Source organism: Cupressus sempervirens, chromosome 11, assembly GCF_028749045.1.
Source record: "Cupressus sempervirens isolate cs-2001-9-10 chromosome 11, ASM2874904v1, whole genome shotgun sequence".
NCBI lineage: Eukaryota > Viridiplantae > Streptophyta > Pinopsida > Cupressales > Cupressaceae > Cupressus > Cupressus sempervirens.
The window spans coordinates 403,626,994-403,699,082 of NC_143128.1; the positions used below are offsets into that span (position 1 = coordinate 403,626,994).

Consider the following 72,089-nt stretch of genomic DNA (forward strand, 5'->3'; position numbering starts at 1 on the left):
AAAATTTTCTATTAAGACCTATTGAGGTGCAAGCACCTTTTCAACAATGGGGAATTGATTTTATAGGTGAAATCACAAATAAATCCAATGGTGGACATTCTTTGACCTTAGTGGCTACTGATTATTTCACCAAGTGGGTTGAGGCAGTCCCTACTAAGAATGCAACAAGTAAGGTGGTGATTAATCTCATTTTAAATAATATTATGACCAGATTTGGTTGTCCACAAAAGATAATAATTGATAATGCCATGTGTTTCAGATTAGAGGAATATAAAGATTTTTGTAAAAAGTATGGCATTACAGAATATACATCCTCGCCTTATCATCCTCAAGGGAATGGCCAGGCAGAATCAAGTAATAAGAGTATATTAAAAATTATCAAGAGGATCTTAGGAGAAAACAAGAAGGCTTGGGACTCAAAGTTACCATTAGCTCTATGGGCTGATAGGGTTACTATGAAAAGGGCCATTGGATGTGCTCCATTTGATTTGGTCTATGTATACAGACTAGATTTCTACAAAATAACCTCAAAGAGATGTATAAAAAAAATTTAATTGTATGAAGATGATATCATTGATGAGATGAAACTCAAAATGGATGATATATTGCAACTAGAAGAAACCAAGAGAGAATCTATTATTCAAAATGCCAAGTTGCAATCACAAATGAAGCATTTATATGACAAAAGAGCCAATAATAGGAAATTTGAAATAGGTGACATGGTACTAATGTGGAATGCTAGATTGGAAGATAAAGGAAATCATGGTAAATTTGACCCAATTTGGCTTGGCCCATATAACATTTGTGATAAAAATGGAGAAGATTCATATTTTTTGAAGGATTTAACTGGAGGTATTCTTGAATTGCCAGTTCATGGATAATTCTTGAAGAGGTACTTTTCTTAAAAGTATCTATTTTCCATCAACAATGGTTTTAGGGTTCTTGGTTTTCCTGTACATTCTGTATATTTTGTAAATCCTTGTAAATAGTCTCTCTGTATAGTTCAGTTTCTTGTTTCTTGTTTTTGTGTGTTGCTCTATGCTCTCTGAAAAAGTTGGCATTCCTGTACCAAGTATGTGGTCTGCTCTCCCAAAGATTATGAATTCTTGCATAGACTCAAGTAGTCTATCATCCCCAGACAGAGCCACTGTTGGTCTGATTTTTCACAATGCAAAAAATTTTAAAAATTTTAGTGAAAAATCATGTGAGTCTTTGTGTCTTAAAAATTAGGGTTTTTTTCCTTGTATTTTTCAAACCCTTAGATTTCCCTAGTTCATAGCCTGGTCTCTGTGTCATTAAAATCCTATTAAATTCTCAAGGTTTGTCTTCAGAGAATTTTTGAGAAACCCTAGTGCCCTGTCTTATTTTACCTTAGTTTTGAAAAACCCTCAAAATATTTTTAGAAAAATGTTTTAATGGTATATCATTTTACCTAAGGTTGGGCTTGTGCAAGCATAATTTCATTGAATATTGCTTAAACCTTTTTAGCTATGTTTTGTTTGCATCGGGCTAAATAAATTTACTGAGAAAAGGTCCTATGTAACACGGATTTTGTGTGACTGTTGATCTTGATCATATCAATGGGCATCACATTCTCGCAATAAAAAGATGTAGGGCTTTTAAACAATGTGGGCATGTGCTATGATGACACATAGCCCTTCTTGACGTTCTAGCTTCAGTGTGCCACAAAAGAACTTTTGATCATCGATCTTGCAAGAATCAAGGGCTATCACATTCTAGCAATAACAAAGTGCACAAATGTTATACATTGCAGGGAAGTGCCAATATGATGTCTGGAATAATGTGACATCATGGGCTCACCTTTCTTAGAAGGTAAGAGCAACTTGTCTTATGTGGTACTTGTCAGATGAGTTGGAGTATAGAGAAAGTGCCTCATTGGTCTGTCCAGCTGACTAAGTATACAGTCACAAAAAAAAATTTATCACCATAGCTTTGAATAAGATCAAGGGCTAGTGCAAGCCCGCAATAAAGAACTGCTCAATAAATAAGAATTGCGAGAATGTGCCTTTGTGCCGCGTGGCACAGTGGGACCAAGACTTAAAAGGAATTTTGAGTTATGCCATGCAGGAAAGGTTAGATGAAGTAAAGCACGCTCATTGGTGGTAGGTGACAAGTATGCCAAGTTGGAAGAGGTGATGTCATGGGTGCTAAAACTTTAAATGCTACAGTTAGATTAGTCAGAGCACGTTGATTAAAAGATAATATTCTATTGGTCAAGCTGGCTGAGTGGGCCGTCAAATAAAAGGTTTTAGACTCATCATTGATCTAAGTAAGATTGACAGAGAGTGCTTGCCCGCAACAAGATGCAAGGTTTTTAAATAATGTGGGCAAGCAACCTTTTGACGCGTGGCTAGGGGCTCTAAAAAAATTTAAGGCATTTTACTTTTTGAAATAAAGTCGTCTGATCTTCGAGAGATCAACGAATCAAATTCAAATTTGAAATATAATACGAAACTAATGGTTACAGGAATTAATATGACTCAAAGTTTCCTTTATGAGACCTCAATGCACTCGTATAATATGAAAATTGTCATTATTGAAGTACACAATCGCAGATTTTCTCAAAGTAAAGAAGTTTCAGAGCTAGGGCACAGAGATTTTATCTAGTGATCAGGAGAGTTGTAGTGGGAATTATACAGAGAAGAGGTGCAAATTTAATGTTGCAGATAAAATTGCAATCAGATTTACATTTTTTTATTTGATTTGACTTCTCCAGCAATTATAAGGATGAATTGAATGTTTTTGGAGGTGGTTGAAGTAATCCAGTGTTTTTGTCAACTGCACAAGTTGATCTTCATGGAAAAGTATAAGTGACATGTTTGGATTAAATTTTTGGAGCCTCAGTACAGTTTGATGATTTCTTGATATTTCTCCATGAGATATTTGCATATTTTAAGTGGGGATATATCAGATATTTTTGCATCATTTATGGTTTTCAAAGTGCAAGTAGATGAGGAAGTTCAATTTCAGCAACTCCAAATTGAAGACTCTTTCAATGGGACAAATGTCAATTCTAGATTACATTTCTAGAAAGATCTTCTCTCCTATATATCTTCCTTTTCTGCTCATTGTAAGGGTTCCAATTTTTTGAAGATTTTAGGAGGATTGTGAGACCAGTCTAGTTCTAATTTCCTAAGTTTTCTCACAATTGTGATACCAATTTTCTTAGTGTTATCCTTTTTTGAACATCATATTGTATTCCTTTTGAGGCATTTCATATTACACAATCATTCTTTATGTATTTTTTGAATTCTGATATGCAGATGATGTGTTGGTTTCAAGGAAATTAATGCAAGAGCTTCATTTCTTTAGTTCATTGGTCTTGCCCCTGAAGGTGTTTGGACAATGGGTCCATCTACCTTCTGCAACTCCTAACAGGGTTGTAATCTCCTAACAAGAATTCAAAGTGTCCTAACAGAGACTGATATGTACTAAATGTTTTAATAGACTCCTAATAGGTTGCATCCTCTAACAAGGAATATTTATATTAGTACATCATCTTGTGGTACCATCCCCATCGAGGTTTTCCCTCTAATGAAGGGTTTCCCTAGTTAATGTATCTGGTGTCATTATGTATGAGTATCTTGTTATGGTTGCAGATTATATTGCTCATATGATTAAGGTTTAATAAGGTTGATAATTATTTTAATTTTAGGATAACTAATTCACCTCACGCCCCCTGCCCCCCCACTCAATTATATTGTTGGACTATATATTCTAAGAAAATGTTGGAATGTGATTGTGGCTGGTGGTAGTACTAAGTGTTGGTGTAACTAAGTATTTACTTATTACACTTTGCTTAAGTTTACTTAGGTGAATGCATTATTTTATTATTTATTAGTTTGACACTTAGGAGTTTGTGTACTCATATGAGTTTTCATGTTGACAACACTGAAGTAAGAAAATCTAATTAAGCACATGGTGTCTACAACATTGGAGTTTGCATAATTAACTGAGTTATCATGTTGACAACATAGTTATTCGCACTCTTATTTTAGCACATGGTGTCTACAATATAATTTTAAGTGCTACACCTTTGTAGGCTTATCCTCTTATCATTTCACTAACTCTTGTGCTTAATGGAGGATAATCCACTCCTGGTGGACATGTGCCTTGTTGTAAGACTTATCAATGTGCTAACTCCTAGTTAGTCTAGAGGCCTTTATATTCAGGACTCCTAGTGTACTTGTACATCAATTGAGTATCATATTGTTACTATGATCATACTTTATTGGTCCATTTTTGTGCTTGTGCTTGAGTTCCTTGATCTTGGGTGATTTTTTCCTAAGGAAAATTCTTACATGGTATCAGAGCTGAGGGAATTTCTCTTCACATAGCCATTAGAGACCATTTTCTTGCTTCACCTCTTAGAGGACCTCGACTCAAATCCAAAATATTGCAATCATAAGGAGCATCTAGAGCCAAAGGAGACCTTGTCATTGCATCTAAAACGTCGATTTGGTAAAATTTGACTACAAATTCACCTACCCTAGGCCATAGTCGAATTTGAAGGAAAAAAAATTTTGCAAACCAACACTTGAAGGCCCGATTTGCAAATTTGATATGATCATTTTTAGTATGTATAATTTAATTTGCATATCTATAATTTCTTTGCATTATTTTCTCTACAATTTTTAGACTATATTTTTTGAAAAAAAATGTAGGCCTACTAGGCCTATAAAGAAAAATCTTTGGCAAAAATTGGGTGGTGAAATCCTAGGCCCTGTAAGTGAAATATTCCATTTCCAGCAAGCAGGTCAACACAAACTAGCAAGAACCAAATATTCCATAGCCGGCTTAATTCACTCACTACAAATATTCCCAAGGGCATCAGTCAACAAGCGGCACACAAGTCTTTCAATTCGGTGGCATCAACTTGTTTGTAAAACTAGTAGCTCTTTCATTTTAAACACATCATATACTGGTTGTACACAACATGTGGAATTAAAAATCCCAACACTGGCACAGTCCTCTGGCTCCAACTTTCCTTCATCGTTGGTACATTTTTCAATGACAATCCTTCTGCTAGTATTACTCCCACACTGTGGCATGAACTTTTGATGCTCTAACAGCAAACTATGCTTTGACAACAACTGACAGTTGACTCATTGTCATCGATCTTGTCTTTTTGGTGTCGTACTCTTTCACCCTCTAATCGCCAAAACTCAAACTCTGGCCTACATTATTTTGGCTGCGGCAAACAAACTTCTAGCTGTCCTCCCAGTGTTTCTAACCTACCACACGGTGCTTTTTGCAATTGCCATGCATCGGCCAAAGAACGCCATGTCCATAGCCCGCAGTGACAGCACAGTAGACCAGTCAAGGATGCCAACTCAGCCACATGTCTTCCACATCAGGCCTAGTCACCTGCTGAGTCAACTAACATGTGTACAGTCATATTGTCATCTACTAACATCAGATCGCTAACGTCACTGCCACATCACTAGGGGACCCATTTTTTTGCTGACGTTAGCCATCACAAGTTTAAAATTGATGATTATTTGATCGTCATTTGTAGCCCAAAATACATACTGCAATGGCTATTTGACCATCAAATTTAACCACATAGTTTACTACTCAAACCCCTCTCCAGATTTAGTTTTGAATTGACAATTTGACTTTGGGAGACCATAACTCAGTCATCTAGAATCTAAATCAGGTGTGATTTTTTTATTTTGGGTAGAATTTCCTGAACTTTTCAGTGGTGCTATTCTTTTTTGGTTTTGATTCACGAATTTTTCAAAAATTACATTTTTTGGCGACTATACCTATCCAATCCTACATTTTGCAACTTCAAATGCTTCGTAGGGGCTCATCTGGACACATTTCAGATTTTATTTTTTTTGTAAGTGCTTAATTTTTAGTCTACTTTCCAGATCTGCAATCAAATTATATGGTTGTATGGACAAAAATATCACTTTTAAAATTAGGTCATTTTCTGTATTGTATTGCTTTGATTACTCTTCAAAATTGTTGTACATCTGAGCTACAATGCTTAGTACAAGATTTGAACCTCAAAAGGTAGTTGTAAACAAGAAAATTAGAAGCCCACTTTTTTCCATTTTGACAAGTGGCCCATTGTACATGCACTACATATAAAGTTCCAAAAGCATCTTTTTTAGGGGGTTTTTTGATTGAGTGAATAGGGGGGGTGTGTCTTGTGTTCTTGTGTCTCTCTTTTGTGCTCTTTTAATTTTTTCCATCATGTATTCACCTAAAACTCCACTTGTAACTTCACACAAGTATACTACATGGGAAGATATTGTATGGAGTAAATTAATGGAAAAAGGTTTAAATCTATATGTTGATGGTACAATTACCAAACCCACTAACACTACAACACTATTTGATTGGAAAATTAAAGACAATCAGGCTTTAGGCATTATTCGGAGTTGTGTTCATAGAGATCTCTTATTCCACATTTCTAGCTTTAAAGAAGTCGAGGGTGCTTGGGACAAACTTGAAGGGTTATATGGTAAAGTGGATGAGGAAAAAGGATTCCAAATTGAGGATGACCTACTTCTATTGGATCCTAAGAATTTTGACACAATTCAAGACTATGTCAAAAAAGCCAATGAATTGAGAGCACTACTTAAAGATTGTGGTAATCCCATGAAGGATGATCAATTGATTCATCATATCTTGAAGAGGCTACCTTCAGAGTATGCATCTTTTGTTTCGAGTTATAACACTCATAGGTTGACCATGGGAAGTGCCTTCACTTAGCCTACATTTGATGCATTTGTAGAAATGTTGATGTTGGAACAATCCAAGTTGATAGATATGGGATTTCTCAAGTCATCAAAGACCAAAGCATTGGTGGCTAGTAATGAGAACCAATCCAAATCAACAAAGAAAAAGTTCTACCAACAGCAAGAAAAATAAGTGGAAGCAAAAATCAAAATCAGAGACACAACAATCTACCTCCTCACAACAAGGTTCTTCTTCTTCCAACAAGAAGGGAAACAATGACAAGAAGGATAAACTATTTTGTGCATATTGCAAGAAATTGAATCATGATGAGCATCATTTCAAGACTAAGAGAATCAATGAGTTGGAAATACTTAGGAAGAACAAAATTAATGTGCCAAATGCTTCCAAGGATTCAACTCCACCCACTTCAAAGGGAAAAGGGCAAGCACTTATGGCCGGTTCAAGTTCTTCAAGGGAATGGATTCTTGACTTGGGTGCCTCATATCACATGGGTTCTTCAAAAGGAGACTTTTCTTCATTGAAGGGTACCTCACATCTTTTTAGGGGATGATACAAAAATGGAAGTTGAAGGGAAAGGACAAGTTAAGATGGAAGATGGAGAGTTCAAAGAAGTTCTCTATGTTCCCAACCTTAGCTCTAATCTCCTTTCAATCTACCAATCACTCACTATGGGATGGCAATAAAGTTGAGTTCCTTCATGATTTAGTAATGGTGCACAATCTTAAAGATGATTCATTGGTTTCAATCGGTAAATTCAATCATGACAAAAGGCTTTATTCCTTCTCCCATTTTGTGCCTAAGTCTCCTTCACATGCCTTGTTGACACAATTTCAATCACAAAGAAAATTATGGCATAAGCGGTATGGACATCTTGCCTTCCGCTAACTTCATCAACTTAGCTTAAACAATATGGTCAAAGGTCTACCTACAATCAACTTTTCCAATGGTGAATGTTCAACTTGTTCAATGGATATGCATTTAGAAGAAAAGTATTACAAAGGGAAGTCTTGGCGAGCATTAGTCGCTCTTGAGTTGGTTCACACAGTTCTAGCAGGTCCTTTTGTAGTAACATCAGTTAGCAAGGGTCACTACATCCTCACTTTCATTGATGACTTTTCACGCTATACGTGGGTCTACTTTCTTAATCATAAGAATGAAGTGTTTGATAAGTTTCTAGCCTTCAAGAGTCATGTTGAAAAGCAATCAAGGAAAGCCATCAAGGTTCTTCGTATGGACAATGAAAGTATATATGTGAACTCAAGACTTAGAGACTTTTGTGAACTTGAGGGTATTGATCTTCAGAATCCTATAGCATTTAGTCCACAAAAGACAAGTGTAGCAAAAATGAGGATTAGAACTCTGAAGTCAATGGCAAGTTGTATGATTCAAGCTAAGTCTCTTGATCCATCACTTGAAGTTGAAGCTATAAGTAGTGCCAATCACATCCTTAATAGGTGTCCTCATAATGTCTTAGATGAAATGACTCCTTTTGAGGCATGGTGCAGAAGAAAACTAGTTGTGTAACACTTCAAATTATTTTGTTGTCCAGCATGGGCACACATATCTTCAAGGGAATGCAAGGCACCACCACCAAGGCCTTGTACTTTCATTGAGTATGAAGACAGTGTTAAGGCATATAGACTTATGGATCCTAAGACTCATGAGATCTTTATAGAGAGGAAAAATCACCTATTTTACCCTCTAATCCTCTCCACACTTCATACACAATGGAAATTGATAGTGATTCAACAGTCAGATATGTGGGATCCTATTAACAGATGCAGAACAAGGTCATTGTATCAGCACATTCCACATGCATACATTACTATAGTGATAGGTCCATGCAATTCAGTATAGTTGGGTACGCCTTGTCTTCCAATTCTAGCATCAGGAGATGATTTCGTGACAGATATTTCAAGTTTTTTTGTGGAGTCATATATAGAAGATTTGGGAGACATCATTGATTATATACATCTTCTCTTTGATAAAGAAGATCCTTCTTCAATTTTTGTGAGGGCTCACTCTGACCCTCCTATCCATTATCTAAATGATTAGTCTTTCTAGGTTGATATGATTGTGGATCCTTAAGTACAGAAATTGCAAGAGGTCTCTTTATCATTTGAGGAGACACGTGGTTCTTTGGGATATGTTCTATATCCATCCTTGTTAGATCTAATATTTTTCTTTTTAGTAGTGTTAGAAGGGGCGATAGTCAGTATCGACACAAGGATACTTGAGCAGGTTTTAGAGACACCATTCATCATCAAGATTCTTTCTACACATTGGGGAAGCATCTCATATGTACCTATGACATTATTTCCTCCAAAGGGGAGGAATAGTATTCAGCAGTCATGGATCAGCTTCTACATTGGAGCAGCTATCACTGATCGGCATTCTACATTCGGGGGAGGGGACTACCTTGTCTCTTTTCTTCTTCTTCTTCTCATACTTCTCTATTGTATATACATTATGTATGTCGTAATGGGGGGGTCTTCATTACTCAATCCATCCATGCATCTTGTTTTTTCATCTCTCTTTTTGGGGGAAGGTTTTTCCCATGAGGTTTTCCCTCTTTTGAGAGATTGCATTGCATTTGTACATGAGTACCTAACATGGCCTAGTAGTCGGGACCCATCATGCATTCTCATCCTATCTTTTGTCAGCTTAAGTGCATTCCCCTAAGTTGCACTTAAGGGGGGTGTTGATGTAACTAAGTATTTACATATTACACTTTACTTAAGTTTACTTAGGTCAATGCATTATTTTATTATTTATTAGTTTGACACTTAGGAGTTTGCATACTCATATGAGTTGTCATGTTGACAACACTGGAGTAAGCAACTCTAATTAAGCACATGGTGTCTACAACACTAGAGTTTGCATAATTAACTAAGTTGTCATTTTGACAACATAGTTATTCACACTCTTATTTTAGCACATGGTGTCTACAACATAATTTTACACACTACACCTTTGTAGGCTTATCCTCTCATCATTGCACTAACTCCTATGCTTAATAGAGGATAATCCACTCTTGGTGGACATGTGCCTTTTTGTAAGACTTATTAGTGTGTTGACTCCTAGTCAGTCTAGAGGCCTTTATATTCATGCACTCCTAGTGTACTTGTACATCAATTGACTATCATATTGTTATTCTGATCATACTTTATTGGTCCATTTTTGTGCTTGTGCTTGATTTCCTTGATCTTGGGTGATGTTGCCCTAAGGAAAATTCTTACACTAAGAAGATGGTTCAAAATCTTGGTTTGAAGAAAATGAGGCATCCTTGTCCTTATAGGATGAGTTGGTTGCAAGATGAGCATGTTTTGGAAGTAAGAGCAATGTCTTGTTAATTTTCAGATTAGACAATGTGTTGATCAAGTGTTATGTGATATTATGGACATGAGTAGCTATCACATATTACTTGGTAGACCTTGGAAATATGATTGCAGGGTTGTGCATGATTGTGTCAAGAATGTTTTTACTATTGAGAAGAGTGTCAAGAAGAATTTCATGATTCCTTTACGCAATGCAAAAATTGGTAAGAGGAACCTGAATTTCGATCACCGATTTGAGTTGAAAATTTTTGAAAGGGTTAGAGATCAGTGTGGAAAGAAGACTTGTTGTACATTGAAGACAGTTGTGTAGATGACTATTGTAGGAAAAGATTTCTAGAAGTGGAACAAAGGCAAGAGTGTTAAATTTGTTGTGGTGGAGGACATGTATGAGAAGAACTAGGTTGGGGTTTATGTGTTGAACCCTAGAAGATGTTCTTCCAACTATTAAGAACATATTTCTTTACACCTGAGGTTTCTCTGATGTAGGAGCATGCTAGAGAAGTCAGCAATCACGTATGCAAGGGCTTCGAGCTAGGATTTATTGAGTTATGGTTCACACAATTAGGGATGTGTTTGAAGCATATTAGGGAACCTTTTCCTAAGTCGGCATGATGATTGGAGTAATTGTCTTGGAATTAGAGCCATTTTGGTGACGGTTGTTCACGTGTTCCTAATCTACTAGCACATTGTGGTGATTGTTTTTGCGAACTTCAATCCAAGGGAGTTGGTGTGTGCTCTCTTGGATTTGGATCAGTGGATGGCACGTGGACCTATATCTAAGTGTGTGTATTTTTATGTGGTATTTTGAGCTAGTTTTGCATTTTAAACTTTGGGCATGCCCTAAGTATTTGATTATCTCATGTATTTAATGTTTTTTGCCAAGATGACTTGTGGCATAAGAGTGTATTTAATGTGAGTGTTTATTTAATGCATATAATTCTAGGTCAACCTATGGCTTGGTCTAGTATAAGTAGAGGGTTTTGTGGAGTCTAGAAGGATCATGATTCAGTTCAGCATGGAGTAGATGAGAGGAGCGAAGTTTGAGTAGAGCTAGCAGCTAAGTGTGGGCTTGGAAAACAAGAACGTTTCTTGGTGGCTTGTGAGCATGAGTTTAGATTCTTCGTGGGGTTATCTACTAGATTGTGGATCTAGGGTAGCTAGAGATTGGATCATGCAAGGTATTGCAGAATTACTATTGTAATTGCATTGTATTTGTTCGTAACCTGAAAGGCCTTACAACTGGGCATGTTGGATGAAAATTGCAGAATTACTATTGTAATTGCATTGTATTTGATTGTAATGCGAAAGGCCTTACAACTGCGCATGTTGGATGAAAATCGTATGATTATATTGTGAAAGTTGGCATATTTGGATCTAAATCTCTGCGTTATTGTTTATATTTTGTTGTGTGATTGAATGTCAGGGGCTAGGGCATCTCCTTTGGGGATTCTCCTACCTTGTACTCCATTAGATCCGCTCTTTTTCATTTTTCTAGTGAAGGTTTAAATCTTGTTGTTGGTCATTAGTGGCTTTGTTTATTTTGAGTTGTAATTTCTTTCTTCTATTGATTTATCCAGTTCTATCTTTGCTATATTCAAACTAATAAGAGTTGAAGTTGTTGTAGTTTTTGGTACTTTTGGAGTGAATCTCCATAGAAAATGCTTGCAAGTAGAATTCTTTTGATGAACTTCATGGTCATTCTTTCTTATAATGAAGCTCAATTTTCAATCATTCCTTTACATTTTTTTCTTGAATAAGAAATCAAAAGGTTTAATTGCTTTATATGAGAAACCATTGTTGTAAATCTTTATTGCAGTTTCTTGACTAATTAATTTTATGTTGTGATAATCTTTAATTTGAAAGGCCGCAAGATTAATGTACATTTTTTATCTTAATTTGAGAATTCATTTCATTGGATTTGTATTCTACAATTTCTCTTTATTGATTGATAAATTTTACCTTTAGTATTTACCAAGTTGTTTAAAACTGAAACAAAATTAATAATCAATTGTTAGCGCACGCTAGGACTAGATCACCAAATCAATTTTTGGTTAGACTTTTGTTTGAAAAAGTTGTTTACTTTTCTTGTGTTAAAGTATTTTTTAAAAAGTAATGTTGATGAATAGAGTGCATCGTGTTGAATGTTTCCATATGATCAAGATTTAGTTTTTTTGTATTGAAAATTTCTTACTTCATCCAATCGTTTATCTTCGTCAACTACCAGTTATGTGTGTTGTTAACTAGTGGGGATAGATTTATCGAGTCATAGAAGAGCATCGTATTTGTTGAATTTCAGTTTGATATGATAATCTAGAATCTCAATTTATACTCAGGATTCTCAAGGTAGGAGCACCAATATTCGTATTCGTCACAAATGAGGAGATTTTCTTGTGGTATAGGTGTTCCATGTTAGGGTTTTTTTTTTCTCTAATTTATACTGGTGTAGTTTTCACTCCTCTCTGAAAATCAAAACCTTTAACAGAGGAAGCCACTAGAATATGATAGAAATCTAGACCATAAGTGTCTGTTATTGTATCTTTAATGAAATTAAGAAGTTAGTGATGGAGAATTTTTAAGATAAATTAACCGCATTTCAGCTCTAAGCTTGATTAGAAGTCTTGGAATGAGTCTTTCTAATGTAAAGGTATCTTATACAATCTATGAGCTTACATAGATAAACTGACAATTTCTTAGTCTTGATAGATATTGTTCAACCAATCATGTCAGGATCACTTTGCATAGGAAGGTTAAGCAAGGCATATTCAACTTCAAGTGGTGGATTAGAAGTGTGTGGTTTTTTCTGAGCACCATGTGATTGTATACATAAACAAGTGAAAACTTGAGGTAGTCTTAGATTCATTGAACTCTATGTTAATGCTCTTTGCAACATTTGTTAAAATAGCAAAATTATTAAGAGCTATAATAAAGGTGACAAATAGGAACTTGTTGAGAAAGGAGAATAGGATCAAAAGGTATATTTATAATGTGACATGCACAATGTTTAGTGCAAATTTCTATGTGCTTCTCAGATTAGTTCATATTTCTTTGAGTGAGCCCAGACCTAGCTGCTAGTCTGGGTTAATAAGACTTGAACCTTTGTCTTGCTTATGGTTGGACAAAGCTCCCATTAAATTGTCTTGTAATACCACTTTTAGGAGACTGGTAGATATCAATTTATTTATAATCATTACAATGTAGTAGCCTCACAATTATCAATTGGAATCACCACTCTACTTCCAATCCTTTATCTATGTCGCTCTATATTGCTCATCAAGGTCAACGACAGAACTGATAGGTTTGACATTGTCCAATTGTCTCAAGTGAATATTAGAAGTAAATGTTCTTAGTACATAAAGATCATTTATTCAAGAAATTTTTTATTGGTAGAAGGTTCACTTTAGAGGATTCAATTACAAGGTTTTGATTATTTCATTTAGAGTCCTTCAATGTCATACATGTAATTTTTCGCACCTCTTTTCTTTCTTTCAATTGCTTCTATTTACAACTATGGAAACTTTGTTAAGGATTTCAACTTTTTTGGCACCATGTCCTATTAGAAATCCTTAGCAATAAAAACATGTGTTGTTTGTTCTTGTCTTGCAAACATTATGTGTTGTTTCTTTCTTGTCTTGCAAACTCTAAGCATAGTTTTGTAGAGTATAATGATATGTCCTACATTGCTCCTTGTCTAAAGATGCCACTATGCTAAAGCCAACATACGTCTTCATTTTTACTAGTTATTGACCTTCGTAGATATGTGTTACCATTCTTATTATTCTCATGTTTCCAATTTCTTTTCTAAGTTTCTCTTTGTTTTCCTTTTGTACTCTTTGAAAGCATCAAGCTCTCACAATGGATCTTTCACCTGTGCTTAGTTTAGTGCTCTAGTGAGAAGCTTATCCTTTTAAAGGCCATGTATTTGATCTTGTCAGCCATAAGTGCCCTTGCAGTCACAGGGTTATCCATATTTAATATTCTCGCTGCCTTGTGGCATTATGTTGAAATATTAGTAAGTTCCCTATTGTTGTGCTTTATAACTTTGTTCTTAGCATTGCATGCAAAGGGGTCCTTTGGAGAGCATGACTCGGTGCAAATTCTTTCTTTCTTTTTCTGTCTTCTGAATGATCCACTGCAAATAGGTTCAATCGCACTAAGTGGAAATCTAACAAGCACCAATTTCTTCATCACAAAAAAGCAAAAATGATAAACATATAATGAACTTAAACCTACTTTGGCATGCAATTATTTCATCTTCAATGTCAACAATAATTTGAATCTTATGTATACCTGATAAATCTCAATCAACGTCTGATAAGTGTGCATGGTGTGTGATAACCCATAATTGATGTTTTCTTCGACTTCGTTGCCTTCCACTAAAAATCAATAGACAACAGAGAAGATGTAATACATTGTTTCTATAATAAACAATCAATCATTGCCGCATTGATAGACATTGTTTTGGCAGATACAAATTTCTTTCCACACACAAGTGCAGGAAATCTCTTGGTAACAACCTTTTCGGAATTGACTATTCATAATTGTTTGTGTGATGAAAAGAAATAACCTTTTCAAAGCATTTGTCTGAAACTTTCGTAAATTAGTTGCATTCGAGTTACTATTGTCTAAAGTATAGGCATTCTTGCCATTTTCCAACTTCAAATGTTTTTGGATTAAGCAAAAGCCAATTTTGGAGGGACCCGAAACGTTGTATAAAACAAGTTACTGAGGGACCTGAAACCCAAAATGAAGGATGTTTGATACTACTCAAGCAATATGTTCATAGCAATACGTTCCCAATTTATTGATGGGTTAAAACTTAAGGTGTGCGGTTGGGAAATTGTGTATCGTATGCAGGTTAGAGTCAACTCGTGGTTGGGGACGGTTAGGGACACCAGAAAAAAATTTCTCGGAAAAAAGCCATCATTTCACCTCCTCCGTATGTTTTTTAGTGTTACCTCATCATTTGCATTTTGCCACATCAGATCCTCTGACCCCACACGATCACAACTGAATAGTTATGTCCAATACTTCTGTATGGTATGTGAAACACTCGGGCATAGATGATTTGTTTGGAGCTTAGCCTCTGGTTCATACAAATGGGGGCATGCGATGCCTGGGGGAAATTGTTGGTTGTGTAGCTAACTCCATCCCTACATTTATAGTCTATCGACTTATAAATATCTATAGTTTTTTTTATGTATAAACTCATATGCATTTATTATATTATTGTTATAATAAATTTTAAAAAGAATATATTTTAATTGGTAGAAAAAAATTCTAAATTAATTTTGTTAATTCATTATATATATTTATTTATTTATTTATTTATTTTTATTTTATTTATTTATTTGTTTGTTTGTTTGTTTATAAACATAATAAATATATATTTATAACATTAATTTTTAAAAGAATTAATTTTAATTGGTAAAAACAAATAACTAGTTAATTTATAATAAATAGAAAAATCGATCTAAGAAAACATTAATAGCAATTACAGAAAGCAATTTACATTGGAATTTCTCAACTATTTTATAATATGGAATTATGTTATCCACTCACAAACTCAGCAAAGTTTCAAAAATCAGGATAACAATTTTTATGTCAACATATTCTGATCACTACTAATAGGACATTGGAGACTAACATTTCTCCATGAGCTTTAAATGTATGTGAAGTTGCAGGGACTCATTAAGTGGAGAAATCCTGGAAAATTAATATCAAAAGAGGAAGCTTAGAAATTTTTCAAGAACCCTCATAATGGATATTTCTAAACAAACAAACAAATTATTATAAAGGAAGGTATGCCTTCCGAAGTCTCCAAACATCAAGGTGTGATTTTATGTCTTCTTAAAATTATGTAAAAGAGGTTAAGATGTTCTTAAATTTATTTGAATGTAAGGGAGGGTGTGCCCTTTCAAAGACCTTTGTTAAATTAGTAAGGTGTTTGTACTAACATGGAAACAGGTCATTAAATGTCCTAGGCAATACTAGGGGTTTTCTTCCCATTCTTTTCTTGAGTGCCTGCACTTTGAATGGGGTTAAACTATTCTATAATCCTATTTTGAATATAATATATAAAACATTTTACTTTTTAGCAATTTTATATATATATATATATATATATATATAAAACATGGAAACGGGACATAAAATGTCCTAGGAGTTTTCTTGCCCATTCTTTTCTTGAGTTCGTGCACTTTGAATGTGGTTAAACTATTCTATAATCCTATTTTGAATATAATATATAAGGCATTTTACTTTTTAACAATTTTATATATATATATATATATATATATATATATATATATATATATATATATATATATATATATATATATATATATATATATATATATATATATTACTATAATTTTATTAATTTATAAACATAATATATATGTATTTATAATATTAATTTTGTAACAAAAGTTAGAAAAAATATTTTGGTTAGTAGAAACAAATTTTAAAAATTAGCAATTGGTCTACGTTGATTTTGTTAGTTTATTATAGATAAATATCTTTAATTTTGTTTTGATTAAGTAAAAACAAGTTTTGAAAGAACCTGAAACCTTGTACAAAGGGACAAAAAAGATATAATAATGAGGATCTTAAAACAACTATGGAATACCACCTGACAAACTAGAGGGACACGCCCAAGTTCCCCACAAGAGGGCAAACAGCCCAAGAAACCACAGACCATCAAGATTTACATTTTGGTCTAGTCTTTTGAGAATGTAAAGACATATCAAATTAAAGTTTAGAGGATTCATTTTTTTATCCTTTAACTGATGTCCAACCATCCTCCACCTTCCTAGAAACCTTTTGCCAATCCCCACTAACCCCCAAAACCCTTATAGCAGGAAAAGCACCAACAACAGTGTTCAAGCCAGAGTCAGCAGTAGAAAAAGGGATAGCATCAACATTATGAATCAAAGCCGCCAAAGGGACAGCAACCAAATCAACAGCAAGAGAAGGGTCAGCAACAACATTCTAAGTCAAACCTATCGTAGGGACAACATTTGAATCATCAGAGACAACAACACAATCCTCAGCCAAAGAGCAATATGAAAAGAGCTATCCAACCCATCCATATTCGTGGATACTTTTTGAACCATATAGTGATCATCTGAAATCCCCAACCACCAAGAAAGTGATTTCTTCGATCTAACCTTGTCAGAGGAGCATCACGCAGTGAGACGGCCAATCTTATGACATTTTCTACATCTGAAGGGAACACCCTCATAATCAAGAAGTTGAATCCAAGAACCATTTGGAGAACCCAACTTCAACTTTTTAGGAAGCCCCTTGGAGACATCTATCTCCACAAGGATGCAAAAATACGTCGTCCTGTAGATATTGGAGAAAATGAATCAACCAGCAAGAAATTCCCAAGGGCATCCCCTACAACGTCCAAGACTGAATCTAGCCAAAAGTAAAGAGGAAGATTCGACAGCCTTACACAAAAAGGAATCTTATTAAAAGATTCAGTAGTCGAATAACAAGGTTTGGCCATCAAGGGGAAGCTTTCCTCCCAAGAGAAACCACAGCATAGGATAGAATTTCTATCATCAACATTTGCAAATTTCACAATAAAAAATCTCCTTGCCATAGGGTAAATCTAAACTAAATCCAAAATAATTGGTTCCCAATGTTTGGAAACCAAGCATGAGAATTTGAAAGAGAGGGCCAAAAACCCCTAAACTGAAAAATAGCAGTAGTAGAAGAGTAATCCTCCACATGTGGAAATCTCATCAACAATTTTTGAATCAAGATGAAGCACAATCAGGTTACTTATAAAAACAGGCACAATCGAATGACTAACAGAAGGCACGGTCGAACGGATCCCCTTCTTCAGAAAGGGGGCATCAATACTTGCCTCAAAAGCAGCCACATTCGCATGAGAAATTGCAGATGTCCCTACAACCCAAGATGCATTAGGAGAACAAAGAGCATCCATAGCATGAGCAACTAGAGCAATGGGAGCAGAACCTACGACAGCAACCCAAGCCACAGCAAGAGGGTAGAAAGCCTTCACACCCGTAGCTAGAGGACAATGGGCAAGAGAGACGGCGTGCTAAACCCTAGCATGAGCAGCGTGGGCAAAAGCAGACGCAAAAGCCGGAGTAGGAACCTTCACGTGAGCAAGGGCCTTCATTTCAAAAAAAATCAATGTATACTATGCATGCATATGATATCTTTAATTAAAGATATTTAATTAACAAAATATCTTTAATTTTGTTAATTTATAAACATTATAAATATTTATTTATAATATTTATTTTATAACAAAAAATTTTAAAATTGTTAGAAACAAATAACTGGTTAAGTTATAAAAATATCTATAATTTTGTTAATTTATAAATATAATAACTATGTATTTATACTATTAATTTAATAATAAATTTTTTAAAGAATTTATTTTAATTGATAGGAAAAAAAATTAGAAGTGGAGATAAACAATAATTAAGTTAAATAAATAGGAAAAAAAATAAAGTTAAAAGGTAGATATAACAACTAATTAAGCTAAATAAATAGGTAAAAATAATAGTTAAAAATTTTCTGAACAAAGAAGTAATTTTAAGCATATCGACTTTAAAATGATGTTATTCTAAATTGCCCGGGAATGGGTCGGGATGGGTTAATCCACCAGTTATTATAGGTAATATTGTTGTCTATGAACGACCCATTGAAGAGTGATGGAAGTACAATTTTGATGGAGTTTCAAAGGGTAATCCTAGACCTTCAAGTGCAGGTTGCATTATTCGAGATTTGAATGGAGACCTTATTACATGTAAGGTCAAACGATTGTTTAGATAGAACAAGCAATGTTGCTAAAGCGTAAGAAAAAGCAACTTTACTAGCAATGTGGGTAACCAAGAAGTTGGGTGTCAGCAAACTTCATGTAGGAGACTCACTAATTATTGTAAACGTAATAATTGAAGGAAACGTGAAAGATTGGCACCTCCAAAACTAAATCGATCAAATTATTGAAGAATTGGTTCCACAGGAGGACTTCAAATAAACACATGTTCATAGACAAGGCAATAAGGAGGCTAACAAACTTTCAAACTGTGCTTTAACTCTTAATTGCATGAAATCGTTCTGGAGGATTTCCAAAATTGAGGGATGGATGTCGGAAATCTACCATAATCATTTTACCCTCCTTTTGGCCAAAAGTAACAAGAACCCACCTAATGCAGCGTGTTAGTGGCAACAAAGAAATGATGTAGGTTTTACTCTGAGCTTTGGTACGAATATCTGGTAGCCATTGGCGCCCAAAATTATTATGACAGAGAATTATTGATTTGAGAGCTTTTTAAAAAACTTGGTTGTGGCATTTCTAGTCCAGTATTTTACATCTTGGTAAAGAGCTCTACAAATTTTGTGGAGATGGAAACATCTTTCACCCTTACTTGCATCAAGCAACAGAACCCTTGTCACAGGTTCAAGGATAAGGAATGACAAGGTGTTCAGCTTTGTGGACAAGAAGCTCACGTAGAGTGTCTTGGCTCTATTGAGAGAAATGTTTCATCGAGTACAAGAAAATTCACAGAACCAACACGCTTTACTCCATGATTATGCCAAGGGCATTGCAATTGGGTGAGGACAAAGCAATCATAAGGTTGATCATGGAGACCATTGTTCCTAGAGGGGCTTTAGGTGGGTTTGATGAGATTTTAAAGAAATCTATCCCATGATTGGGAATAAATAAGAGGGACAAGCAGAGTGGCCTTCAGAAGAATGAGGGTACAAAGTACACTATTTATGTGGCATTTTGATCAGAGCCACATAAACAAAAGATTTAGGGAGGCTCAAAAGAGTTGGATGGCATTGAAGATGGTGGTCATGATCTGCTTTTTGGATGACAACATTGAAAGAATGAAACATGACTCTGGATGAACCAAAGAAGATGAGGCTAGAAAAGGAAGTCGGTGAAGCTAGTGAGGACTCTACAAAAGCCAAAGTAGATGCATGGCTACATGAACGCATCACTAGTGTAGTGGCAGAAGACGGCACTAGAGACAGGGTAAGTTTCTCAACAGCAACGGTTTCACTCTGAATTGGTTAGTTTTTGTGTTGGTACAGGATTCTTTTGGCTGTGTGCAATGCGCTCTTGTTCTTCTTGATAATGTCTTTGTTTATCTGTGGCTGGTTTGGAAATGCCAATTTTTTTAGTGGGGGTAGCATGAAGAATGCCTGATTTCATTGTTTAAAACTCTGTAATTATGCTACACTACTGTAACTGGTGATTGTGACCGTTAATGGTCTCTGGGTGGGGATTTTTTGTTGAGCTTCAATGGCTGATAGTCGCTGGCCGGAACAGTTTTAGCTAGAGTTTTCTTCCAATAATGTAACAACTTTTAATTATTAGTAAAAAATCTTATTACCGAGAAATACAAATGGCAACCTGAGTACTCTGGCATGACCCACTTAACACACTGGTATACACAATTAGATATAATCAAAATACATGATTACAACGGATAAATGCATTGGGTAAATTATAAGCAATATCTTGCATTTTTATGCAGGTCACTCCAAATTCTTTGCCAAAAGGTTTGTCAATATCTTGAATGCTAATAATTTTATTAATATACAACTTGCACGTATAATTCAATGGAGAAAATAGCAATGAAGTCATAAGTGTATGGATCTGAACACATTCGTACTTATACGTATCAAAAATAATGTGCAATGGGCGAAATCTAGACACACATGGAGCTATAAAGGGACGCCTGGAATATCAAAGCATCCCCTATAAGTTTGACTTCAGTGACATCCTCAACCAGGGCTTGCATTACCTTTTTTCACAATTTTGGGGGCACAGCAATGGGAATTTTTTCTCCGCCTGAGTACACACTTTCTAGACATCTGGGGCAGCCTGAATATCCAGAAGACGTTAGATTATACTGAAGCTTTCACGATATGATAAGATGGGTGTACTAATGCAATACAAAGTAATCACCAATAAAATGCTGGCCAATGAAATATGAAAGTTAAATCAAACTTCAATGTTGTCTGTAGTTAAAATTTGACAACTAGATACACATTAAAATCACAGGTTAAAGATGTACACTAGAGAAAATAACAATGATGCCCAATGAATATGAAACAAAAAACTAAACTTGAATGTTAACCTGCACTTGTAAAATCCAATTACTGATTATATCGTACTTTATAAATTATCAGGTTATAGATGTATAATGCCAAGGCTAAATGAATGTACCAATGCCACACCAAATAAACCAGAAATTAAAGCTGGTCAATGAAATATGAACATAATTAAACATGAATGCTGATCTGTGTTTTCAAAATTCAATAAATTAATTAAGAATAAACAATGTAGGCTGTTGTTATGAAAGCATGAATCTCTAATTTTATTAAGACAACTTAATACAAGCAATGGTTAGGGTACAATATTGCAACATGTAAAGAGCTTCACTTGTTCCTAACTTAAAGAATTAGGAACCGAAAATGTTTTGCTTCTGATAACTGAACACATAATATGGCATCAAAAGACTAATGAGCTCTGCCAGCCAACACTGCAATAAAAAATCATATACTACAAAGAGCTTTTACAGCAGAAGCCATGAAAATGTCAAATCTGTTCATATGATGATTTGATGTTGAACATGGTTCTGTAACCAGGTATCGAAGTGAGTGTCGCATTGATTTCCGTCGTTAATCACAATCTCTTATCTTGTCCAGGCAACAGAATCAACTTCATCCCGAGCTGCCTTATACAACTCAAGCCTTTTGGCACATGCAGTCCTACGCTCCATTAATGCAGGATCTTCATCTAACAAAACACCAAGCTGTTTTCCCTGTTTCAAAATTCAAATAAACCCAACTTTGTCAATCTAAATTCTGTAGAGCTAACATCTACAGAACCTCTACGAAAGCAGACTCCTAACATAAAGCACCTACCTCCCTTTTGCCAATTTGAGTATAAAACCGATCCAGCAAAGAGCGTTTTGCCTCACGGACTTGACAATGAACAACAGCTTTAGGGATTGAATTCCTTAGGGTATCCAACACCATGCCCACATAAGCAGAAACATTGGAACCTAAAAGATAAAGTTGTCAGATAGCTAGCTGATGGATAATAATAAGTTAAAAAAAATTAAAATGTAGACAATGCCTTAGGTTTAGGGTATGTGCTTTTCTCCCACCTATTCTTCTGAGGTGGTTTTCTGTATAACGATCCATCGCCGGTGCTGCAGGATTTCCACCTTTCTCCACTTCTTGGGGGAGTTTGCGGAAAAATTCAACTGTCAAATAACTAGATTCCATCTCCACTAATCTCAATGCAGTTCTACGGCCATCTTCGCGGAACCTCTCCAAAGCTTCTCCTGCAGCAGCTGCTATTTCTGCTTGAAGAGTAGGGAAGCGCTTCAACTCCTGAAAATTTCAGAGGGGAAAAATAAAGTTAAGCTCCTATAATATGCAACACTGTAACTTCCTAATACATATGTTTAGGAAGTTCAACATTGACTGTAAAGATTAAACCCAACCTGAGTTTCATTTAGAGATTTGCGAACAAGTTCTTTGAGGATGAAATGTACCTGGAATGAATCCAAGAGTGAGCAAATTTTAACATGTATTGCTTAAAAAATTAAAATGCAAAAAACTGCACATCCGATTGCTGTATTGATAATTAATAAACAGTTGAAGATGCTTTACCGCATCAACAGAGGCTTCAGAAGGACCCTTGAAATAACTAAGGGAACCATCTATAAGCCTCCGATATCCTTGTTCGGGAGCTATCAAGTGTGGCTGATAACCATCAGCCTCAGAGACTACCTTCCTCACATTTTGCAATGAAAGATGTCGATCAAAAGGTAGTTTTTTCAAAGCTGCTGGAAGCTGGTTTTCAAAAACTCCATAGATTTTTTCACCCCCTGGTCGCCTAAAACATGAAGTAAATAATAAGTCAGATTTCAAAAATGCAGGCGAAACTGCTGAATGCCTATCGCTGTTCTACAAAATCCCTTTCTTTACAAGGACATTATACAGCTACATCCACAAAATGTTCCAGCCCGAAGGATTTCAAAAGAATGAATACAATGATCAGGGTTATAAAGAACATTCAAAGAACTTTCTTCATGCAAGAGTCCCAAGATGGAAAGAGATTACAATAAAAATATTCCCATCAACAGATAAGTAGCTCTAAGAAAAGAAGATTAAAATGTAGCGACTTGGAAAGGAAAATTTGATTAGACCTTTGCTTCAAATTAAACTGTTAATTTATACATTTGTACCAGAAACGGATGCAGACAGGATTCTCCTAGACCTGTGAAAAAATATAAGTGCTAAGAGGCAAAATATCCCTTAACACCAAATCTGGCTAGTCAGCATGTATGATTATTGTTTAATTGTGCCGACAGACAAACTGATATGTATTTCACTAAACATCTTTTCCTATTCATTCTGGCATTCTGCTCATCAACAATACTTCATACAGTTGAACATATATCTCACCATTCTGAACATACAGTCTAGCATCACACTTCTGAAGTTTTCTCGGCTCTACCATCCATCTTTTTCTTCATGATTTTCTAGTTGTATACAAATGTTTTCTCCATTAGCTGCAACTTGCATAGATATCTTAAATAAATTTATCTAAAAGATGCAGAAAGATTTCAAGCATCACAGAATTAATAGACCATATTAATTAAATAATAATAATTAGTTATGATATTATATTATATATAATAAATTTTCTATTAGAAAATTTATATCAAATACTTATTGATTAAATTGATAGAATTTAATTAAAAACTTGTATATAAATATTTAAATTAGTCTTCTGGTGCATGCAGAATTTTAAAATAGAACATGTAAAAGATAAAGCTGTTAAGGGCATGATGTAATGATTAAAAAAATGGTTATGATGGTGTTGCCATCAAGGTTCAAATCTCCATGGCATTATTGTGCTCACAGGCTTTACAACCATGCAGGAAATCTCAGGTCTGGACAGTTTGTGTTAATGCAGGGCATGAGATCCCCAGTTTGTGGCCTCTAACAGCTCAGGGTTTTTACAAACACACTCCCTCCATTATAATCCAACCTTCGATGCAATTTTCATTTCAGTCTCGGCATAATTACCCATGATTCTATCTTTAGGTTTCTTACTTTGAAAGTATTGGTCAGCTGTATAGTTAAATCACATAGAGTAGGTTATGTAATCTATTTGGCATTGTGTTAGATTATAATTTCACTAACTTCAGGCACAGTTAAACCATAAACCTGTACCATCTGAGAGCGTCATATAAATATTTGTAAAGCCCCAGCAGTTTATTGTTCTATGTTGAAAATATTTTCCCCGATTTCAGTCAAGGCTATCCAAAAACCTATAATCTGAAAGCATCCGGTAGATTTTTTGAGCCACCCTTAAAAGTTAACTTAGTTAAGACTTCACTTGTTCTGTTGGTTTTCTAGGGATTGATTGCAGATATAGTAGCACTGCCATGAATTTGGTATTTGTGTTTCAAATGCAACATCCTCTTAGATTTATATTGAGAATAAGCAATGAATAGACATGTCCCAACATGTCTACTCATTAATCAGATAATAAGTTATTTAATCATTTATATATATATAGATAGATAGATAGATAGATATATTACTATTATATTAATTTCTCATATATTTATATCTCATATAATTATATATATGTTTGTCCGATAGAAGCTATCAAAAATCAACACTCCCTCTTAGCTAGGGAGGATAAACACAAGACACATATTACACCATTGGTAATATTAGGAATGACAAATTTTTAGGATAGCTCATTTGATAGCTCAGAAGTTTTCCGCCATTTGATATCACGACTATTGGTCGTCCAGAATATCAACACATGATATTCACCAAGTACTCAAATAAGGTTTGATATCACATTTGATATCAAGAGTTTTGGCCTTCCAAAATATCAATGATATTCACCAAGTACTCAAAAGGTTTTGATATCACATCTAATGTCAACAATATTGGCCTCCCAAAATATTAATCATACTCATCAATTACTCAAAAAAATGGTTTTGATATCACATCTGATATCAAGAGTATTGACCTTCCAAAATATCAATGATATTCACCAAATACTCTTTGAGTAATGGCCTTCCAGAATGTTGAGATGCAAGACATTCACCATATACTCAATTTGTTTGATCTCATAATACAAGTTACTATAAGATCATCACCTTACAATAACTTTTGTAAATACAAGTGACATCCTTTGGAAGTCGTCACTTCCTCGTGATGTACACAAGGTCACCAAGTACACAAATAAGGTTTGATATCACCTTTGATATCAAGAGTTTTGACCTCCCAGAATACTAATCATACTCACCAATTACTCAAAAAAATGGTTTTGATATCACATCTGATATCAAGAGTATTGGCCTCCCAAAATATCAATGATATTCACCAAATACTCTTTGAGTAATGGCGTTCCAAAATGTTGAGATGCAAGACATTCACCATATACTCAATTTGTTTGATCTCATAATACAAGTTACGATAAGATCGTCACCTTACAGTAACTTCTGCAAATACAAGTGACATCATTTGGAAGTTGTCACTTCCTCATGATGTACACAGGGGGTAGGCCCATTAAAATCACATAGTCACAAGGTATATTCATGAATCACAGTCCTCTTGACTGCTACAATTTATTCATCGCTAGATAATCCATCTCACCATGTTTTACTCTCTCTAAATCACCAAAGATTGAATCATATTACTCCCTCTCTTTCAAGGTTGCCTCTAATGAAATGCCAAGCTCCTTCTAAATCTAAATCTCTCTTTTCTTGCAACAACATTCTTTAAGGAAAAGATCAAGGCACATAACTCTTATAGAAAATAAAAAATAAGAGAGAGACTGTAATGAATAGATAATTGTAATACTCAAAAGAAAATACTCATCTAGACATCAACATACTTGATTGTCGCCTCATCACCGTTCATGTGATAATTATATATAACAGTGAATTTCTTTCACCCTCCTTATAAGATAATATATTGATCTCATAAAATATCAATTATTGAGAAATTCACAATGTTCTATACATATTCATTCATATGTTACTGATTTTATATATATATATCAAGTATAGCCATATCATATTAAACATATAAATGAATATTTATATAATGTTCATTACCAATAAAATAAATCTTATATTCTTTTATATACTATTGTCCTTATTACATATTAATAATGCAAAGAACTTAAACAATAAAAAGAAAACCTTACATATTACATCATACATACTAACCTTAGGTCTACTTACCTTATAACTTGGTTGGCACGTAGATTAGGGCAGAGCATGATGTGTCAATGTTATTCCCTTTACGATGCAATCGTATGTGGGATTACTTTGTAATGTCTGGTCGCCTCCCTTGTGTGATGAAGTGGACCCTTAATAGTTGACCACTAACCGTAAGTAATGTTGTCCTTTTGTTTTTACAATAGTATGTTTATATTTCTTGGAAACAAAGTGCTAGTAATGAACTCTGTGAGTATGCAATTCTCACAGCAGTATTGTTAAATTTGTCTCTTCTAGTTTCCAAGCATTTTTCTAAGTATTAGTTTTCTCATATGAATCATTAGCAATTAATCCATTTGATGAGCCAACGAGGGATATTCATTTTATTTTATTTTGAGTGTCTTAATCTTCCATTTACTCCACAATAGCATTATGCATAAGATATAACCATCGCATCCTTGTCACATTTCCTTGTTGACTCGCATAAGATATCACATCACTACGAAGTTAGATCCTTTATAAAAAGTGAGCTCACTCTTTACAGCTTCCAGGTCAATCAACCTTGTGACCACTTCATAAAATAGGACACTTCCATTAGCGCCACACTACATCAATCCATGAGCTACGTAGACCAGTCTAATGTCAACAAGAATGAATATGGTCATGGTTTGATGTAGGTAGATTTGCATTGTTCTTCTTCTATCTATATATAACAGCATGGTCTAGCTATTATACAATCATTGCACAATGAGCATCTCCACTTTCAATTGCCGACCGAATCAAATACTTCCCTGTAGCCTTGTGTTCAATGTATGAATGAACCGAAAGAAGATATCAAAACAGAATGAAGGGCACAATGACAAATGTCTTATCCGCTTTCCACGTGCCAAGTCAGTCCAGTCTCCTTTGATTTGTTTGCAGATTGTTGTTTCGAGTGATGATGTTCATTATGTTATCCACTTATATTGGGGTAGATAAGCTTCCAGTTTAAAACAAAAAATGAACGCCACTTACATAATTGCTTTGTCTCCATCATTTCAATTTAAGACTTTGAATACATGATGGTACAAGAAATTAGAGTTCTTTTCCTCATATTTATGTTGAATGTCATGACTCAAAGCTCACCCACTCCATGCTGTTAATGTTGTTCAACCGCAGAAGCCACAAAGATTCTATTGAATCAGACCAGAAGTGGGCGGCACACACTTTGTTCTCTTGTAATATTGAAGGTGTCACTAAAGAGCTTCAAGGTGAGGACATTGACTGAAATCCAATGTCGCTTTTTTTAATATGTTAGCGGCCAGGTGCATATGAGGAATGCATCTGCAGATTTCATTTTTCATTGACATGGACACATGATTCGACTGCACTTATTTCATTCTGAAAGTATTGAACCGTAGCTCTGATACCATGTTGGTTTTCTAAGGATCGATTGCAGATATAATAGCACTGCCATGTATTTGGTATGTGTGTTCCAAATGCAACATCCTCTTAGATTTATATTGTATAGGCAATAAAAAGACATGTCCCATGAAGGCACATGTCTATTTGCTAATCAGATATATAATATAATAATATATTTAATCATATATATATATATATATAAATTTCTCTCATATATTTATATCTCAATTATATATATGTTTGTCCAACAGAAGCTATCAAACATCAACATGACTTCATCCAAAACATACAAAGCATAAAACAAACGATCATTTTGTAATATTTGATTAGATTTGTCATCTTCTATTATTTTTCCAAGGGATTATTCAATGGAGAAGAAATATTTTGTTCACAGGAAACGCATTATATACAAAAGATGGGCATTTCTAGTACACTAGATACATACAAATATAACTCTGAACCATCACAAAATTTAATCTAAACTTATAGGATGAGTCTAATCAATTTTAAACATTCAAAATCATCATAACCTTAATAAAGATCCAACTGTGTTTCAAAAATTACAACTTTAAAAATTTATATGATAATAGGACATACCCAAGGGCATGAAAATAGCCTAATACTGATGTCAAACTTCAACATTAAGCGATGAGATTTAAGCAAATATATTTACTGGAGATAGATCAAACATTAAGAATGTGTACATAGCAGCCACCATTTATATAAACATTATTGAATTAGCCTTACAATTATAACTGCATATTCAGTGTAAAAGTATAAACAGAAAAAAAAAACGCATATCTACATGCAATAAAAAGAGTTCAGCTGTGTACATACCCTCCATCAAGATGTTCTTTGAAAATACGATCAAAAGCACGGCAAAGCTCTAATATCATATATAGTTGTGCCTGAAGGGATTAAAAGAGGGTGTTACAATCAATAATTTGAAGTAAAATGTCAATGTTTCAGACTAGAAATATTCTGCAGTTCCATAATTTTAACTTATATCTGACATTCAATCAAAGAGAAAACCCTACGCCTGCATCAACAGCAATAGGTCGGCCCAGGTGGTCCATCTCTGATTCAAGCTCATCAATAGTTTTGTTTATCAATGAGACAATATTTGGTATGCGCGCCTTAATGACGCTCTCCAAATGCTGCAAGAAGCATATTAAATAAAATAAAAAATTATTCATGCAGAAATTTTAAAAGAAAGGTTGATAAGAAAAACATTTCAGCTGGTAAATAACAAAAGCAATCTTCAGCTGAATAACTAAAAGCATTCAGCTCCAGATAAATAGTCACCTTTGAAAGTAGCTTAGCTAAATATTCCGAACCCATCCGATTTGACAAGTGTCCATAATCGGAACTGGTTGCAAAATATTCTCTTTCCCTTCGTCGAGCAGCTATCATATCAACACTCTTATTGATATCAGCTTGTGAGCGATTGACAACTCCAACCCATGGCTGTTGTAAACGATATGATCGCCCTTCAAGAACCTTTTTAATAGCACGAAACACATCAACAGTAGCTAAAAGTGGAAAAAAGAAATAAAGAGAGAATCTTCTACGCAATAAAAAGTTTCTAGTAACATTACAAATAACTTTAACAACCTCCACTACAAAGAAAAAAGTAGCATCCATGAATTCCCTTCATAAAAAAGAAATGAAGCAAAACTCACTTCCAAAGCATTGGTTCCCTTATCCATAAGATCAAGCTTTGTCAAGACACCAAATGTCCTTTCACCTGAAAATGGACAACAAATTGAAAAAAAATGAAACCTTAAATGAAATGCAAACAAAGTGATCAGGAGAAACTGCATAAAATCATAACATAAAAATTGAGTTCCAGCTAAAACGACTTGGCAACATGCACCTGCACCAATTTATGACAATCAATGAAAAGCACAATGGCATTGATGGCAGACATCTAGATGAAAACCCTGTTATTTTTAAAATATACACACACTTTCTTTTATCTGTAAGGAAACAATTAAATCAAAAAACACTTTCCATAAAATGTTATTTAGTTATTTTTCAGAGTAATATATGCAATAAATACCTGTAGGATCCACTTCTCGAGCTAGTTTTATGGCGTCTGATGTTGCAATATCTTGGTTTGCAGGAGAAATTGCCAGAATTATACTATTAGGCTGCAAACAAGGTCAATTCTACATGAGAAAAGCAACATTTACACAGTTTCTGAGTGTGTGTGTGTATATAGAAAATTATATCCAAAACAAAAACTGATCACCTGAGAGCATATAAGAAGAAAAAAATGTTAACATGAGTAGTATTTCCACTTGGGAAGAACTTTAACATTTGACATCCACAGTCAACTAGCAGACCACCAATACTGGCAAAATTAAGCAATCACCCCAGCATACCAAAACAAGGACAAAAAAAATGAAATTCCATAAATACAAGCCAACAAAGAGCATGAATAGGCTACATAAAGTTGCATCTAACAGAGAATCCAGTATACTAGTGCCTATCAGCATATACATTTCTGTAAAAATTATGGGATGCTTGGCAATGTCAACTCTTCTAAAGAAACTGAACTGAGTTGGTAAGTAAGATGGCCTTTTGTCATAAAATTAAAGTGAACCAAAACATTTCTAAATATAAAAACAGGAAAGTGAGACAAAAAAGGAGCCTTCTAGACAAAATATAGTGGTTCAGCTTTCAAAAATAGCATCCTGCTCTCAAATAGTTAAATGCCAGACTGGCATGATATGGTCTTCGACAGTGCACACTAAGTAATAGAAATATCATAAAAAACATATATTCCATTCAAAGAACAGCTATTTTCAGAGATCAAGCATAGCTACTCCAGAATTGCAAATCGAGGACTTAAGCTTATAAGAAACCGCAAAGGCAGCAGCAACAAGAGCAGTCCATGGAACATTTATGAGTTGGCATGCTAGAGGGGGTTAAATTCACATTACAAACTTCCTTGTGCAATGTTACCAAAAGAATAGTACCTTTTCAACATAACTTCGAACCATGTTTTCAATGTCACCAACAATGCTCTCTGGCTGTCCATCTGCAACATCCAAAAATTAGCAGCTCAAGATTTTCCCAATATCTTTATATGCCAATACCACTTCAAACCAAGAACCAAAAAATCAGACAAATAATGTTGAACCTCACCTACAGCAACTTTTGTCAATCCAGGGAGATCAATGAGTGTCAAATTAACAACTGTAAATGAAAGAAACACAAAAGTCAGCTTGAGAATACATGATTCAATGTATTCTTGCATTGCACTCTTTGAATATATTAAGCCCAAAATTGAAAATTACATTACTTGATTTTGTACCAATTAATATCTCCATCGACAAACTCTTTGATGCAATGAATAGCACTCAAATTTCATATGCTTTCATCAATATTTCATTGCAACACGACATGGCCCACACATTTTATATGGCATAATAAATTACAGTCCCGATAATTCTCTTCTTCAATCAAAATTTTCTTAGCAAGTACAGAAAATGTAGATGCATACCATTTGGAGAATATATGCTTAGATGAATTGGTACAGGAGAAATCATTTTGGTGCGCCCAGTGATTCTATCAGTTTCTTCTTGAATCTCCGAACGCACCTTAGCTGCAAAATCCAAAGACAAATTCCAGTTTCATTTATGCAAACTTCAAAAATTTCTTCTACAAATCAAATGGCATGAGTGTTGTATTAAATATACTACAGAACAATACACAAATAGAAATGGCACATATGCAAATAAGCTGCATGATAAAGAATAGTAGTCAACTTACGTCATTAAAAGAAACTAACAAAACTACTTGCACAAATCTAACCAAAAAGGGCTCTCCCAAAAAAAAAACATTAAAAACAATTTAAGATGATCTGTAGGATATACTCGTGGAAACTGATGAAATATTTTCATTAAAAAAGTCATGATAAGAAACTCCTACCTATTATATGTGAAATTAACTAACAGAAATGTTTTCTTAGTAATGAGAATTTAGAGTATTCTAATGAGTGACATAAAACCAATTATACATAAGGTGCTGCAGTACATAACTAAACAAACATGTTATGCGTAAATTACCAAACCCACAAAAAAGTTACAACTTTCTAAAGATACAAAAATAGTATAGGAAAATAAGACGGTAGAAAGAATGAGAGAGGGGGAAGGTGGTTTGATGATGATGCAGTATGTTTGGTCCATTTAATGCTGGTTTCCAAAATTATTGGGGAGTTTTCATATCTTGCATTTGTTGTCCGAGTCTTTTGTTTTCCTCGCCCTTTGGGCAATTTATGCCAAAACATTTCAATTCGTTTGTGTGATATAGCTAAAAATTATGTATACAAAAACAATTGTAAATAACCCAAGGAAATTAAAACATAACTTGTAATGTAAATAACAACTGCATAGTAGTTAGGGACTTGTTTGCATTTCATTTTCAGACATCATCCATTTCATTACTCACCTTGATGCACCCTCACATGCATCAACATCCACATACATACATGCATATCCACACACATACACATGCCTACATTCGTACATCACTGCATCTACATAGGCACATGCACATATGCTCAGCTCTACATATACACGTGCATATATCTATATACATAAATTGCACTCACATACATATATCGATACACACATATACATACTGTTTTTGTATACATATATATACATATGATTGCATCTCAACATATATATCTGATACATGTGACAGCATCCATTTGGCAACCTTGGTATATGTATATATCAATATGCGTTACAATAATCAATACTCTGATAATTATAACCTGTTTAGATACATCCATACAACAATGATGCATGATGCTCAAGTATCATATTATGATGGACTGTTAAATCTATAATCGGAATAATCAATACTGATTATTATGAGTAATATACAGTATTCAGCCTTGATGATTATCGGCACTTGATCATTGTTATCACTTATGATTATGTCATGATCTTGCCTTGACAATTGTCAGCACTTAATCGCATTATGTATATTCTATCATTTGCAGTGTTTAGTAACATCAGCTGACGCAACTCAACACATCACTTCAGACATGTTTATATATTCTATGCCTTGAGATGGAGGAAGTGTGATTGATTGATTGTATATTTTTCTCCCTTTGTGTGTTCATCACTTGGACTGAGGAAGCGCAGTTGCTGACACAACCTTCCAAAATACAAGTACAGGAATTGAAATAGCATTTATCAGACACAGCATTATTCTTGAGCATACATTTATCCCTTTACCAGAGACGGCTTGAAACATTGCAGATTGCATACATAATAAAGTTACATCACTGACGGCATACAGCCAGTGACCATCCCATCAGCAGCAGCATATATTATAAAGTAATAACAGAGACAGCTTGCGGGAATGCACATGTTTCACAACAGCACATAACAGAGATAGAAATAGTGTCACCTGAAGGTCTGATATCTACAGACTTTGATTATATATTTATTCCATTGGCACTTGGAATATACTTGTAAATACAAATATCATTTCATATACATACATCTGCGTTATGACATTGCACTTAGTCATACATTTGAATTGCATTATCAGCATTTCATTGTAATCATTGTAATTGCATTGATACTTACCATTCATTGCATTTTGAGTACATTTTGCTGCTTGTCATTACATTGTTCATATTATAGCACTTAAACTAGCAAACTGTTGTGCAAATTCATATTGTCCTAATTCTACCAAAAGGGGACATTACAATCTGGTAATGCTGAAGCAATTGGAAAGGGAGTTGTGCCCAATGGCACCACCAGGAGAAAAGAACTGGAAGTCTGTTCCACTGGTCTTTCAAAAGATAAAGAGTTCTACAGCTCCCCTGAATATTGTCCTTCGCCTTCCTGATTTTGAATGTGCATGTAAATGATTAATTCTACTTGGGTCCTCCAAGGAGAGAAGCTAAATGCAATCCAAAACCTAACCAAAGATTTATTTTTTCTTCCTCTTTGCAGGCAAACAACCAGAGGTTCTTCATAGACATGGTTCTTTCTATGTCCGCAGCTCCCTACTTGTATTTTCCACTTGGATTATGTATTTTGTGGTTTTCAACAAGGAAACCCTTAAAGTTCCATCAAAAACAATTCAACTTCACTTTCATGGTCTTCCTTAACCATGTTTGCCATTCATTGGCCACAGTGCAGCCTCTCTTAGGAGAAAGGTGTGTTGAAGCAAATAAATTTGTTCAGTGTATCCTCTATGTTGAGTCCACATTTAAGCTGACCTTGCCTGGGACCTCAAAACCTGCACTTGGATTATGTATTTTGTGGTTTTCAACAAGAAGAGCCTTAAACCTCCCATCAAAAACAATTCAGCTTCATTTTCATGGTCTTCCTTTACCCTTCTTTCCATTCATTGGCCACATTGCTGCCTCTCTTGGGAGAAAGGTATGTGTAGAAGTAAATAAATTTGTTCAATGTATCCTCCATGTTGAGTCTACATTTAAGCTGACGTTGCCCAGGACCTCAAAACCTGGACTTGTATAGTAATTGATGATACATGCCATGTTCAAAGGTTTTGTGTCAATCTTTGGAGCATATAATCAAAGATAGACTGCAAGTCAATCATGGAATCAAACCAGTCACCCAAGCCAAGAAAAGACTTGTGTCAAGCAAAAAATGATGAAGGATAGATTGTCGTCGGCAACCAAAAAGGTGGACACAATGGAAAAGATTGGCAAATGGGAACGCCACCACTTAAAGCCTCAGCCTTTGTTCCTGACGCTTGCCCAACTATCAACAACAAAATCAAGCAAGCCGTGCCACTGTAACCTTCCAAAAAGCCCTCCAAGGAGATTAGAAATCCTATTTTTATAGAATGCCAAAACTTGGGACTATTTTGTCCTCATGGAAACCGTGTATATTACTTTTCAGAAAGAAAATCTTCTTCAAAGCATCATTGAAGCTCCTTGATCCCTCCTCTTTCCATGGAAAACTGAGAAATTTCCAAAAAAATTAAAAACACCTACAATTTAGGAAGTTCTCTCTTGATAAACATGGCAGGTTTTGCAAAGCAATTGCTCTGCATTCGAAAGGTTGGACTTTTGTTCATATGTATTTAGACCCTCAGTTATAATGATGGAATGTCAATGGTCTAACATACCCACACCATAAATACATTGTGCAGGAGTTTCACAAGCAATTTGCTCTGGAAATTCTGTCTTCAAGAGAACAAGTTTTTTTCCAGCAGCAATCGTGGGCGAGGGCACGAAGGCCTGGAAGCATCTGCCAAGTGGCAGGTGCATAATATGCACATGGTTGCAAGCGTCTGCCAAGTGGCAGCCACATAACATGCACATGGTTGCAACCCATTAAACAAGACTTTGTGGGCCTTTTTTCAACCTAAAACACATAGCTATAGGTTTTCTAATCATCTAAACCTAGAATGTTCTACATAATGGGATCCATCCCCAGAGGTGGCTTGCAGAGGAATTATCCAAGGCTTATTATATATTTAATGAAAACTTCAATATAGTTGACCTGGCATGTAACAAGTAGGATCACCTCCCAATGAGATGGACAATCGGCACAGCTAAGGCATGGTTCTACATGCTAAATGATATTAGGTTTTTGTGGTCCTGATGTTGGTTCCTTAGCATGGTTTGTGTGGTCCAACTTGCATGGCGATCCTAATAGTCAAAACTGATTGCGCAGCTTGATTCTGCTATTATTTACGCACAGCCATATGTTTCTTTTGTCAAATGAATCACTCTCCTGATGAAGCCTTTGTTTGATATTGTCCAACACTCTCTAATCTACTTCCAAATCAAAAAAGGGGTCACGGAAAAGACTACTGAATGAGACAGTTCATTGCAAAAAAGCCATACAGCTAGACCAATGGCTGACAGGAGCTGTCTCTTTAGTTTTGAGACTCTTCAAAACCCTTTCCTATGTGGTAATATATTTCCAGGCTCTAGCTTTATAAACGTGACATCTCTCTAATAAATAAAATATTAAAAAGACGAATCAATGACTGTGAAAGAGAGTGCAACGATGGGGGGGTCAATTAATGGCATGTGGAAGAGATACCAGCTATTCTTTGTTGGAATCACTTTATGCATCTTTTAGCTCTTCCTATAACAGTATTAGGAAGAAAAGAGAATCGTGCTCTAAAAGATCCTTATACTAACTTCATTGTTCAAGGGAAAAAGAGGAAAATGTTCAATTGCTGCTTTCAGCTGATTTCTCCATATTGGGGTTTCTAGGATGAAATTTTTGTATTAACTTTGTTTATTAAATTCCCGTGTCCCTTCGTTGTTTATGATCAAGCAAAAACATTACACAGTCTAATGCACATGCTACATTATACTACTCTAATATACATCCCAAAACACTGTCATTCGAGTAAGTGGTTGCAGAATGAGTAAAATAATTTAATCTCCACAAGCATGTTTTGTGAAGAAATTACAGATCAACAGCTAACAGTTTTACAAATCAAATATAAATACCAACCATCAGACTCCTTACAATCTCAGAGCTACAAATACTTGGATGCAATTCTTAGTACCTAACTTGAGACATCAATACTTGCGACTCAGCAGAACCATTTTGACTCAAACTTAGCGAATTAACAAAAATTCAGCAAAAACTTGGCATACACAAGTTTCTCCTGCAAACTTGCCAAATGCTAAGCAGACTTCAATTCAAGGTTGCCAGAGCTCACCCCACAAATACATGGGCAAGTTTCTCATCTGTATAAGGAAATGGCATTTACTCAACGAATTTAAATTTTGGTTTCAGCTGTAGCTGTCAGAATTACACCACCCAGGCCTGCAAGCTTGCAGTTACCCCTGCCCAACTCGGCAAGCTCAGATTTACATACTTGGCAATAAATTGAACCTACATACCCATATATTAAATAGTTGGCCACTTGCTCAAACTTCTTGAACCACAAATCCATCTTTTACCAACCCAAGAACCAACCAGTCTTTACAAATTACTTTGAATTATGTGATTGTATATGTATAAATACTGTTGTAGCAAAAAGTGAGCTCCGATACCATGTTGAAATTTTCAAGACAAGCACCTGCAAGATCAAATAGCAAAACAAAAACACCTTCCACAAACAAAGGTTCCATGAAAGAATAGCTATGTTTCTCAAGAACAAAGAATGTGGAACGAATACAAAGGATAGCTTTCATAAAAAGCATCTCTCCAAAAATAGAGGAATAAACTAATAAAGCTAAGATATGCAAACAAGAGCATGATGTGCATACTGGAGCTGAAAAAGAAAACTGTAGCCCAACTAGACTGAACTAGCTAAATTAAACTCAACTAAGCAAACTTAAGGCTAGGCATGCATGTGCAAACAAGTGGTCATATATGCATGAGAATATTCTCTGAGCATGTGTGCGATTATTTTATGCAACAATATCAGATGTGCATGATGCAACAAAACTGTGTATGAAGCAAAGTAGATGCATGCTCTAACAAATGGTAGTACAGTTTTTTGATGCAGCTTGATGAATGTGTGATACTCCCACCAAAGCACAGCCTATTAAATAGGTCACAGCCCTTCCGAGAAGATAATAATAGTATTGAGAGGGCTGACTGAGAGAGGGAAATTAATTAGCAAAGGCCAACCATTATTAAAAAGGGTATATTTATTATCAAGAGGGTCAACTAAGAACCGAACAATCCTTGAAATGGCAAAATTGGGTGGCAATAACAGCTTAATTTAAAATCATTACTTTTATTAATAAACAGCAAAAGGCAGCACTTAAAGAGTTTCTCCTAGAAAAAAATATCTCCATTCAAGGGGGTACATCACTTCACTTGAATATGGATATATAAGGGAAGACATTTATGTGAAAGGGATGGAATAATCAAATGGCAAGCAGAAAAGGAATTGAGGAATCAGAACCAAACTAATTGCAGAAACTAATATTTATATCAGCAAAAATTAAATTAAAATATAAATTTGTGAACAAAGTAAATTTACAGGCATGTGTGTGTGTGTGTTTATGCAATAATGGTTCTTGCAGAAATTACCACTGTTCCACGGGGACGTGTCCCCTATGATTTTGGGGCCGTACCCATCCCAGGGACGAAACGGGGATGCAGGGACGTTTTTTGCCATCCCCAAAGGCATCCCTTTTTTGCAAATTTGGATACATCCCTGAAACAGCAAAAACAAAAATTGGCAGGAATCTTGGGGACGGCCAGCAGTACCTAGGATAGCAAAGTCGTCCCCCAGCCATCCCCAAAACTGTTGGCCATCCCCTTTTTTCCAGCCAGTCGGGTAAAGCCAAAACACCCCCAAAATTTATTTTTCTTAAATTTTCCTATTTTTTTTGTGTGGGCCCCTAGTTGTCTTGAAAACATAATAAAAATATGCAAACCATATTTGGTCCATTAAAACACTAAAACACTAACCCTTCTACTCATTTTTACATTTGACATACTTGCTAAGAGGAAGGAAAAAAACATAGAGCAGCAGCAGCAGTGAGGAAAGATTGCATTTAGTATATACTAGTTACTATTTTAGTTGGACTTCTCTTTATTTATTCTGATTTCATGCATACTTGGAGCCTTTAGGCATTTTGATTTTTGCTATATATGTATGTGATATTGTTATAATGGAAGTACTTAGTATTTGTCATTCGATAATTTTCCATGTATTGATCCTTTAAAATGTCTATGATGAATGGTTTATCAATGTTATGATATACATATTTGAATTCGGTCTCTATATATAAGAATTCCCCTACGTTTTTAATCGCCGTCCCCTAAGGTCTCGTCCCCTATTTTTTGGCTTTGACCCGTCCCTGCACCGGAAACACATCCGTCCCTTAAAACATCCTCGTCCCAAAAACTCCGTGGAGCATAAGAAATTATTGATTGTTGTAAGTAATCCAAATGCTTCTCTTTGTATAATAGTAGATTTGTATATTAATCCATTTTGAATTCTGGAGAAGCAAATTGCAAATAGAAAGGACACCAAGCCTTCCAGGTTCACAACAGATGAAGGATGGCGAGCCTTCATGAGCTCTAGATGGAAATGAGCTTCTAGATGAAAAAAACGACCAAACTTTCATGCTCATGAGCTGGGAGTGGAATGGGCCAGAAATCCTTCCATGCTTCAGTGCTTGAACGAGAAGGTCAGGCAGCATCCAAGGTGAACTGAGGATGGAAGGGTGACCCACCTTCCATGCTCTTGAATACATGGCCAAACTTGCAAATGTTCAAATGAATTCCTAATGAAATTATTATAGGAATATACTTTGGAATGACTACTGCCTTGATTGAATTTCAATATGAACAATGTTGATGTGAAATATGGTACCTACTAATGCTTAGTAAAAATAGATGTTATCCCTGGCTTGTGATTTTATGTCAATTTCCACAGACTAATATTATATGCCGAATCTATACAATCGGTATCAAAGCCTTGATCCTAGCAGCCAGATGATCAAAAAGGGAAGACATCCTTGCTTAAGCTCTTACATCTCTACAAAATGCCTAATCTAGGGGAACTATCCACAGAAGTACATTCTGTTATGCTGCTAACCACAAAAGAAAAAGTTCAGCACACATTAGAAGCCAGATATATTAGAAGGTGCTAGTGATTGGGCTATGAGGGTGAGAAAAGCACCAAACATGCTGTAGAGCAGTTATTATCATATGCTACATTATAGAGTTAAAGTGACTTCAAAGCAACCTGTGTAATAACCATTGGAATACTAGTTATACCAATGTCAACAAAAAACCACCACAAGATGCTTAATACCCTAACACACAGAGTTAAACAAAAGAATGATAAAATCAACCTAATACACTCATGAAAAACTGAAACAGATAAATCAATATGCACCAGCTAATGATCTAAGCATCTTTGATTGATATAATGAAATAATATGGATAAATCTCCTACAATCTGTAGAAAGCAATGTCACTCCCTCTGAATCGCATAAGAAATAACAGTGTCGGAAGACGAATGTGTTCTACTCTCTAGGTACTAAAGAAACCACATTCTGCAAATCCCATCTTACAAAGAATGCAATGTCTCACCTTATAGCCAATGTAAGTACACTTTGAACTAATAGAGGACATTTAAAACTCTAAGCAATGATCTACAGAAGGTACAGACAAATAATAAGATAATAGATTATCCAAATCCTACATGATGTTTTTTTTGTTTTAAAGGCTAGTCAAGAACTTTTAATTTCATTTCTTGAAAGTTTATATGGAATCTATATGGAGATACTTGGATCATGGACTCCTCGAGGCAACAAGTTACCAGCTTAGTATCTGCATAAACAGTTCCTTACATGTTTAATTCCTCAGGATAACAAGAACTAATAACATCAGAAACTTCAGAAAAATTATATTGTACCAGACCAGCCCTAAATTGATAACACTATCAGAGTTAAAAATATATGCATCATCAGGCAATATCTCTAGTAGGCTTGTGTATAGGGCCTTAATTAACAACATTTAATCAACAATATCACAGCCAACTGTTAACCATTGCAAACAATGATAAGTGCAGACTGAGATGAAACTACTAAGTTTTCTGCAATAAAATGTCTTCATACAGCTCAGAAGCATAAAAATTACCAACCACTATGAGAAACACCATAAACATCAAAACTCATCTCATCAACAAACATTTAGTTTTTAAAATCGGATTGTTTCTAGTTTCAACCCAAGCTCACCTTACAACTTTGACATTAGGTTTGCTTGTATCAAATCATGCATCATTCTTCTTCCCCTTGACTCGTATCTTGATAATAATTATTATATACCTGAATGCATCAATCTTCTCCCTTGACTATTATCTTGCATCAAGTAGAAAGCAAGTGTTGCCCACTTCCCAACTTTTATCTACTGTGAAAAGTCGTGCATATAGGAAGATTGTCTACTACGGCAACACAGAACATTACATTTGAGACCACATATTTGTACCGTGCTCTAATACTCATTATAATATGTAGACAGCTCACCCTTTTGCTTTGATACCAGCCTCATGATTGGCCATTTGGAAAGTACTTTAACAACTCTTCAAGTACATCATGCTAGCAAAAGTTGGCATAACCAAGATAATGAAAGAAACATCACTTGGTGTAAAATCTCCAAAACCTAAGTTATATCAGTCATGCAGCAAAAGCTAATTATATCACAGGGCAGATTATAAATACCCAAAGGTTGATTTGGGATCCTCATATTGGCAGATGATTCAGTTTGAAAAATTAGAACAGACATTGCTTGAGGACAAGCAATTTTGGGAAAGGCAGCAACTCCCGTCGAAGCACAGCCCGTTTAAATAAATCACAGTCCATTCCAAGAAAATAATAATAGCATCAAGAGGGCTTACTAAGATTAGGAACTTAGCAAAGGCCAACCATAATTAACAGGGTATAATGATTAATAAAAGCGCTGACTACGAACTGGGCAATCCTTGAAATAGTGAAAACAGTAAACGCAGCAATAACAACTTATTTAATAATCATTACCCTTATTAATAGACAGCATAAGGCAGCACTAAGAGAAGCATGTCTCTTAAAAATGAAATCTCCATTTGAAGGGATGCGTCACTTCACTTAAATACAGATATAAAGGGAACACATTTTATTGGAAATGGGTGGAATTTTCAAACAGCAAGCAGAAATGGAGTTGAGGGATCAGAACTGAATTAGAGACAGAAAGTAAGATTTATGTCAGTGTCAATTAAATTAAAGGATAATTGAAATTCTGTGAAAAGAAATAAATTATGTGTGTGCATTTCCATGTGCTAGTGGTTCTCACAGCAATTATTGATCAATGTGAGGAATCTAAATGCTTCTCTTTATGTGATTGTATATTTATATAGTAACCCATTTTGAATTTTTGAGAAATGGGTGCAAATAGGAAGGATGGACAGCCTTCCAGGTTCAGGAGAGATGAAGGTCAAACACCCTTCATGCTCCTTATCAAGTATCTCACCCACAGATTGAATGAATTACCAGCTTTCCATGATCGTGAGCTGGGGAATGGAATAGACCAGAAATCCTTCAAGCTTCGAGGCTTTGATCAAGGAGGATGGCCAGCCTCCAAGGTGAACTGAGGGATGGAATGGTGATCCACCTTCCATGCTTGCTCTCGGAATACAAGGAAAACCAAACTTAAGATTGTGGTTCGCAAACATTTTAAATGAAATCCTAATGAGATTGTTTTAGGAATATACTTTCGAATGAATATTGCTTTATAGGATTTCATTATGAATAATGTTTATGTGATATCATGATGCCTACTGAAGCTTAGTAAAAATAGATGTTATCCAGGTTTATGATTTGATCTCAATTTGCAGCAACTAATATTGTATGCAGGACCAAGACCAGGAATTCTCTCAAAAAGGGCATATCTACTCTTAAATGTATTAAATTTATTATTGTTTATTGGAATTGCACTATTAGGAAAAATTTTAGGAATGTCCAAGAAAGGAAAATTACAACATAGTTATTTTAGGTTGACATCATCGTGCAGTAAATAATGGCTTCCAGGGATGTTCTTATTCAATTTTGAAAAAAGTCATTAATTTAAACTTGGTTCGCAAGATACATCAAGCTGCTAGAAGATTTAACCAAGTTCCTAGTTCCTGAATCACGTTTGAACACTGGTTCGACTTAACATGATCCTCTGTACAATCAATTTCTTGAAAGATATTAACTTAGTGCAATCAAAACGGACATAAAATCAGAAAGGATCTAAACAAAATCATACAGAAAACACTCATCAAATCAAGCATATTATAAGAAATATAAAAATAAGAACACATACCAAAATCTGTAATCCGTTTGTTGGGACGATGTAGAAATTCTGCATATTCAGGTGTCCCTTCGTCTGTTTTGTGAAGTTGTAGTACAAGGGGCCTCCTCGTCACAATACCTGTTAGAAAGAAACCATACTATAATATTCGGCTTTTCTTACACCATAAATACATCACAGGTAAATATTCCCCTTGATTGGGAAAATCAATCCCCGCTTTTGAAAACTAGCAAATGCTTGATCTTTGCAAAGTTTAACAGATAACAATTGTTTGCCTAAGGTATCAGGCATCGCTAGAAAACTATATGTTGTTATGAAATATTACGATACAAACAGAACGATCTATTAGAATATTCCTTATAACCATGTAATCATCAAGCCCTTCAAATTCTTATTTGATCTACAGAAATAGGCATACATATAATTGTGTTGCAAATCGCAAGTCAAAAAACGTGTACCTGAACCCCGCGGCAAAAAGTCCCTTCCCACAATGCTCTCGAGTACAGAAGATTTTCCGGAACTCTGTAAGATAAAGCAAGAGAACATTAAAGGATGATTTGAACCCTAGAAAGCCAAGAAGAAAAGCAGAAAGGGGAAACAGAAGAATACCTGGCCTCCCACAACGGCCACGGAAGGGAGGGACTCCCAAAGCGTGGGAAGGGCACTGTCACCGCCATAATCACCAAGAACTGTACAAGCCCTCTGGATTCTATTAACCAGTCCGATTAGATTCTCCATCGTCGCCATTCCGATCTAATCTGCGATTGAATCTCGAATCCTCACCAGTGCTCACACAACTATTCGCCTACCAGACGTATACTTGGGTAAATCTAAGATTGGATGAGAGACCGTTGGGTTATTGTAATTTGTGGTATGGCCCAGCCGCCAGGTGAGAATTCTGCTCGTTTTGTTGAAATTTTCAACTCCGCATGTTCAAATCCCTGCTTGAACGTAGAAAAAAGGGAGATGTTCTAGACAAGTTCGAATTTTGCGATTCAATTTTCTGATAGGTAGCTTGGAAACTCCTCTCAATGCTTTGTCGGATGGAGAAAGCCTCACTCGTATGTTTTTGGTCCCACTTTCTCACCAGCAAATAATGTATGTTTTTTAATTATTTTTTTAATCTCGCTTTATGTCTATGCATTTCAAACGTTCCATTTTAGTCTATCGTATTGTACTGTCTTTATTATTATTTGTTAATAACTTCTTTTTTCGCTTCAGCATTTGTTTTAATACTTGCGCTCAAACCCAACTAGGTAACGAAGCGTGATTATTATTATTTTATTATCTTAACGGAATATGAATATCATTTTTTCAAAATTAAACTTCTTGAAATCTATATTGAAAATTGTAATATATTATAAAAGGTGTCTATTTCTATTAAAATTAGTTTTAAATAAAAAATTGGTGTTCTAGAAAGATTTGACAAATATAGTTTAAAAATATATGTATATTTGTTATTAGTTGTAATTTTATTCATCCCAATTTATTATTAGTAGTGTTTCTAACATTTATTTGAATTGACCTTTTTCAATTTTAAAACATAATGATGAGGATGGTTCTATAATTGATTCTGATTTGAGCTAGAGTCGATGTGCCCTAGCTCTTCCCTCTGCTCTACTAAGTGGATCGTGTTCTATTTGGGAGGGAGTTTCTATCATTTTTTTGCTGGGACTTGTAGCCTTGTGTTGGTGGATGGTGTAGTGGGTGCTATCGAGGATTTTGTAAGCCCATGAGGGGTTCTTTTCTTATACAGGTATGCGTGAAGTGTCGCCTCTTTTTAGTATCGCGTGGTTAGAGTGTATGGAGTGTGGGGTTTGTGGGATTCTTGCCCCACTCTTTGTCCCTCTTGGTGAGGGTTTTGTTTGTTTCACATGGAGAATAGAGGTCAACCCTCTACCCAAGATCCTTTTGGTAATTTGGTCATGGTTGAGCCTATTTCCTTGGTGCATGCATGCTTGAAGGAGCACATAGGTAATCCCCATCTTGGGCAAGGTAGTTCTTCTGAGAAGAAGCCCTTTTGAATGAAGAAGGTGAATGGTTGTAATGTTATTCATGCAATTCATTATTAGCAGTTGTTCCAACATTCATCTAAATTGATCTTTTTTGGTTTAAAAACATAATGATGAAGATGGCTTCACAATTGATTCTAGCTCAAGCTAGAGTCGGTGTGCCCTAGCTTCTTCCTCTATCCTACTAAGTGGATCATGTTCTATTTGGGAGAGGATTTCTATAATAATAAAATGTTGGGTCTTGCAGCCTTCTGTTGGTGGATGGTGTATTGGGTGCTTTCGAGAATTTTGGGAGCCTGTGAGGGGTTCTTTTCTTCTGCAAGTTTGTGCAAAGTGTCACTAATTTTTAGTATCGCACTATTGGAGTTTGTGAAGTGTGGGGTTTGTGGGATTCTTGCCCCACTCTTTGTCCCTCTTGTTGAGGGTTTTGTTTAGTTTGCATGGAGAATAGAGGTCAATCCTTTGTGCAAGTGCCTTTCAGTGATTTGATCATGGCTAAGCCTATTTCCTCAGTACATGCATGCGCAAAGGAGCGCATAGGTAAACTTCATCTTGGGCAAGGTAGTTCTTATGAGGATTCCTTTTGAATGAATAAGGTTAGTGGTTGTTTGGAGAGGTCTTACGATCATTGAGTTTTAGTTATCTTAACGAAACAAGTTTTAGAGGATGTTGAATACTGGTGTAAGCATGCTCTCATATGCAAATGTGTGGGACTTTGTTTCTCTTTACCTATTCTAGAATTGTGGGTTCACTATGTTTAGAATCCTAAGCATAATAAGGAGATACTTATGGCAACTAATAATTATTTTATGGCAATTTTTTTGACATGACGGATAAAAATAGGGTTTTTGAGGGTGGCCCTTATTTCTTCAACCAGGTGGGGCTCTTCATCAAACCCTTGCACAGTGGATTCAACTCAGTAGAGGAGTTGCCTTCTCCCGTACCTATGTGGGTTAGGTTGTTAAGGCTCCTGCTTCAATTTTGGACAAAAAATATTCTTCATTCAATCTCATTACTTCTTGGGAAACTTGTGGGCTATGCCACATAAACGTAGCATCAAAAGGTAATTACTTAAACTTGTGTTATGTAGAAACTTATTTAAATAACCCTTTACCAAATTTTGTGGAAATTTTCCCAGGTACATCTTCTTGGATCTAATAGTTGGACTACGAGACCTTACCATTTAAATATTGGATATGTCATGAGTATGGTTGTTTGTAGAGGATATGCCTTAGAAATAAGAACCCTCCATTGTTAGCCTCTGATTACCCTCATTATATTCCTAGGGAGGACAAGGGGAAAGCCAATTTGCCTTTTGATTCTATATATAAGGATAGTTTTATTCAATGTTAAGTCTCAAAATTAAGGGAAGGGAAAGAAGAGAACCTAGTTGGACAGATAGATTGATGTTAATATAAATGAGTTTGATGTTCTTAATGACTTGGTCCAAGAGGATTGTATTCCAGACGAAATGTCTTTGATGACCCAAGTTCAACAGTTGACTCATTAAGAGGTCTCTCGAATGGAGGAACAATTTCCTTCCTTAAGGGAGCACTAGGGTGGGTGGATGGTCACTTTCTTAGCTCATTAGGTTAAAGACAACACAAATTTCAATGGGTTACAAGTTCTTGAGGTTGTAGTTACTTTAACTCCTTCTCCCTCCATCAAGGTGATCCCATACTCTGGAAAGAGTAATAAAACCCTTCTTTATTTAGGCTTACAACAAAAATCCCTTAAAAGGGGCTCCTTAGATAAGTCATTACAGAGTGGATAGAAAATGGACCAGGAAAAATTCAAACTTATTAGATGTACTTTGGTTTAGTCGAGGTATGTAAAGCCAATTAATTCACTTCCCTCAACCTCATAAATGAGTATACTTTCATGGAATGTAAGGGAGTTAAATGACATCCCTAGACAAAAGGTTGTTGTAGGTTAATTTTTTTCATCCCTCATGTTGTTTTTATTTAGGAAACCAAACTTTCAATGGATGGGTTGGTTGATTGTGATCTTCGTGTTTGGCCCTAGAACCAATGGTAGGGGGTAGGTGCTCATGGAAACACAAGGGGATTGCATTTTTTAAAAACTTGAGGAAGATCATCCCCCTGTGGTGGAGCTCTAATAGGTCAACCATTTCTATGGTCGCTTCTAGCCTAGAGACTACAGAAAGATGCTTATATTTTAATATATACATTCCTACTTATTTTGTGAGCAAGTCACAACTATGGGCTCATATCAACTTTGTTCATTATCTTGATCCTTTTCTTACTTAGATTTTGGCTAGTGATTTTAATGTTATTACTAATTTGGACAAAAGAAAAGGTGGGTTACATAGGTTGAACCCCTCCTCAAACTTGCTCAAAAATAACATTGAACTCTTAAACCTCATTAATGTGAAGCTAGTTGTTGGTGTTTTTACATGGAATAATATGAGGACTGGTGATGAGGCTATTTCAGAAAGGCTTGATAGAATTATTGTTTCATGCAATTGGGTTAGTGACAATGTTCCACTAGTTTATAAATTCTTGAATGGAGGGACTTTGACTATTGGTGTAATGCTCACCCGAAGATCCTTGGAACAAGGATTCAATACAAGCCAAGAAAAAAAAAATTACAGGAATGAGTGCACATGACAACGTCATATAGGGATCACAAAGGTTGTTACAGAAGACTTAACCGCAATCTTGGCAACCAACAAATCTCCAAACGCCACTACCTGAACTAACATGACCAACTAAAGGATGAAAAACCACTACAACAACATAACCTAAAATCTTTGAACTACAATAGGAAAGAAACACTAGCAAACCCAAAGGGTACTTAAAACACCAAAATATGTTTCTTGAAAACGAGTGAGGATACCCCTTATTTTTTGCGCGAGGACAATAGACTAACAGAATCTCGCGTGAGGAAGTGCAACACTACCCATGAGGATCTGCCTTTCGCATGAGGAAATGCATCAAAGGGCGTGAAGAAGTACTTGGCCCAATAGCCAAAGTACCCCAACACTAGTGTGAGCTTTTGCATGATAAAGTGTTGAAAGCCACATGAGAAAACCCAAAAGACCACATGAGCTTTTGCATTCTCATGCAAAAATGTACAATTTTGTGTGAGAATCCAAGATAGCACGCCAAAAACCAAAAAGGAAAAAAAAACTAAGGAATAAAGTTCCTCCAGACTGGGGAGTATCAAATCCACATATTGAGCAAATACGCTCGATCAAATAACCAAAAGATAAAAAGCCAAAATCTGAATCTAAACATTTAAACATAGCAGCGAAGGGAAATAATTGAAAGCAACATCGCAGTGTACAGAAGCAACAACGCAATGAACTGAAACAATGAACTAAGTGTACAGCTCCTCCCAACCGTAATAGCATCATGAGACCTCGAAGGTCCTAGCCATCCTCGATGCATAACATCCCAAACTGCCAAGTAGATAATTGGAGCTATCTTATAAGGACGTCACTACTAAAGTGTAATAACATCATAAGAACAAGAAATTTAACATGCTAAACCAAAAGCAATAAATACTATAACTAAGAAGATAACATCATCTATCATATGCTAAACATCATAATAAGGGAATGTGTCAATAAACTATCATGATATACAAGCATTCCAATGAAAGCATAAATCGCAAGAATGCATACTCTGAAACTTAAAGTACCAAGTGAAAACATCCAAAAATGGTCGCACTAGGATAATAGACTGTCTCTATACACCAATCCCCAATAGTGGTGAAGGTAGCTACGCCTCTCAAACATGTGGAACCCTTAGGTTCACTTCTGCCATGCTGATGGAGATAATGATCCAACCACAAACACACATAAATCAGATGTCGATGGCTCACACTCACACCAAATAGTAATGATGATAGAAACCAAGATCAGAGACAATGCATGAACTACAAGTCCTGGTCAGACACTCAAAGGGCTACTATGTAGGGGATGACATCATGGAGAATCGCTTCGCATTGTAGGGCCCAAGCTCGGATCGTGCAGCTCAACTCCCCAATGAAAGGCTCTCACACTAAACATTTTATTATCTCAAATTTTATTACCACCTAGTGTTTTATTTAGTTATCACTTATTTAAAACTTCCTCTACCAACCCACTGGGCAATAGTCACCAAGCTACAAGATAGAAGCCCCCTCCATATACTACCCTACCCTACCCATGCTCATCCAACAATGAGTACCCATAGGCATGCATATTCCCAACCTAAACCCAAATGATCATAACTTTTGGCAAGTCCACGAAAGATCGGGCCTCACAAGTCACCCGACATATATACGCGTACGTACTTGTGTGTGGTGCACCACCATCATGAAGATCATTACACAAGGACTGGATGAGAACACAAGCAAAATATCACTCAATTGAAAAAAAAAGCTCAAGAGAACGGATGTAACACACATCCCAATGCAACATAAAAGTGCAACAATGATCTAATTGGCATCCCAACAGATGATCCAAGTCCACAACCAACATCATGCCAAGAAAACCCAAGAAAATAGGGTGGCACGCAAAATGAGGTAAAAACCCCCAAAACTGGAAAATTTTGAAATTAAAACCCATTTGGTCTTTGGGCACAGATGCCTCAAAAATCTACTAAAATTTGGGTTTAGACATCATATGTAAAAATGACCAGCATAACAATGTGAAACCCTAAAACCTCATCCCAAAAAACTGGGAAAAAGTTCATACCTGACCAACCAGGCAAAACCAACAAATAGAAACGGAGCGAAACATTAGTTTTATGCCTCCAAACAAATAGCTACCAGAAATAATAACATAAACAAAGCAAAAATATGAAAACAGGAGAGCCCTACTTGATAGCAAAAAGAACTAAAACAAAAAAATAGCCAGGTAAAATAAATAACCCATAGATACAATTGAAAATGACGGCAAAGAAAGGTCTACCTGAGCTGGATCCAACGAGTCTGTCCTTGCGAAGATCCCACGCCCGTAGCTCTCACAATCAATGAAAAACCAATCCTTTAGAAAAGGATTTCAAAAAAAGCTCCCAGATTTCCAAATTACAAAAGTGAGAAGTGAGGAATTAAATTCCTCTTTCAATACTTATTCACTTTTCGAGTGAATAATTAATTAGGGAAAATAGCTAGTTAGACTCGCTAAACTTCGAATTGACCCAAATGAAAACAAGCTATTCCTAGTAATAGGAATTCATCTATGGCAAAGCTACCAGAAATTAAATCCAATAAATTTTAAAGCTCGAAAAACCAAAATCATAGAAATTTCCTTAACAACTTTTGCAACAATGCAAGCCTCTAAATGCACAGACATGCTTACTAGTCTAGTCACGTAATGCAAATGAGTTCAAATTTAATAATCACCAAAAGGTTTAATTTAAACAATTAATTAAAGATACATCAACCATACAGGGATGACATTGGTAAAATATGAATAACTGAATCACTAACTCCATGTGCTACTGCTAGGGATATAAATCTTACACGCTAAAACACACGATCAAACGCAATTGCATACAATAACATAACCAAAGCAATAAATGCATTAAATAAATAATTTAAGCTTTTACTCAATTATACTTAAATAATCCATTTACATCACTCACATTCGCACAAAGCATAATGAAACATAATGAAGTTAATATCCATAGCATAAAATCCATCACATAACAGAATCAAAGATATGTCCAAAATACCAGATAACCATATATCATCATAGACCTACTGTCATCTCAAAATGATATCATCATGCAAATATGATAAATTGAGCAACATAGAAGTATAACATCTATGACATTGAAATCAAGGTATAATATTCGACCTTTAGGTCATTTGAAAAGAAACATAACAAGAGTACAAGTATCTCCCAAATCAAAATATAACAAGGTTCAGATTGCAAACACAAGAGGCACTACATCCTCCCCCACTAGCGTCGGCTTACTCCTAGAAGCCAACAAAGATAGGGGTATAATCCTCTCATACGTGTAACGTCTTCCCAAGTTGTAGAGGTCTTATCGCTCAAGTCCCACTAGACCCTTACTTGCTCGATGTTCTGACCTCTCAAAATCAACCTCCAATGTTGAAGGATACATATGGGCTCCAAAGTAAGTTACTTGTCCTCCACCTACAAAGCATCCCAATCAAGAACATGGATCACATTGGGAATATATTGTCTCAAACTAGAAACATGAAAGACGTCATGGATGCATGATAGGCTAGGTGGCAATGCTAGTCGATAAGCAATAGGACCAATCCTCTCGAGGATATCAAATGGTCTAAAAAATGTGGCACCAACTTAGAGCCTTTACCATAATAGATGGGGCTCTTCCTCAGACGCACTCACAAAAACACCCAGTCACAAATAGAAAAGTGATGATCCAACCTATGGGCATCAACATACTTCTTCTGCTTGTCCTAAGCAACAACCAAATGCTCTCTAATATGAGCAACCTACTACTCCATATCCTAAAGCATCTCTGGACCCAAAAGAACTTGGTCCTCTAAATGATCCTAACTCAAAGGGGTACGACATGGTCTATCGTACAAGGCCTGAAAAGGTGACATGCCAAGAGAACTATGATACACGTTGTTGTATGCAACTCAACAAGGTATAAATACTCCTCCCACTTCACCTACATGTCCATCACATACATGTGAAGCATATCTTCCAGAACCTGGTTCACTCTCTCAATCTAACCATCAGTCTTTGGGTGATAAGCCAAACTAAAATTGAGTTGCGCATCCAAAGCATGTTGGAGAGATGTCCACAGTACATAAGTAAATATTGGATCTCTGTCTGAAATAATCTAATGAGGGATTCCATATAAATGAACAATAACCTCCAAGAAAACATGCGCCATAGAAGAAGCTACGTAGGATGCTCTCATGGGTGAAAAATGTGCTACTTTGGAGAACTTGTCAACTATCACCATAATACAATCATGTCCTTGTGATGACATAGGTAACCCTATGATAAAATCAATGGATATCGTATCCCATTTCCACTCTAGAATGGTATGTGGTTGCAAAAGACCCACCAAATGCTGATGTTCTGCCTTCACTCTCTGGCACCCAAGACATCTAGCAACAAAATCAGCAACATCGCATCTCATTCCTACCCAAAAGTACAACTACTTAAAATCGACATACATCTTCTTGACACTAGGATGTGTGAAATATGATGCACAATGTGCTTCCAACAAAACCAAGATACGAAGATCACCAGACATGGGTACATAAATATGCCCCCAATGTTGTAGTAGTCCATTAGACTCAAGCAAATAACCTAAAAATATCCCCTCAAGGGTATGTTTAGAGTTGATCTCTGCCCTCACCTCCTAATACCAAGTGTCACTAATCAAAGCCTCCAAGATATGGCCTCACAAATCCACTTCCAATGACAACATTGATGCCTCATGTCACCTCCTACTCAAGGCATTCTCAACAACATTCTCCTTCCCCCTAATGCAGTGAACATCAAAGTCATATTCACATAAGAATTTCATCTAGTGATGTTGTCATGCATTTAGGTTTCACTGAGTAAAGATATATTGCAAGCTCCTACGATTGCTATAGAACTCAAACTTGTGTCCCAAAAGGAAACGCCTCCACCAAACTAGAGCATGCACAACTGCCGCAAGTTCCAAATCATGAGTGGGGTAGTTAAGCTCATGGTCCTTGAGGTTTCTAGACTCATATGTAATCACTCAACCATCTTGCATCAACATCGCACCCACGCATTCCAACAAAGCATCAAAGCAAATCATGAAATCACCTATAGGATTGGGCAATTGAAGGATTAGTGCACTTGTCAAACACTCCTTAAGAGCATTAAATGTCACCACACACTAGTCTAACCAAACATACTTCTTTGATTTCCACTTAAGAGAAGTGATGGGGTGAGCCACTCGTGAGAAATCCTTCATGAAGCAACGGTAGTAACCCATCGATCCCATGAAACTACGAACCTTTGAGATATTAGTGGGTATTGACCAATCCATGATATCACGACTCTTCACTGAATCCATTGCAATTTCATCACTAGTGGTGATATGCCCCAAATACTTTACCTCCAACTAGAAGAATCCACATTTACTCAAGTTGACATATAACTGATGGTCTCTCAAGCACTGCAACACCTAACATAAATGGACCTCATGTTCCTCAACAGTCTTCGAATAGATCTATATGTCATCCAAGAATACAATGACACACTGATTGAGGTATGTGTGAAATACTCCATTCATCAAACTCATAAACATTGATGGCACATTGGTTAACCCAAAGGGTACAACCATGAACTCATAATGCCCATACCATGTACGAAAAGTTGTTCGATGAATATCAAGCTCCTGGATATGAAGCTAATGGTATCTCAACTTAAAATCAATCTTTGAGAACACTCGTGCTCCCTTCATCTGATCAAACAAGTCATTTATCCTTGGCAAAGGATATTGGTTCTTCACCATCACCTTATTCAATTGTCAGTAGTCGATGCATAAATGTAAAGATCCATCCTTCTTTATGCAGATGACTAGTGAACACCACAAGGATACACTAGGATGAATATGGCCCTTGGCCAACAATTTCTCCAATTACAATTTGAGCTCACTCAACTTCTAAGTAGTCATGTGGTAAGGAGCTCGTGAAATCGACTCTACTCCAAGTACAAGATCAATCCAAAAATCAATGTCTCATTGTAGTGGAATACTGGGTATCTCATCAAGAAACACATCTGCATACTCATGGAGGAGTGGGTGATCATCAAGTGTCACTGTATGGCTCTCAGCTTCCTCAAGATCATTGACAAAAGCTGTGAACATCTGACAACCCTTTTGCACACTCCACTTCAGCTGATTAGCTGAGATCATCCAAAGTGAGACTAGCCTCTAAACTCCCAAAAGTTCCACCTGCCCACCTATATTATCAATAAACTATACTAACTTATGACAGCAATCTATGTTTGCCTGATAGGTGGCTAACCAATCCATACCCAACACAATGTCGTACAATCCTAGAGGTAGGATATGAAGATCCACTATAGTGGTGAAGGTACCCAAATTCAAGATATAACCTCTGACCAAAGAATCTACAACCACTTTGGAACATGTGGCTAACTCAATCTGACTACACTCCAAATGCAAGCACCAAACACATAATTTTATTGCATAATAACGATGGCCCTTGTTACATTTTACAATGGGGTATTTATAAGAAATCGTCTCCTCAATTTGTGTTGAGAGTGAGAGATATCTTGATGCAATAAAATACTTTTTAAAATAATAAAACAAACTAATAATGTAATTGGTGCTTAGAGGAACTCCATCCATATTTTATTCATTAATTGGATGCATGAGCCCTTTACATGTCAAAAAAAATGAAAGCACGAGAGAGAAAGTAGGAGGAAGCCATCAGTCGAAGTGGAAGTGCATGGAGGTGCCAAAAATAGAAGTTAGCCCTTCACTAGGCGTGTGTTGGAGTTAACTCACCATCAAAACGTGTTTCCAATGCATGGAAAGTCCTATTTTTGGAATTGATAGTCAACTGTCGGTGTACCTCTGAATTGCGGAGCTGCAGACCTCGACTGAGTCAAAATCTCAAAATTTTACTAAGTGTCAAAATTGAAATTATGGCATTTGGGTTTTGTTCATCTTCATCCCAAAACTATGTTTGGATGTTTGCCCTTGAATTTCTCTATCATATTAGTAATTAGCAGCATCTAGAAGATCTGAAGCCTCATACTTATCCTTGACCTTCTATTTGTAGTTATCCACCTCAATTCGAGTCTCTACAAAATCTCTGAGTTTGGTGTCCAACTCTATCAGTGCTTCCTCTGTCTTGAAGGCTTGTCTGATGTCTTCATCATTGGATGCTTCCTCTAAAGTCTTCTTGAAATTCTCCACTACTACATCAATTGGGAACAACTTCTCTCATTCCTCATCTTCAAAAATGTCCAAGCATGCATCATTATACAACTTTTCTGCTTCCAAAATTCGCTCTCGGACTTGGTCCTTGAGCCTATGTATCTCATCATGCAATGTTTCCATCACTTTATTCCCATCTGCAATCTTCTTTATCCAATCATCTATCATGTCTAACTCTTCTCTAGTATATACATCAATCAGAATGCGGTACCTTTGTCCTTTTATGGCTTGTAGAGTTTGCAAATCTTTGCTCCATGCCTCGTACCTCATCCATGATATTGAAGTCCTACCTCAAAATTGCCATGATCTTATCCACATTCCCTTGCGTAGCATGTAGCAACTTCAAACTTCCTATGATTATACTAGCACCTTTATCCTCAAGGCTGTCCCGCTATTCCTGACAAGCTTTCAAAAATGGATTGAGCCATACACCTTCCCCTTCTCTACGAATGGTACTCAAAGTCTCCTCGGGCATTTAGGATCAAGAGGACCAAAAACTTTAGCTAGATATCCCTTTAGGATCTCAACTTACCTTTGAAGTGTTTTGATTTCCATCTCATCCTGTTCCATGTGCCTGAGAACCTCTTTGACTCCCATAGTCATCATTTTTTGGGATGTATCCCGTGTAGGCTTTCCCAACATAATATCTTTCACTTCATAGTCCTCAAGACTAACAACTTCTGCATCTGTACCTTCGAGAGGGTGAGCCACTTGTGTAAATAAGTCCTAGTTCCATATGGAAGTGACAAACACAAATGGCATTGCATCATGTAATGGAGAATCAAGCTTGTTTAGGATCTCTACAATATCAAAAATGTCATCCTCTAAAGCACAGAACTGATGCTTGGCACTTCTCATTATTTCTTTCTGAAACCATCTTGGGATGTGTCTCTCTACAATATTGGCTCTAGATGATGAAGGGATGTGTTCAACTACTTCCTTCCCTTTATCGCTCTTGCTCGGATTCTCCTACTGTGAGGACTCTTCTTCTGTAGTCTCGGTCTCTGTAGATCCTGTGGTTTGATCCTCAACTTCCTAAGAAGGTTGTTGTACACATTCTACTATATGTGCCTCTTTTGATGGCTCTTTAGTAACCCTTGGTTCTGGTTGCTCTTGTAATGATGGTTCATTTTGAACATGTTCCTCTTTTGAACTCGGAGGTGGAGGAGTTACTGAACACTTATCTACCATCATGACCTGTGGGGGAGATGGAGGAGTGAAATCAAGACCTTGTGTCTCTAGTGGCATCTACGTCCAGTCTTGTTGTTGGAATTCACCTGTAGGGGTGTCTCTGATCTTATCCCTAACTAACTTCGTACCCATTGGCATGAAATCAAAATTCGAGATGGAGAGAACATCTTCACCTTGCTCCTTTTGCTCATTCACCCATCGCTGCACTTCATCTTTTGAAGAAGAGAGTTCTACAAGTTCCACTTGGGTGGGTGGCAAGGTACTCATGGCACTCTTCCTTCTCTCCAATTCAATGGCTTTTGCCAACCGAGTTCTCCTTTGTAAGGGTGCTTGTTCTTCCTCCTCATCTGATTTTATTTCTTCCTCATCCATTTCTTCCTCTGGAATGGTTTCGGGAACTGATGGATTAGGCACTAATCTCTTATTGACTCTTTGCCTCTTGTTCATCCTAACCTTGATCCTCTTTTGTCTCTTTGGAGCTGTAGGAGAAGAAAATTCTTCTTACACAAGAGGAATAAAAGGTCTTTAGAATTTCTCCCTCTTCTGTTTGGCTTGGCAAAATAAGAGGCAACTAAAGTTCAACCTGGATTTGGGTAGCTCCACCATCCTAGGGCTCTTGTGGATTTGGCTCCTGTTGCTGGGAAGAGACTTGTTCTACAACATGCTTTGTTTGAATCCTCTAAGGATAGGTTTTCTTCCTCTTTCCCTTCCTTTCAAGAGGGTGATAATATCCCACTGGGCGATCAAGCTGGTAGATTGTCTCTAGCCTAATAGGAGACTAGAGCGTAAAGATAGGAACTGTGACTTTCCTTCCCTTACCCCTTTCTGGGCGAGCATGTGCATGGAAGATTACAGTATCAGGGATTAGATCAATTGGAAATGGTTTCGTAATCCAACTCTTTGTCATTTGAATGACATGTCTCTCTCAATGATTAATATCATCTCCTTCCTCTCTGTCAACTTCTGCATTCAGAATGGGTCTCTCACCAACTTTTTTCTAGTATTGAATAGGAGATCCAGTAGTTCGTTGGAGTCCTATAGCCTTATCTCATCAGGGATGGTCAAATGGAGAGCCTTTTCTGCTAGATACAAAGTCATCCTACAATAGTCTCTGATGCAGACATCGTAGTCGTTTGTGGCGTTCATCCAATGATCCTCAATAGCATCCTCACGATAGAAATCTTTTCCTACCAAGTTTTCCACTTTGCCCACATTGTCAAAATATGGTGGAGGAGAGTTGTACTCTTCAAGAGGGTAGTTCTCCCATTCCCACTCGAAAGTCAGGATATCCTATTTTCTCTTCACTTAATATGCTCCTACTACAAAAGGTCAATCACAACAAGGTCTCTGTTGTCTTTTGATCCTCTCATAAGCTGACTCAATCTGCCAGGATATTTCCATTAGGACCAACTTGTCACTTGGGTACCTTGGGAGTTTCTTCGAATTGATAGATGCACCACCTACCTTAATGTATGTAAATGTCCTGAACTGGATGAAATATGCTCTAAGAGCCATGATCTATGCCTTGGCTTCCTCTGACAATCTCTTCCCATAGTCCCCCTTGATGAATCGAATGATGGCAAAGATGAGGGCATCGTTTACAATCCTGTACTCTTTTCTCTGTGGCGAGAGTTTCTTCTTCACCAACTGAGGATAGATTATGTATGGCCAAGCATTAGGGTCCTGCATACTGCCTTTCTTGTACATCTCGCGATACCTCGTTGCCCTTGCTGCAAGTAGGTACACCACGTAAGAATTCATATAGAACTTATTCTTATCCTTTATCGTCCTCATTTGATCACACAAGTTTTCACTAAGTGCGGTGACCCAATCGAGTGGTATCTTCACATGTCTGATGGTGTCGATGAAGTTGACCATAAATGGAGCAAGATGACCTGCTGCGGGTAAGCCCATGACTCTGCTTAGGAGAATAATAAAGTGTATGATGTCATCCTTCATGTATCTTTGTGTCATATTCACTTTGCTGATTTTCTTTCCCCGAGGTGGCTTCTCAATGAAGTACAAGGAATGTATGATGTTGATGGCTTCTTGGTGATGATCTTTATACCATCTTTCAGATGCTTCATAGGAGAGTCAGATGAACTAATAGACTCTTGGGAGATGAAAAACTGTCTTGATGTTATCAAGTTGCAAATCTAAGACCATTTCTATGGTGACGCTTTTAACTACCCTCTCATCAGGAACAAAATGTCGAGATAGGCTCATGATCAACTCAGCTGACTGTACCGACTCAAGATGTGATGCTATATTCACTAATCTAGATCAAATCAATGTGGACACCAAGGTTGACCTTTGTGTCAAATTGTTGCACTCTTAGGAATTCTCCTAAGTCTGTGTGTCTGAGGTCAGTATCTTTGATCTCAGCATACTCATCATGTAATCTTGATTTTGGGGTCACATCTTGAAATTTGTAAACAGTTGGTTTCGCTGCTAACCTAGATGTGGATGATCTGATTGTGTTACCTGCACATCATACAAAAAAGAGAAAACACGATCAGTTACCAGATAGTGAAAAACAACGTAAGAAAGAAAGAAAGAAAAAGTCCCCCTTGGGGACTCATTAAAAAAAAAAAGGATTTTATTTTTATTTATTTATTTATTTATTTATTTTATTTTTATTTTATTTTTAAATAAAACAGAAAAGAAAAGTAATGCGGCGTGTGCCCAAGGGCGGTGCTACAAAGCCGGCCCAAGGGTGGCACAGTGCACACCCACCCGAGGGCAGCACTGCATGGGCCACCCGAGTGTAGTGCCACAAAGCCCGCCCAAGGGCGCCACTGCGCACATGCCCAAGGGTGGCATTGTGCGCATGCCCAAGGGCAGCGCTACGCGCGCTTAAGGCTAGGGGGCAGGGGAGACTTACCCTCGCTCCAAAACAAGACTTCGAAAAAAAATGAAGATGGGGGGGGGGGGGGGGGTTAAAAGAGCTTTATAGCCCTTGCCCCATTGCTCGCACTACGCCTTGACGTGCGTGGGGGGGTGTGTGTGATTGTGTTTATTTATTTATTTTATTTTTATAAATTTTTATTCGTGAAACTTGTGTCTCAACCTCTTTAATTTTTCTAATGTTTTTGATGTTTTTGACTTTTCTTCTTTTTGTGATTTTTTTTTACACAAACTTAAAACAAATTTTCTTCTTCTGGCTCTCGAATTGGGAGTCCGAGAGTCGAAAAAAATAGGAGGTCCCCATTCTTAGTGAGGAATGAGGCGTGTGTTGTGAATACCACAACAAATAGCCCCGAAAAAAGGAAGAAATGACCAAGGCATTTCTTCATTAGCAAACTTCTCTTCAACGTGTATCAAACACCAACCAAGCTTAGAACATCTCGAGTGTCTTTCACATGACTCTTTAATCAAAATCTCAGAACCCGAAACCTTCCAACTCAATGTGTGCACTGTGTATTCATTTCCTTTTGATGTGCCAAGATGTAGTCAATCAAAGTTTTCTAACAACTTGAAACAATCTCCATTCCTCCCAACTCATTCATTTGGGATCTCCATGAAGGATTTTTATCAATCAACTACTTGACCAGATGAGAGAATCAGTTTGAGGCTCTTGGCGGGATGTCATGTTCTTTTGAATTTTTGGCTTTTGAATAATCGCTCCATGTCATTCAAAATGTTATTTTTGATGGAACGATACTTTGAATAAAAGATACTCCATTTTAAGAGCGTATCTTTTTCCATTTTAGATCTTTGGAATCCTTCAGACTTAACACCATATTATTCTCTGTTTTTTTTTTTTGGTGTATCCTGACTACGCTTAGACTGTGTAGTTAGAACATCGGTGTCATTTCTCAAATTCGATCTCTTGTGAACATCCCTTGCATTCCTCTTTTAGAACTTTTAGGAAAACTCTCACACCAAATCAATGATCTTAGTAACCTCTCGAGGAGACCCTTCCTGTTTGAACTTAGTTGAAATTTAGATCATCCCTTGTCATTTTTTGACTTCAAATCAATAACACCTAAAACAAATTAAATCTTTAAATTTGAAAAGTGTTGAGAACTTGGTGGTCTCGGCCTCTGATTTCCAAATTGAGAGTCCCCTATTTCCACAAGAAATATTCTTTGCTTGGTTGGTATAAGACACATAGTTGTCTAAATATTTTGACAAAGAAATACCTCTTCCTAAAATCGGGACCAAGAAGTGGTTAGTGAAATCTTAAGAGAAAACCTCAAGTACACCTTACCCCCTAGGACTGACGCAACTTTAAAAAGAAACAGATGACTGAAAGCAAACACACAACATGAATGCAAACACACTTGCGAAAATAAACACACTTGCAAGAATGAAAATCTAAGCTAAATGCAGAAATGAAATCTAGCTATTTTTTTTTTAATTTGTCTTTTAGGCTTCAAAGTAATGCTTTAGAAACTACCCATTTACAGGCAAGGGGAGAAAATCCCCCCTGTAAGGAACTAAGCCTAAAAGTGTTTTCTCCTAGAATTTTCGCAATTTGATAAAGGCATGTCCACAAGCATTGAAACTTGGTATGACTACCCGACTTTTCTTTCGCCTTATCCTAGAGTAGAACAAGGTCAAAAATCCTAAATGATTTGATCGTGGCCCTCTTGTTGAACCATCTTTTTACAACCGCTTGATGTTTAGCCATGTGCTCTAATGCAACTATTCATTTTTCATCCATTTCTAGGAGATTCATCAATCTAATTTGAACTTTGTCAACATCTTCAACATACCCACTCATGAATTTCAAAACCAGAATTGTAAGATTGAGTGGGAACACTGGTTCTTGTCTGTAAACAAGCAAGTATGGAGAAGTCCCCAAGGCATTTTTGACTCTCGCTCGATCCATCCACAAGGCATATTTTAGTTGTGTATGCCAATCCCTAGGATTCTCCTTCGATAGTCATTTTATTACTGTGATCAAGTTCTTGTTTGTAGATTCTGCTAACCCATTTCCTTGCGGGTAGTAATTTGAAGAAAACTTGATGATGACTTTATTTTCAAATGCCCATTGGGTCAGGAATGTGGACCCATTATCACACACAAAGGCGAAAGGCATTCCAAATCTGGGAACAATGTGTTCTTCCAAAAAGTTAGTCACCACCTTAGCAATGCAATTTATAAATGTCTCTACCTCCATCCATCGTGTACAAAAATTTGTAGCTGTAAGGATGAATGTATGTCTAGTCAATGATGGTGGATTGACTAGACCTATGAAATCTAGTCCCCATTTTGTGACGAGGTGCACCTCATACACTAGTTGTAATGGCATTGTTGGGTGTCTCTATTTGTTAGCACTAGTTTGGCATATATGACAAGAGTGCACGTGTTCAAAAGTATCCTTGAATATCGATTGCCAAAAGTAACCCGATCTTAGAATTATGTGAGTTGTTGCTTTTGCTAAACCACGTCCTATACCATACTTGTCATGGAAATGTTCCAATACATCCTTAGCTTCTTCACGTCCTAAGCATTTCAGATAGATCCCTTCGTAGTTTCTTTTATACAACTTGTTATTAAGTAACATGTAAGACTCACATTTCATCTTAAGTCCCCTGTGTTGTGAACTATTCATCCATTTGGGGCATTGGTCTTGTAAGAGATAATAAACAATGTCTTGGTACCACACATCTGTCACCACACCTTGCTTAATATCAATTTGTGATACAACCATCTTCTTTTGATCATCTTCATATATTTCATCGTCAAACTTGAATTCTTTTTCATTTCCATCCTGGTTATTAGCTATCATTTTCTATAACCCTTGACCTCTGACTAATCTCATAGATTGAATTTCAAGATCAAATTCTTGAAGTATGACCATCCACTTCCCTCTCCTTTCACCAAGTTCATTTTGCATCAAAAGTGTTTTTACTGTTGGATTAGGAACAATTGGATACACCTTACTTTTAAGTATGTAGTGACGGAACTTCTTTACTGCCTTGATCAATGCAAAGGACTATTTATCAAGGTTTAAGTATTTCAATTCTGCATTCTTTAAAGGACAACTCATGAAAGTAATTGGTCGCTCATCTTCCTTCTCTCCTTTCTATGTTAGGATCCCTGCGCAAGAGTGTTCGAAAGCAAAGGAATAGATCTTGAAAGGTAACTTGTAATATGAACTTACCAAAACTACGGCCGTGGAAATGGCAACCTTAATATCTTCGAATGATTTCTTTATCTCTGGTACCCATTCTGTCTTAGCCCCCTTTTTGAGTAAATCATTGAGGGGACGAACTATCTCTGCAAATCCACTTATGAATTTTTGTACAAAGTTTATCTTTCTGAAGAAAGACTTCAATTCCTTCCGACTGTGTGGAGGTGCTAACTTCAAAATAGACTCAACTCTATCCGGTTCAATGGAGATTCTAGCTTCAAAAATGACATGGCCCGAGAGTTTTCCTTTAGTAACAATAAATGAACATTTCTTGGGATTGAGGGATATGCCTTATTTATGAAATCTATTGAATACTTGCCTTAGATCAGCAATATGGGTACTTTGATCTTTTGAAAAGACAGTCAAGTCATCCATGTAGATGACTATACACTTGTTTATCAATCCTTTGAAAGCTTCATCCATTGCTCATTGAAATGTAGCCCCCACATTGATCATTCTAAAAGGCATCCTTCTGTAAGCAAAAATTCCCCACTTGGTTGTGAAAGCAATCTTTAGCCTATCTTCTTCGTCAACCATCACCTGATTATATCCCTGAGTAACCATCCAAGAATGACATCATTTTTGAACCATTAACAATTTTTGATACTTCATCCAATGAGGGTAGAGGGTAGGTATCCTTCTGAGATGCTAGATTCAAGTTACGAAAATCAACACAAAGACGGATCTCTCCTATCTTCTTCTGTATGGGAACCAAATTGGCCACCCATGTGGAATGGCAGATAGGAAATATGATCTTAGCATCCAATAAATTTTTTACTTCCTTCATGATTAATGGTTCAATAAGTGGATTTACTGGTCTTTGTCTTTGTCGGAATGGCTTCGCATCGGGTTTCAACGGGATGTCATGTGTGATAATCTTAGGATCATAAGTCTTCAACTCTTTAGAGCTCCAGGAAATGACATCCTTATACTTAGTGAGTAATTTGAGCATGTCCTCCTTTTCCTATTGGTTACATGCTTTCCCTATTTTTACCATTTTTTATTCTTCGTCAGTACCCAAATTGTACGAATCACATTCTTCAATTCCCTTTTCTTGAGTTTCCCTTCTATTGAGTGCCAATTCATCACGATCAAAGATGCATTTAAGGATTCCATCTTCATCCTCGAGCTCATATTTTTAGGCTTGTCATCAGACGTATCATCAATCTCTTGTCCCTAAAAATGGTGACTGCACATAATAAACTCGAGTATATGTTGATCATCCTGAAAGATCTGAAAGTTAGTGAAATTGTCAGGAATGGAGGGAATGACAACCAATTCTACTAAAAATCTTTTCAACTTGGTTCTTTCAACTGGTTGCAATGCACTAGCTAAGATGGCATGAGCATTCGCTACCATGTTCTTTCTCCTTGGAATGGATTTGATGTTTAAGGCCTCAAAGTCATCCAACATGTCCTATACCCTTTTCCTGTAAGCAAGTAATCTTTTGCCGTTGCAATAATATATGGATTTTACTTGCCGTATGACCAATTGGGAATCGCCCTTGATTTTAAGAGTTGTGACTCCTTTTTCAAGTGCAAAGTGAAGTCCTCAGATTAACGCCTCATATTCTACACCATTTTTGGTAGATCTAAATTGCAATCGATATGCGGCATAGAAAGATCTACCTTTTGGGTTGATTAATTCAATACCTGCACTGGCTCCCATCTTGCACCTACAACCATCGAAGTGGAGTGTCCAAATTGCATTTTCCTTGGGTTTTCTAACTTTATGCTTATTCGTCCTTAATTTCTCTTTCACTTGAGCCTTGAATGATTATTTCTTAGGAACCCATTGTAACTTTCCTTGTGTAGGACTTGATGAGTTCCCTTCATAACCTATAGATAGAGGAAGTGTGTATGTTTCTTGTTTATATTGAATTTCCCCTATTAGCTCTTTGATTTCCTCAACTTTAGGTTTAGGATGAATGACTACTGAAGTCCATCCTTTATCTTTCACATATCATCTTCTTCTTTGAACTTTAATCATCCCTGGAGGAGGAAAAGACAAACCTCCACCATCTGAAGAGGTATCACTGTATGATACGTTTAGATCTTCACTTTCTTCTTCAATCCTTTCAACAAGGTTGGATGAATTCATTGAATTTTGACGTTTAGTGAGTTCATCTATTGAGGTCTTTGCATCCTTGTTTTCCACCACGTGGGTCAATACCTTCACAACTACTTCTTGATAAGATGAACATTTGAATTCAGAGTGACTAACTTTGTGTAAATGACAAAATCTCGAAAGGAGGAGGATGCTAGATCAACTTCTTCTCCTAAACATTGTAAATTAATCACCATACTGTTTATGAACTGTGTTACGGTTTCACTTTTGGGTACTCACATCTTAGGTTCTTCATTTTGATCTTGAGGTGTATGGTTTGGAACCATATCCAATACCATCACTTTGTATGATCTGATTGTAAGAATGCTATATTATTCGGGGCATTGTAATCTATAATCATTGTTTTCAATTTGGGCTTAGCATCTATCTTGATTTGATTGTTCAATCCTTTCCATGGCAACCATAGTTGAGTGAAGTCCATAGAGAACCATCCTCTAAGACATTTTGTCCATTCTCTGCTCAGAAGTAATCCATATGTCTTCGGGATGTCAACCACACGTATGTCAATAACATCCTGGATCTGAGGATCAACTGTTAATTGTATCTACACATCTTTCAATACTCCAATAACTTTTACCTCTGTTTTATCCAACTATATCACCACTCGAGTAGAGTGTTGAGGACTAACTCCTAGCCTTTGGGATATTGATAATGGCATTATGTTACATGATGCTTCTGAATCAATGAGGCAATTGTGAAGATTCTTCCCATATATCCTTATGCTCAGCAAAAACAGGGGTATCTCAACTTTGTCTGTGAACATAGTGGGCATCGCTTCTACAACATTTACTTGTTGTGGCACTATCTTTTGAGGGACGGTATTCGTATTGTGGGAAACCTTGGTGTTATCCAATGTCTTTATGAGCACTTCTCTTTGTTGTGGACAATTCTTTAACATGTCGAACATGGACATATTGGCTTTAGTTTTCTTCAAATCTTCTACTGCATTGTACTTTTCAGTAGACCAAGCGGGGTTCTTCAGTATTATTGGTCTGTTCACCTGATTTTGATACTGTTGTCTTCCTTGCACTGGTCTCACTAGTGGTAGATTGTTACTTGCTCTAGGATCAGGCAAAGTTGGTTGCAGACCTGGAGGAATCCCATCTGTTAAGGGATCCTTTCTATTTCTGAGATTGTATGTATTTCGATTGTCATTTTGGAAGGCAAACATCTCACCATGTTGAAGGTCGAGTTCTTGACTAAACGAGAATGAGAATTCCTCGCTTGTTGTTCCACTTGTGTATTCTATGTAGAATCATAAGATTCCAATAGCATCCCATTGAATTGAACAACATCTAGAAGATCTAAAGCCTCATACTTATCCTTGACCTTCTATCTATAGTTATCCACCTCGATTCGAGTCTCTACAATATCTCTGAGTTTGGTTTCCAACTCTAATAGTGCTTCCTCTATCTTGAAGGCTTGTCTGATGTCTTCATCGCTGTATGCTTCCTCTAAAGTCTTCTTGAAATTCTCCACTACTACCTCAACTGGCAATAGCTTCTCTTGTTCCTCATCTTCAAAAATGACCAAGCATGCATCACTATACAATTTTTTTGCTTCCAAAATTCGCTCTCAGGCTTGGTCCTTGAGCCTATGTATCTCATCATGCAATGTTTCCATCACTTTATTCCTGTCTGAAATCTTCTCTATCTAATTATCTATCATGTCTAACTCTTCTTTGGTATATGCATCAATCAGAATGTAGTACCTTTGTCCTTTTATGGCTTGTAGAGTTTGCAAATATTTGCTCCATGCCCGTACCTCATCCATGATACTGAAGTCTTGCCTCAAAATTACCACGATCTTATCCACATTCTCTTGTATAGGATGTAGCAACTTCAAACTTCCTGTGATTATAGTGACACCTTTATCCTCAAGGCTATCTCGCAATTCCTGACAAGTTTTCAAAAATGGATTGAGCCATACACCTTCCCCTTCTCTAAGAATGGTACTCAAAGTCTCCTTGGGGCATTTAGGATCAAGAGGACTAACAAATTCAGCTAGATATCCCTTTAGGATCTCAACTTGCCTTCGAAGTGTTCTGATTTCAATCTCATCCTATTCCATGTGCCTGAGAACCTCTTTGACTCCCATAGTCATCATCTGTTAGGATGTATCCCGTGTAGGCTTTCCCAACATAATATCTTTCACTTCATAGTCCTCAAGAATAACAACTTATGCATCTATACCTTTAGGAGGGTGAGCCACTTGTGCAAATAAGTCTTGGTTCCATATGGAAGTGACAAACACAAATGGCATTGCATCATGTAATGGAAAATCAGGCTTGTTCAGGATCTCTGCAATATCACAAATGTCATCCTCTGAAGCATGGAACTAATGCTTGGCACTTCTTATTATTTCTTTCTGAAACCATCTTGGGATGTGTCTCTCTACAACCTTGGCTCTAGATGATGAAGGGATGTGTTCAACTACCTCCTTCCCTTTATCGCTCTTACTCAGAGTCTCTTGCTGTGAGGATTCTTCTTCTATAGTCTTGGTCTTTGTAGATCCTATAGTTTGATCCTCAACTTCCTAAGAAGGTTGTTGTACACATTCTACTATCTGTGACTCTTTTGATGGCTCATTAGTAACCCTTAGTTCTGGTTGCTCTTGTAATGATGGTTCCTTTTGAACATGTTCCTCTTCTGAACTCAAAGGTGGAGGATTTACTGAACCCTTATCTACCATCGTGACCTATAGGGGAGATGGAGGAGTGAAATCAGGACCTTGTGTCTCTAGTGGCATCTATGTCCAGTCTTGTTGTTGGAGTTCACCTGTAGGGGTGTCTTTGATCTTATCCCCAACTAACTCCGTACCCATAGGCATGAAATCAAAATCTGAGATGGAGAGAACATCTTCACCTTGCTCCCTTTTCTCATACAGCCATCGCTACACTTCATCTTCCAAAGAAGAGAGTTCTACAGGTTCTGCTTGGGTGGGTGGTAGGGTACTCACGACACTCTTCCTTCTCTCCAATTTTGTGGCTTTTGCCAACTAAGTTCTCCTTTGTAAGGGTACTTGTTCTTCCTCCTTATCTAATTCCATTTATTCCTCATCTATTTCTTCCTCTAGAATGGTTTCAAGAACTGATGGATTAGGCACTAATCTCTTACTAACTCTTTGCCTCTTGTTCATCTAACCTTGATCCTCTTTTGTCTCTTCAAAGCCGCAAGAGAAGAAAACTCTTCTTGCACAAGAGGAATAAAGGTCTCTGGAATTTCTCTCTCTTCTATTTGGCTTGGCAAAATAGGAGGCAACTGAAGTTCAACTTGGATTTGGGTAGCTCCACTATCTTGGGGCTCTTGTGGACTTGGCTCCCATTGCTGGGAAGGGACTTGTTCTACAACATGCTCTATCTGAATCCTCTGAGGAGAGGTTTTCTTCCTCTTTCCATTCCTTTTAGGAGGGTGATAATATCCCACTGGGTGATCAAGCTAGTAGATTATCTCTAGCCTAATAGGAGACTGGAGTGCAAAGATAGAAACTGTGACTTTCCTTCCCTTACCCCTTTCTGGGTGAGTATGTGCATGGAAGATTAAAGTATCAGGGATTGGATCAAGTGGAAAGGGTTTCTTAATCTAACTCTTTGTCATTCAAACAACATGTCTCGCTCAATGATTAATATCATCTCCTTCCTCTCTATCAACTTCTACATTCAGAATGGGTCTCTCACCAACTTTATCTGTATTGAATAGGGGATCTAGTAGTTCCTTGGAGTCCTGTAGCCTTATCTTATCAGGGATGGTCAAATATAGAGCCTTTTTTGCTAGATACCAAGTCATCCTACAATAGTCTCTAATGTAGACATCATAGTCATTTGTGGCATTCATCGAATGATCCTCTATAGCATCCTCATGATAGAAATCTTTTCCTGCCAGGTTTTCCACTTTGCCCACATCATCAAAATATGCTCAAGGAGAGTTGTACTCTTCAAGAGGGTAGTTCTCCCATTCTCACTCGAAAGTCAGGATATCCTATTTTCTCTTCACCCGATATGCTCCTACTACAAAAGGCCAATCCTAACAAGGTCTCCATTGTCTTTTGATCCTCTCATAAGCTGACTCAATCTACTGGGATATTTCCATTATGACCAACTTGTCACTTGGGTACCTTGGGAGTTTCTTTGAATTGATAGATGCACCACCTACTCGAATGTATGTAAATGTCCTGAACTAGATGAAATATGCTCTGAGAGCTATGATTTGTGCCTTGGCTTCCTCCGACAATCACTTCCCATAGTCCCCCTTGATGAATCAAATGATGGCAAAGATGAAGGCATCGTTTACAATCATGTACTCTTTGCTTTGTGGTGAGAGCTTCTTCTTCACCAACTGAGGATAGACTATGTATGGCCAAGCATTAAGGTCCTACATACTGCCTTTCTTGTACATCATGGGATAGCTCATTGTCATTACTGCAAGTAGGTACACCACATAAGAAGTCATATAGAACTTCTTCTTGTCCTTAACCATCCTCAGTTGATCACACAAGTTTTCACTAAGTGTGGTGGCCTAATCGAGTGGTATCTTCGCATGTCTGATTGTCTCAATGAAGTTGACCATGAATGGAGCAAGATGAATTGCTACAGATAAGCCCATGACTCTGCTTAGGAGAATAATAGAGTATCCAATGTCATCCTTCATGTATCCCCATGTCATATCCACTTTGTTGATTATCTTTCCCCGAGGTGACTTCTCAATGAAGTAGAAGAAATGTATGATGTCGATGGCTTCTTGGTGATGGTCTTTATACCATCTTTCAGTTGCTTCATAGGAGAGTCGAATGAACTAATCGGCTCTTGGGAGATGAAAAAATCTCTCGATGTTGTTAGGTCACAAATCTAAGACCACTTCTCTGGTGACGCTCTTATCTACCCTCTCATAAAGAACAAAATGCCGAGATAGGGTCATGATCAACTCAGTTGACTGTATCGACCCATGATGTGATGCTGCATTCACTAATCTGGATCAAATTAATGTGGACACCAAGGTTGACCTTTGTGTCAGATTGTTGCATACTCTCAAGAATTCTCCTAAGTCTATGTGTCTGAGGTCAGTATCTTTGATCTCATCATACCCATCATGTAATCTTGATTTTGGGGTCATGCCTTGAAATATGATGCTAACCCGGATGTGGATGCCATCTGATTTTGTTAACTGTGCATGATACAAAAAAGAGAAAACATGATCAACCACCAGATAGCGAAAAACAACGTAAGAGAAAAAAAAAATCCCCCTTGGGGACTTATTCATTTTATTTTTTGGATTTTAAATTTTTTAAAAAATATTTTTAAATTTAAAAAAAAAAAAAACAAAAAAGAAAAGCAATGCGAAATGCGCACCTGAGGGCGGCGCTGCATGGCCCACCTGAGGGCAGTGCTACAAAGCCCACCCAAGGGTGGACGTGCTCGAGGGTGGTACTGCATGTGCACGTGCCCAAAGGTAGCGTGACACGCGCTTAAGGCTAGGGGCTAAGGGAGAGTTACTCTCGCTCCAAAATTGGACTTGGAAAAAAAAATGAAGATGAGGGGAGTTAAAAGGGCTTTATAGCCCTTGCCCCGTTGCATGCATGTAGGGGTGTGTGTGATTATGTTTTTTTTAAAAAAATATTCATGAAACTTGCATCTCAACCTTTTCAATTTTTCTAATGTTTTTGACTTTTCTTCTTTTTGTGAATTTTTTTTTTTACACAAACTTAAAATAAATTTTCTTCTTCCGGCTCTTGAATTGGGAGTCTGAGAGTCGAGAAAAGTAGGGGGTCCACATTCTTGGTGAGGAATGGGGTGTGTTGTGAATACCACAACATCAATCTCTATGTCTCTTCTTTTGGAATCTCAAAGAATCCTTCTTTCAAATTTTAGTTGATGTGGTTGTGGGGCCAATCCTCAAAAGATCTTATGACAAACTAGTGGTATGAAGGGAAGTCAACTCGTGGATGGTCTATGTATACATTTGGGAAGAGGTTACAACATGTGCAATACATGATCAAGAAATGGAATATACAATGTTTCAGGAATTTTCAAGTGTAAAATTTGAAAACTCGATCCAAGATGGATGATGTCACTTGTCAGATTAGGGATCATAGGATGACTACTGATGTCAGAATCATTGAGTCCATAGTCCTCAAGGATTTAGAAGAATGGGAATTGTGAGATGATATTTTTTGGAAATAGAAGTCTTGAATTGATTGGCTTTGAGAAGATGATTGTAACACATCTTTCTTCCATAATTCTATCAAGCCTCAAAGATATGGGAATTCTATCACTTCTCTCATTTCAGTTGATCAAACTCTTCTTTTTCTCTAATATAGAAATATCCAAGGAAGCTACCAGGTATTACACAAATCTTACCAAAGAAAACTCTAAATCCATAGAGGAGGAATGAGCCATTTTGGATTGTATTCCTTCTCTAGTTTCCATTGAGATGAACAAGGTATCTATCACCCCATCGCATTGCCTGAGCTATCATGATGGGTTTCCTATTGTGTTTTTTTAGGATTTTTTGGAGATCATAATATTTGATATTTGGGAGGTGGTTCAGGAGTCTCATCAAAATAGGAAAATGTTAAATTTTGTGAATTCTACTTTTCTAGTACTCATTCCTAAGAAAGAAGGGGCTAATAGCTTGGATTAGTTTAGACCTATTGCTCTGTGTAATGTGGTCTACAAGATTCCTACTAAATTGATTGTTTAAAGGCTTAAACCTTTCTTGGGTAATCTAATTTCTAAGGAACACAGTGGTTTCGTTAATGGAATATAATTTTGTATGGGGTTGTAATAGCAATGGAGGTTATTCACTCAATTATAGCCTCCAAGGAGAAAGATATGGTTATTAATCTTGAAATGGCCAAGGCATATGCTAGGGTAAACTAGGAATTTTATAGAGAATCCCATTGGATTTAGGTTTTGTAGAGGAATGGGTGAGCTGGATCCTTAATTGTGTGATTACTACTTCCTTGTTCTTATTAATGGTGAATCCTCAGAGTTATTTAGTGCTTCTTGAGGATTCCAACAAGGGGACCCTTTATTCCCCTACCTATTCATTATCATGGCTAAGGGATTGGGTGGATTTATTACTTCCTCAATACAAAGGGACTAATTCAAGGAAGAAGTTGGAGTGATGATATAACTTCCTACTCTAATCTCCAATATGTGGATGACATAGGTATGATGGACATGGCTAGAATTAGTGAGGCAATTAATTTTAGTACCTTGGATATCTATATAAAAGCATCTTATTAGAGTATTAATGAAGATTGTTCCTCTATGTTTTTCTTCAATATTCCTCAGGTTATTTGGAATAGGATTTCCATATTTCTCTAGTTTTATATTGTCATTCTTCCTCTAGTGTATCTTGGGATTCCCTTGTGCTTGGGGGCTCTATGTAGATATTTATAGCATGATATTCTACACAAATTAAGGTGCAAGATTACTCATTAGACTCATAGATGGTTATCTCCAACTAGTAGAATGATACTTTTGAAGATAGTGGTGAAAGCCCTCCCCATCTATAGATGTTTTCCTCTGACTTTGTAAGGGATTTTGATGTTCTTTCATCAATTTCTCCATTATGGTAGCCTTATTTCTACTAAGTGGAGTTTGGTCAAGTGGGAGTACATTTGTAGACTAAAGTAGGATAGGGCCTTGGCCTTTGATCATTTTCTCTTACTTGTCAAGTCATGGTAGCCAAGTTGTACTAGAGGTGGTGTACTAGTCAAGATTAGGATTGGGAAAAGATTTTAACCCAAAGGTACCTCTTTGGTGTTGTTGGTCATGAGATGTTGCACTCTATGTTTCTTAGCAAGGATCTTGCATTTGGAATACTCTTAAAGTGAAAGCTCAACTTGTTAAGGATAACCTTTTCTAGATTTTCTATAGAGGTTTTGAAGCTTTGTTTTGGTAGGACTCTTGGGATGGTCATCCCCTTAGTCTATCTAGCTACTTGCAGTTATAGCCTATATGTAACATTTCTTCTATTGTGGGTTGGATTAAGGTGGGTTATTTTAAGAAAGATAGGCATTATGGCTAAGTGGACATAGACTGCTAGAAGGACCCTGATGAATGGCCCTTGGGTAGTTTTGAGGAGGAGCATGATTTGTCATCTTCTATCTTGGAGGGTAGGTTATGTAACTCCCTTAAGAAGATGGATATTTTAGCTTAGGGACCCAATCCAA

General features: G+C 36.6%; 1 protein-coding gene across 1 annotated transcript; it reads right to left on the reverse strand.

Annotated features, from left to right (window-relative positions):
- Positions 1–21,424: 21,424 nt before the first annotated feature.
- LOC149529875 (phragmoplastin DRP1E-like) lies at positions 21,425–43,533 on the reverse strand. Its single transcript, XM_089810039.1, has 16 exons — positions 43,135–43,533; positions 42,984–43,047; positions 42,538–42,645; positions 31,260–31,361; positions 30,902–30,952; positions 30,733–30,794; positions 29,811–29,901; positions 29,431–29,495; positions 29,054–29,248; positions 28,786–28,905; positions 28,586–28,656; positions 22,758–22,983; positions 22,589–22,639; positions 22,247–22,475; positions 22,002–22,141; positions 21,425–21,898 (listed from the first exon to the last, which is right to left on the reverse strand). Exons 1-16 carry the CDS (start codon positions 43,270–43,272, stop codon positions 21,770–21,772), a joined length of 1,842 nt encoding a protein of 613 aa, XP_089666165.1. The 5' UTR covers positions 43,273–43,533; the 3' UTR covers positions 21,425–21,769.
- Positions 43,534–72,089: the final 28,556 nt, after the last annotated feature.

Excerpts from the sequence above, each read along its gene's own strand:
- LOC149529875 (XM_089810039.1), bottom strand. The coding sequence starts at position 43,272 with ATGGCGACGATGGAGAATCTAATCGGACTGGTTAATAGAATCCAGAGG. Across the intron at positions 29,249-29,430 it reads AGGGAACCAATGCTTTGGAA|GTTCTTGAAGGGCGATCATA; the intron begins GTGAGTTTTGCT and ends GCTATTAAAAAG. Across the intron at positions 22,984-28,585 it reads AAAGAACATCTTGATGGAGG|GCGACCAGGGGGTGAAAAAA; the intron begins GTATGTACACAG and ends TTCATGTTTTAG.